The sequence below is a fragment of the Miniopterus natalensis genome, chromosome 7 (assembly GCF_054644295.1).
Source record: "Miniopterus natalensis isolate mMinNat1 chromosome 7, mMinNat1.hap1, whole genome shotgun sequence".
Lineage (NCBI taxonomy): Eukaryota > Metazoa > Chordata > Mammalia > Chiroptera > Miniopteridae > Miniopterus > Miniopterus natalensis.
This window is the reverse complement of record NC_142087.1, coordinates 49,523,195-49,574,244: the sequence shown is the minus strand read 5'-3', so window position 1 is coordinate 49,574,244 and position 51,050 is coordinate 49,523,195. Positions and strand designations below refer to the sequence as shown.

The 51,050-nt window shown below is 38.7% G+C and overlaps 1 protein-coding gene across 2 annotated transcripts; it reads left to right on the top strand.

Annotated features, from left to right (window-relative positions):
* The first annotated feature begins 10,094 nt into the window (after positions 1–10,094).
* DSC3 (desmocollin 3) lies at positions 10,095–49,351 on the top strand. 2 transcript variants are annotated; one of them, XM_087819027.1, is made up of 17 exons: positions 10,095–10,195; positions 17,634–17,718; positions 20,351–20,550; positions 21,960–22,079; positions 24,366–24,521; positions 25,744–25,888; positions 28,009–28,175; positions 30,667–30,801; positions 31,192–31,377; positions 34,847–35,103; positions 35,216–35,358; positions 39,117–39,341; positions 40,499–40,723; positions 43,235–43,356; positions 45,994–46,245; positions 48,181–48,223; positions 48,303–48,389. In XM_087819027.1, exons 1-16 carry the CDS (start codon positions 10,130–10,132, stop codon positions 48,205–48,207), a joined length of 2,511 nt encoding a protein of 836 aa, XP_087675153.1. In that variant the 5' UTR covers positions 10,095–10,129; the 3' UTR covers positions 48,208–48,223; positions 48,303–48,389. The 2 variants fall into 2 exon arrangements, with proteins under 2 accessions (XP_087675153.1, XP_087675152.1); XM_087819026.1 differs by lacking the exon at positions 48,181–48,223 and having other exon boundaries at positions 10,096–10,195; positions 48,303–49,351.
* Positions 49,352–51,050: the final 1,699 nt, after the last annotated feature.

Genomic DNA, 51,050 nt, shown 5'->3' with positions numbered 1-51,050 from the left:
ACAGGTTTCCCTGTAGCCTCCATCTCCAGCTTTTTCCTGGGCTCCACATTGAAGTCTTTACCCCAGCCTTGGCCTGGTCAACCCTTAAGCAAGTAACATCCTGAGAACAAAATGCTTTTTCCTCTGTGTGCCAAGAGCCCTCATATTTTCAACCTCCTTGAATAAAGGAAGCTCCTAGAGGTTACACGATATCTATGTAGATACACAACTCTTAGTTCTGGGAGACCCATTATCCTTCTAGTAGCACTTAAAACTTACGCAAAAAGACAAACATGTTACCACATCAATCAGATTCTCCTGGGTTTTCTATATAAATAGTTTCTTCCTAATTACTTAGGCTTGAAACAGAATTCTCACTTTTTTTCTCTCCTCGCATAACACATTCTATTTATTATCCCAAACTGCCCAACTTTCTGAGAATTTTAAACACAGTTTAATTAATTAATTCTTTTTTTTTTCTGCCTACATTTAATGCTTCTGCAGTATAGCCATATAAGGCCTTTTTAATATAGACTGTGCTGGTATGAAAGGGTACAAGATAAATCAGCTAATCACCCACCCACACACTCTAGTACAGGACAAGACACACAGTACAGCTTTGGGTGGATGTGTGCATGCAGTGGGCCAATGCTTGTAAAATATCACATGATACCTGGCACATGGTAAGTACTCATAAAAAAATTCCAGATAATGCAAAACAACCGGACTAGTCTAGTGAGTGAACTTGTGCCTCTGATACTCCCAAGCCAGGTACTCATGACCATGTGGAGCCCCTACTTCACTGTCCTCCACACCTCTCTTCATATGTTTCTCCAGCCAGTATCCCAGTTCAAACCCTCAGCATCATTAAGCTGCAATGGTGTTTGTGTCTCCAATGTCTTCCCTCCTTCCAACTGCCATCCAAGAACAGATATGATCATGGCAGTTCGCTGCCTAAGGGCCTTCCATGGTTTTAGAGAATAAATTTGAAATGCAAAATCACTCTCAAATACTGATCTCCCCCTCCCCCCCTCCCCTGCCACATACACACATTCTCTGTGCCTTGCTCATGAGGAGGCCTCCATTTGCAATGTGTTTACTCACTTGTTACTCACTTCTTCCTTTGTGAAAATATGACTTCTTAAAAATGTAGTTCAAATACCATCTTTTCTGACCATAAACATGTATGTGTCTAGAGCACATTGTTATATAATTTTCCCTGATAGGTTTACATGCATGTTTGTGTATGTGTCTGTATATGGGTCCAGTTGTGTCTGTGTGTATGTGTGTGTGTTTCTTTTCATATGAGAAGTTTGCTGAGGACAATGAAAGGTGTCCACACTTTCATGCCAATAGAATTCTGACCATTAGTACATTTTGATGAGTCACATTGTATTGCACAGGTCACACAGAGTTAAAAAGGAAAGAGAAGAAATGGTTATTTGATTCCTAGCACACCACATTACTTTCCCTTGACATAAATTTTCCATTATAGATAGACGTAATGCATAATAGATTCTGTATGGAATTATATTTTTCAACACAGAGACACTGAATGCACAGAACACCAAACATCTGCATTCACAACTGCAAGAATGTGAGGTGGGGAAGACTTGGAATCCTGACTATTCCTCACTCCTGCATCTTAACATAATAACTAAAAGAAAAGAGGCACCTGGCCAAACCTCCCCGCTTGGGGTGGTGGGGGTGGCAGACCCTGTCTGGATCTCCTGGTTCACTCCCATGGCCTTGTAATCAGCTGCACCGCACTTCAGTAAGCCCCACGGGTTCTCGCCCATTCTCTTCACCACTGTATGCCCAGCACACAGAACAGTGGACTCTCGGTATGTTTGCTATATGAATAGATGAATGAATTCACATGCTTATTAGGTACCTGATCAAAATTAGACTGCAGCTTTGCCTAAAGAACCATTTTTTCCTCAACGTGAAACTCATTGACCAATGTGAAAATCATATTCATGAGAGTCCTGTCATTGTCAACATGTCCCAATAGTGCAGTAAAAATAATTCTTGCTAAGGGGCCACTTACTAATCTCCCGAGGTGAAACAACCTGAGTCACTTATGTTTCAGGAATTCAAGAAATGATTCTTAAGGCTTTGCTAAAGCCACATTAATTATAAACTGTTGAAAGTTAGGCCTTGACTCGAGAAGCGTCTTGAGAAACCAGAAGGCAAGGAAGGTGGTGCAGATCTAACAGCTTGCTCCGAGTTAGACGGGGAGAACATTCTGTAACAGGACCCCATGGTGTTCATGCCCACGGAGAGAAGAAAACCTCTAGAAGGAGACCAGAGGAAAGGAGAAGAAACCTGCAGAAAATAAGATGTTCTTTGACTTACATTATGTATGCTTAATACTTTCTGGTATCTATCCAGAGAAAGAAAACCTGACTTTTAACGTACAAGGTGAGAAAGGAAGAGATGAAATTGGGCAACATCAGTGATAATTACCTTGGGTTATTACAAAAAGGCAGGTCACCATAAAGGAGAAAAGATGCCATGGCCATATTCACGGTGCTTGCCATTCCCAACTTCTTTTTGTCCACCAGTTCTGGGATGAGAGGAGTGGGAGGAGGCAGTGGTCTCTAATCTCTGCTAGACCTTTGGAACAGTACAGCAGATAATTCATCACTAAATGACTTAGAAGCTGTTCCAGATAATATCTGATTGCTACTTAATGTTGTCTTGAGCAGGACAACTTTTCTGGTGCATGTCTACTAGCAATATTATTAGCACCTCATTTTAAAAAAAAGTTTTCAGGCAGGACCCCTGTCTTAGGGTTATATAGTGGAACTGGTATTGTAACCTTACATAGATATGTGCAAGTTAAGACTAGAGCTTATCAATTAGGGAAGTATATAGCTTATTATAGCACTGACAGGTACTCGCAAGTATGATGCTGGAAAACAATGCGAAAAAAGAACCGATTGTTGAGACATTGGCCTGCTCAATAGCTAATTGGAAGAGAGCTACTCTTCCTCTAGTAGCAGAGGGGCTTGGGAAATCTGCATGGTAGACTGAAAAGAAAATACATGTCAAGATGAAGAAATCTTGAATAAATAAAATTAGCGACTATATAATTGATAGTCAATAAAATAATTAGTAAAAACAAATTGATAAATACTGAATTAAGTAACTTAGTGCCCATGGTGGGAAAAAGCTGCTTCTCTACCCCTGAGCTAGTTGACAGGCATTTGAGCTGCGGGATATGCCACCTCACCCAGCTGATAGTGAGGAATGGCCCTCCTCAGCTTCTGGGAAAAGAGAAGGCTGATGAGGCAGTGAATCAGAGAATGAGGTGGAGGTAAATGACACCTGGGATCTGGACGGCAGCCCACTCACACCCGTAGCCATCAAGCTTGAGCAATGCCCTTTCAACAGAGATGCACACAATGAGCTCCTGGGGACATGAGAACATCCAGGACAAACTACAGCCTCACCCAGTGGGAGGAGATTCTCCCTCTGAAGGAAACCAAAGTGAAGGATTATGAGATGATTCCAACATGAGAAGGACTGAAAATTCACCCTGTGTCAGGGCTTTGTTACACTGCTTTTGTCTGGTTACTGTAAGAAGTTATCACTTACACAATAACCATTTGTTTTTGTGTGGAAATCACCATGCCTTCCAGCCATGTGAGAAGTCACTAGGAGACCATTCCTTAAAAGGCCTGTTGGCAGAAGACAGGATATTTGTAAGGGCACCTGAACATTTTAGGGAAGGAAGCGGAAAAACCACTGTAACAGTTTTTAAATCATTAAGTAACAGGGAGAGACCAAAAAGGAATTTTTCTGAGCCTGACATACCCTATCTGGATTAGACTGTCATTATGGTATACAAGTGTCTGAATTTGGTATGATTGTTGCTGCGGTTACAGTGAAAGACCACACCTCTGGGGATGGGACTGTGTTTTCTCCTGAAGGGAATGGACAGTCCCACTGTCAATCACTCTGGGCAGAAATTAATCCCAGCATGAGAACTGAGGACTCAGCCCAGAGAAGGAGGTAGGGGAAACTTCTCTTCCCTGAGAGGACAGGGATCATTTTGGTCTAAACTTGAGGTTCTCTTTGTTGTCTGGACCATTTCCATGGTGGTGGAAGCTTACAATGGAGAGACAGGAGAGAAGAGTGAGGATTTGGGATGGCTGTTGTTCTGGGCAGCAATGCAATATTATAGGTTACTTTTTTTTTATTGTTCAAAATATTACAGATGTTTCTTTCTCCCCATTGACTCATTCCACCTCCCCCTCAGCACACCATTGTCTTTGTCCTTGGGTTATGCATATATGCATATAAATTCTTTGGTAAATCTCTCCCCCTCCACCCCCCTCTACCTTCTTTCTCTCTGAGATTCGTCAAGTCAACAAATGACACGTGCTGGCAAGGGTGTGGAGAAAGGGGACCCTGGCACACTGCTGGTGGGAATGCAGACTGGTGCTGCCACTATGGAAAACAGTATGGAGGTTCCTCAAAAAATTAAAAATAGAACTGCTTTTTGCCCCAGCGATCCCACTTCTAGGAATATATCCTAAGAATGTAGAAACACTAATCAGAAAGAATATGCACCCCTATGTTCACAGCAGCACAATTTACAATAGCTAACGTCTGGAAACAGCCCAAGTGCCCATCAGTAGATGAGGGGATAAAAAAGCTGTGGGACATTTACACCATGGAATACTATGCAGTTATAAAGGAGGACCTCGTACCATTTGGGACAGTATGGATAGACCTGGAGAATATTATGCTAAGTGAAATCAGCCAGGCAGAGAAAGACAAACATCACTTGATCTCACTTATATGTGGAATCTAAAGAAGTTAAACTGGTGAACAGAGTAAATTCAATGATATAGGTTACTCTTGACTTCAACTTTCTGTCATCCCCAAATTTCCAGTGTTTTTTCAAATGATGAAAATGTCACGGCTAATCTCAGTGATGCTCTGGAAAATTAGTGGAGGGCCTCTACTCACACTCTGGGGAAGGTGGTGCAGGAAGAGCAGCATCCTCTCCTGGAGGTCAGAGTGGCAGGAGCAGATGTCACCAGAGGAGGAAAACAGTGGTGGGGGTGAGACAATTGGACCACCAAGCATAAGGGAAGAGCCCTCTCTAAAAGAGCAAGTGGATACATTAAAGGCAACTAATTTCTAAAATCTGCAAGGGCTCTTGGCATCTGATTTCATATTTGTAAAGTGTTCCTCACTGTTATTCCAAGCAATTTGTTCGATTACTATTTATCGCCCTATTTATCCTAAATAATATTCTAACAGTGATTCTGAGTTAACTTCTCATGGCAAACTCATTTTGTGTCACAAGAAGGGCTGTTCGAACCAATCTTTTACTTGGTTTTAAGCTTCTTTTCATAAAATTTCATTTTCATTACTAGCAAATTTGTTGCAAACATCATATAGTTGCTCTGGTTGTATTTCTTGGGTGTTTTTGAAGAGACTCACTCTTGCCATATCACTGCTCATGTAAGTCGCTGACGTAAGTGGGCGAGACCAGCACCTGTTGGCACTCAGTTACGCAAGGCAGCGAGGCTCAGTGGGTCAGGAGTCAGCTCCCCCCTCTCACGGTCATTATCCTTTCCAAGGCCAGAGCTTCCTTCTAGGTACAGAGAACTCTTCTTGATGATAGTAAGTTTCTTTTCTACTGAAAATTTTACAACTCACCTGGATTCCTGAAGTTTTGTATTTTTGCTTAAAAGCATTTCCCATTTTTGATCCTTTCTTATTGCTCCTTTTACCTTATAAATTAAGGAAATAACAGGGAAAATAGTTTTTTTTATATAATTTTTTTACATAATCTTTTTAGTAGTGACTTCAAATGACTTTGCATTTTAGGGGCTAGGGTATTAAAGACATTTCAGGAAAACTTTTACGCTTTATGATGTCTCATAATGATTTAAAATTAATTCCAGTTTTAACTATTCAAACTGAAGCTCATATTTTAAATAAATTTGCAACAAACTCATTTTAAATGATGGATTACACAGGAAAAATAAAAGCAATTTAAATTTGTCTCCAAGTTATATTTATGTGATAATTTTAACTTCCTGTAAAGATTCCTCTCTAAATTATAAAAATGCATAGCTTTGTATTAAGATTTAGACTAATATTCTCATGATACACAAGTAGATACTGTAACACAGGATATTTTAAGATAATTACTAATATTACATCCAGTTATTATTCAGTATTTATACTGCATCTAGAATTTTACAGTACAAATGAAAAATATCCCCAATATGCTTTATTACAGTATTTCTGGAATATATTTTGATAACTTTTATTTTGTAGAAGGTAAAAATGAAAGCTTAGGGTATAGTCAATAGGCTTAACATATAGTTAATAGGCTTAACAATCTTCTCAATTACACACACAGATAAAACAAGCAGATGATAGTTATCTCAGAGTTTTAGTCACTTGGAGGACAGTAATAATTAGGTCAGACTTACTCTAGTAGATAAAGTTAAAAATACTGAAAACTACTACTACTTAGAATGAAGATAAACATTTTGAAGTATTTTATTCCTTAAATATTAAGGGAAAGCAGTATAAACAAGCTCATTAATGAATTCATTATGTCACCAAAAGTCATAATTCTGTAACTGCAGTTATGTAACAGGGTATAGGATATTAAAAAGATATTAAAAAACACACTTCACATACAATTAGCTAACTAACCAAGAACTTAAAATAAGACTGTAGTAACAAAGCTTATCTAAAATGTTAATAGTTTCATATTTAAGCATGTTACAGGCAGCAGTAGTTCCAGTTCCCCTCCTCACTGGCCGCCACCACAGGAGTGTAAAAGATGCTGATGGCAGTGAGGCCTGCAACACCCTGTCTGCAAAAATAAAATTGCCAAGAGAAAAAGGAACAACAACAACAAAACCACGAAAAAAGCCAGACTCTGACACACACGAAAGAGTATCAAAACCACCCAGAGAGCTGGAATGTGAAACTGCACGTCACAAGAATTCCTTAGTTCCCCTCTTTCCACAATCCCTCTATAATAGCCCTTTGCCTGCCCTGAGATATTAAGATGGTTGTTAAGGCATGAGCCTGACGTCCTCGTGGGTAGTCAGCACCTGAATAAATCATTTTCCTTCCATTAGTACCTGTGTCCTGTGTTTGGATCCACAGCAGCAGGCAAAAGAACCTGAGGATCATTTGAGCCAGTTTCAGTCACTAACCCTTTTTATAGATTGAGTGTATGGTGCTTCATCTCTTCCAGGATGAAATTTCACTCCTCAGCCTGGGTTGTCACAACCCTATCTTTCTAACCTAATTGTTAGCCATGGGAGTTCTTCAGTCCACTGGTTCTGAAGAAACTCCTTTCTGTTTTCTTGGCACGGAAAGTCCTCATAAGACTCTCCACAGCTTTGCTAGTACTGTTGCTGTTGCCTTTGCCTGGAACACACTCCTACCCTGCCCCTTTTCTCTGTTGGTTCTTACTCAAGCTTTATTTCTCATAGTTCAGAAGGCTGAGGGTCCAAATTTAAGGTGCTGGCTGATTTGGCTTTTGATGAGAGCTATCTTCCTGACTTGTAGATAGCTGCCTTCTCTTTGTATCCACACAGGAGATGGAGGGTGGGAGAGTGGCGGGAAGATTGAGAGAGAGAGAGAGATAGAGAGATAGAGATAAAGAGATAGAGAGAGAGAGGGAAAGAGGAGGTTAACTTTCTGTTCTCTGGTGTCTCCTCTCATAAGGACACTAATCCCATAAGATCAGGGCCCCACCATTTTGACCTCACTTAACCTTTTTTTTTTTTAAAATATATCTTTATTGATTTCAGAGAGAGGAAAGGAGAGGGAGAGAGAGAGCTAGAAACATCAATGATGAGAAAGTCATTGATTGGCCACAACCCGCAATGTGGGCATGTGCCCTGACCGGGAATCCGACGCTAATCGCCTGGATCCTAGGTCGACAATTAACCACTGAGCCACGCCCGGCCGGGCTACCTCACTTAACCTTAATTACTTCTTTATAGGCCCTAACTCCAAATATGTAGTTATTTTCTGTTATTTTGGGGGTTAGGGCTTCAACTTATGAATTTGAGGGGACACAATTAAGGTCATACTATCACCTATGTTATAAGAAAGCCATAATCCACCAGTGTTTCTAAAGGCCAGCTGGGGCCAGAGTAAACCGAGAGGCTTTTCCCTAGGTTATGGGTGAAGGTGAAGGTTTGGAGGATGGGAGGTGAAATGGTTGGAGTAGAGAGAAATTCAAAAAGCTATGTCTGAGAATGGAAGAGCTCTTCTATACAGAGACCTCCAGAGGTGAGACAAAATCTCTTCATGGGTGCCTTGAATATTTCAGAGATGGGACAGAAAAGTTGAACTTAATGTCTGAGTACTGAGAGCTGAGGCCCATGAGATTCAGGGAAACTCAAGACTTTAGAAAATGAGTCTATTGAGGTGACTAGGTTGGGATGAATGAAAGCTGTAGCCCCTTCCCTGATTAATCTGGACTAGCTGAGGGTTCTGACCTTAGAACTTGCACGTGGACTTTGAGGAGCAGCAACACATCAAAGAAGGAGTTCCTTCTGAATGTAGCAGGTGGGGTCTTAGTGGGGGCTTACAGAGACATAAAGGACTCTACCCCTAGTCTTGCAAGCCACCTCTCTAATTAAAAGTTTACCATACTGGGCTATGATGATGGGTCTTTATTCCCTCTTGGGCTTGAAATTGTTTTTGGCAGAAAGTGGGTTTTGCACATTTCCTTTTCTCCAACCCCTTACACAATGCCTGGGTGAATGGGTGACTATCACGTATTTGCTGAATGTGATAATGAAAAAAAATAATAAAATGGAGTAAGTGTTGCTAAGAGAGTCAGGAGACTATTAACAACATGGGACCTACACACATCTTGTACCTCAGTTCTCAATTGCTTTTAAGTTGCTAAACCTGTTCCTAAACTTGGCTCAAGGCTTAGCCATAAACATCTTGGACCAACTATGGACACACATGGACTTGACCTCCTCCTTGTAGTTTTCAGTCCCCTTGTTTTGCATATTGGAACTAACCAATCCTTGTTAATCTAGCCAGCAATTCTTCATTTGCAAGAAAGAATTACATTTTGTGTTTTTTTTGCCTTATAAATCTTGCCTTTCTTTGTGTGTTTTTTTCCCCCCAGAGCACTGCTTGAGTTGTTACCTAAATCTGCTTCTCTCAGGCTGCAATACTTTTACTCAAATAAATGTTTTTGTTTTTTTATTACAGGTTAACACTTTTGCTGTTGACAAATGATATTAAATACGCAAGCCTCCTTTAGAGTACAGAGTTTTGTCTGGTAGATTTTCCTTTTACCATAAACTGAAAAATTGCATCTTAGTACAATCACCATGTAATTAACTAAATCAATAATTCGCATATAAGAAAAACACGTTCTTTCTTAAAAGGTTCACATAAGGCCACAACATTGGCAGTAAACAAAGCTCTGGGTGTAATCACTCATGTTTTGGGCACATAAAAATGGCCAGCTAGCAGAATTTCTTTTGTAGCAGAATTTTTTAATTTTTTTTTACTTGGTTTTAGTTTCTGGTAGAACAAATGCCAGCTTCTTCGTGCCACTTGGGATCATTTCCCTTCCGTTATCCTGTGAGTAAAATTTGGAAAGAATGCCATGTATCCCGCATTCCCCAGGGAGACAGCGCCCAGACCGTCATCAGGAGTTGAAGGGAGGCTCGGCGTCCCTGGCACCCAGCAGCGCCTCGTCGGGCACACATCCGAGCAGGCGGACTCGGCGCCGCAGCGGGAACCGGGCGCAGCGCCGGGCTGGGCGGCGAGGTCCGCGCGGAGGGGGCGGGGCGGCGGCGCCGCGGGGCAGGCGGCGGGCGTGGGAGCGCGGGCAGGGGCGCGCTCCTGGGACCGCTTTCCCGAGAGCCGGCTTGGCGCGGCGGCCGGGCAGCGGAGGGGCAGGCTCAGGCACCTCCCCGGCGGCTCCCGCGGCGATAAAACTTGAGAAACAGCGAGGAGGGGCGGCGCGGCGGCTCCTGGTCCAATCCCGTCCCAGGCGCCAACACGCTCGCAGGCAGGCGGGCCTGAGAGCGGCGCGGCGACCCACATACTCCTGCGCCCGCCGCTGCGCCTGCTCGCGCTCTCGCCTCTCTGCACCCCGACCCGCGCTGGGATGGCGGCCCCCGAACTGCGCAGCCCCCTGCGCGGAGCCGTGTGCACGCTGCTGCTGACCCTCGTGGTGAGTGGGGCGCCGGGGCGCGGCGCGGCGCAGGCAGCCCCCCGGGGCCGGCATGGGCAGACGGGGGGTGCGCCCTGGTCCCCGCCGCCGGAAGGGTAGGGGGCGCAGCACATTGAAAGACCACCGACGTTTAGCTCAGTCTTGGGGCTTAGGGACCAACCCAAATTTGGGCGCGCGGAGGTGAGGAAGGAAGACCCAGGGCTGAACTTTGTGTCTGGGACCCCGCGTGGATTGCTTGAATATCACGGTCGAGCCCCCGCTTCGCGGCGCCTAGGCGGACGCCGTCGTGGCTGCGCGGGGGCTGCGGTTCGCATTCCTCCCCTGGCTCCCGGGCCTGGCCGTTGCGGTTGGGGCGCGTTTGGGTGGAAAGAGTGGAGGAGCTTTTGGTCAGATATTTCATGGCCCCTAAAGTGAGCAAAATACGGACGTGAGAAGGGATTCCAGGGGCTGTCTCTCCAGGGCCACCTGGAATGGAGAAGTCACCTGGAATGTCCCGTCCCCCCCTCCCGCTTGGAGGCGTCGGAGCGATGCTTCTTGGTCGAGGCGTGAAGTTACCTCTGCAAAAACAGCTTGCAGGTTTTGTCTCCCTGAAGGCCATTCAGCTCGCTCTTACTGTCCACCTCAGGGAGCCACCCGATGGGTGTGTGTGGGGGGGTACCTGGGGCCTGAAGTGGTGGGAAGGCTGGGTTTGGGCTGGGGTTGGGGGTCAGCGGTGTGAGGGGGCCACTGGGACGCAGCAGAGGGGATTGGGTCAGGGTGGGTGGGGTGGTGGGACTGGAGTGAGGTTGGGTCTTACTTTGGCTGCAGCGAGGACTGGGCAAGCTCAGCGCAAAGCCTGGGCTCTCCTGTGCCCGCGAAACCTGCGACCCAGGAGGAGACCCTCCTGGAGAGGAAGTTAGGGACAGTTTTCCCAGAATTTGGGAGACATCAAGCAAAACAGCGGAAACTCCGACGGCGCGATTACGCGCGGAGCTTCAGTGGAGACCCGGAATGCGCTCAGGGCGCGCTGTGAAAGGGAGCTGGAGACCCCAGACTTTCTGCACCCAGGGGTGGGCGTGGGGTCCGGCCTCGGGAGGCCCTGCCTGGCTTGGGAATAGGTTGACTTTGGCTACTGGGATTGCAGCTACTCCTCTGCCTCCAAGCAGGCAGACTGGGTCCAGGCTTTGTTCTCTCGTTGAATGAACGAGTTGTGAACGCTGGATTGATAGTTACGACCTACGATATATTTATGTACCAAGGATTGTACAAACGAGCGCGTCGACCTGCCAGGCCACTGTTCCAACAAAATGCCCAAGACGAAAAACTCTCAAAGTGTCTTCTGTTGTGATATATTTGATAGTGCTACCAGCTTTTATGTTTAAAAGCACGAAGTTAGTGTTTTCTCTGAGAAAGGGATTGGAGAATGGGGAGAAGAAGCTGGGGAGGTTTCCGTGTTCCCAAGACTTCTCATATTCCCTGGAGGGTAGGGAGTGGCTTTAAGGCGCTGCCCCAGTGGCAGGGGCATTGGGGTGTGGTAAGGCAAGAAGATGCTTGTAAATCTAGAGATAGCATCAGCTCTAGTATATAAACCTGTTTAAGATTACTTTAAAAATAATTTCCTAAGGTTTAGATTAAACAGTCTATCTGGAGATTTTTTTTAACGGTAATACTGGAGAGTGCGTATAGAATAATTTCTTTCATTTGAAATCCCCAGTTTACGAGCACCTTCAGTTTCTGTCCAGCTGGGTAAATTAAGACCTCTGTTGACCACAAGATGTCTGTATTTCCTTTTAACTCATCTGATTACCAAGTTTTCAGCCTCATACTAATGGCATAACACCTTAGAAGAACAGTTTTCATTTTATGGATGCCTTAATGGAGCTTTCAAAAACAATCCCACGTTTGAAGTGAGAGCTCTTCAAAGCACGTCTTTAACATGATACTGAGACTTTGAAACATGTTCGCCTTCCCGCTGAGCTCTGTTTTGGGTTGAGGAGTCTTTCCATTTGCACTTCTCTCCTGCATCTCCTTTTACCACTCTAAACTGCTACATTTCCAAATGACCCCCTTCATCCCCCACACACAGAAAAGAAGAAAAAAAACGGAATGGGGGAAATTCCTAACTACAAAAATTATTAGGGATGGTGAAAACTGATTTGCATTAGCCCAATTGCTTAAATGTCTCCTGCTCAGTTACACACACTGAGATTCTTTTAAATATGTGCTTAATATTGCCCACTACATCAAATCTACTTTGGGAATTATATTGTTATATATTATATATTAGAAATAGTATGTAATTGGGCACAGTTAATTTATCATTTTGCTAAAAGGGCTGCTCTTCAAAAGGAATTACAATAGTGTTGTTTTTCATAGCATAACATGCTTTTCCCCTTGGATTATATTAATTTTACCTGAAACCTATGTTGACAAGTTGGCATTCTACCTTTTCAGATTTTGTAGCATTAAAGAGAATAATGTGTAATGTGGCTTCTTTACCAGAAATGCCTTTTTGGGGAGTTCTTGATAACAGTTGGCATGTTCATCTTTTTAAAATAAAAATGAGTACAATAATGTTTGTTATTATTTTTTTTGTTAGTGAAAAAAGCTTAAGGCAAATAAAGGAAGTAAATGAGAACTAGTTTATATTAAACCCATGATCTTAAGGAGGGCAAAGTTTTAGTATATATTTAGATGGGTGCATTATCAGGCACCTTTTCAAAAGAAGAGTGTTACTGCTTTCATTGCGATACAGCTGGATTCTGAGTCACCTTCTGAACCACTTACTACATATAAACCCAGGCACATTTTTTGGCCTGTTGTAATTCCCTTGGCAGTTGGTATTCTGTATGTGGCACCTGAGGGGTGACTTATGGCTAATCATGCTTTTCATTTAACTAGAATCCGATTTCGCAAAGAATTTGTTAGAAGGAAATTTACTAGGATCATCTCCGCACTGAGAACACAGAGTGGTAAATATTACAATTTACAGTTGAAGCGATAAGAGTTTGGAAGATAATGTTCCCATTTTGCAGAAGGCAGTGTCCATAGGAAAAATATGAATTTAAAATTCCGTAACTATTAAGCTCAGCCAAGACAATGTCTTTATTTTTAAGACATTCCATAAATTCAAGTTACTTAAGCTTCATTTTCCTGTATTAAAAAGTGTGTCCTTTTAGAGGCCTACCTTGTATATTCACTATAAAACTGAACAACAGTACAAAAGTGAAACAACCTCAAGTAACATCTTCAGTTTTCACTCTCCTTTCGGCATTAGATTTTTCTATCAGTATTTAATGATTTGTATGATAAGCCTTCTATAATACCATTAATAAAACTTGGGTAGTACTGTAAAATGAACCACAGCAATTTATTTTTCCAGACTACAATAGACAATCTTTTAAAAAGTCTTTTTGTATGTTGTAGTTTTTGTTGGGCACTCTTTTATATAAAAGTTATTTTAAAAGTATCTTTAAAAGTCATTAGTTCATCATTGCTAATCTAATCCCTTAACATTTTTACTTTATTTTCAATAATATATCTAATTCGCACAAATGTAGTATCAAATCACTTTTAGTTTCAAGAAGTATGATATAACTGAAATCTGCGTATGAATATCATCCCTTTGAAAATGGTATTAATGAATTAATTGTATATTCTTTCCAATAATGTACTACACAACAATGAAAATAAACTACTGCTATATACTCAGCATGGATAAATTTCATGAACAGAGTTTGAGCAAAGAAATTCAGCTGTATACGATAAGCGTATGACTGCATATATTTAAAAGCCCAAAATTAGCAAAATAAACCTGCATCTTCTTAAGGGAGGGAAGAAAATACAATTGGGGAGAGCCCTTGAAAATAACAGTAATGTTTTATTTTGTAACCTTGAAAGTGAATGCTCTAGTTTTCATTTTATTATTTCTTAAAATACCTACTTATGCTATATATAGTCTTTTGTATTTACGTTTTAGAAAGAACATTTAAAAAAAGAGACAAGCAATAGAATGAACAAAACCAAAAGCTCTTGTTTGAAAGTATAGGCAAACCTTGCTATGAGTGAGCAAGTAAAAAACAGTATCAGATCAATCAATATTAAGAATAGAAAGGAGGGGTAGCTATCAAGAGGACAGATGTTTTAAAGGTAAATAATAATGTTAGTAGATTATTCCAATTAATTTGAAAACAGAGTTAGGCAATTTCCTACAAAATACAAATTGCCAAAATTGACTTGAGGAGGAATACAAAATTTAGATAGACTTAGAACCATTAAATATATTGAATTAGAAGCCAAACACACACTTTCACTCACATCCATTAGGCCCAGACCTGTGATAGGTGAATTCTTCCATAATTATATAGAACATATCATTTGTTCTTTATGTAAATTGTTGCAAAGAACAGAAAAAAGTTAACTCATTTTATGAGGTTTGCATGAAGTTGAAAAGTAGTAGCTTGATCTCACTTATGGGTGTATATTTGAAATACTAAAATAAGTAGCAGAAATTGAAAGCAATAATGTATTAAAAAATTATCATGTCCTATAAAGTTTATCACAGAAGTGGAAAGATGGCTTCACATTAGAAAATCTATTATTGTATTTTAACATAGGGAGAAAAAACATATGCTCATTTCAAAACAAGTAGGTAACTATATTTATTGTTATAAAAATTCTGAGCAAACTAGGAATACAAGGGAATGAACTTTCTTAATATAATGAACCATACTTAAAATGAATGAATGAAAGAAAACAAGACTCAGAATTAATGCTGACATTCTAAAAACATTCTCTTTAAAGTTAAAAACAATCCCACAATGGTCACTATAACGGTTTTTAGTCAGCATTCTACTGGAGGTACTCGCAAGCACACAAGTAAGATAAAAATCTAATTGCCATTTTACTTGCTATAGGATTAGCTACATGGGAGATTCAAAACTATCTTGACAAACTACTAGAGCTGATAAAAATAAGCAGGTTTTCTGGATAAAAAAAAAAAATCTAAAAGGAATTTGGTCAGCTGATCATTAAAAAAATTGTGGAAGAACAGAAGGCTAAAAAAAAAAAATCTAACCAGCCCAAGCTAGTTTGGGTCAGTGGTTAGACTGTCGGCCCTTGGACTGAAGGGTCCCTGGTTGGGTTCCAAGGGCATGTACCTTGGAGCTGGAAGTAACTTTACAGTTACAAATATCAGATAATCTATTTATGATAGGGTAGAGGAAGAGTTATTAACATACAAAAGTGTAAGCCAGAAGAAATTATTAATAAATTTGACTAAAAACTAAAAGAAATGATTAATAAATTTGGTTGCTTTAAAATGGAAGCACTGTTTATCAAAAGATACCACAAAAAGGAGTGAAAAAGTAACCCAGATAAGCCTGCAAATAAAAGATAATTTGAAAAGGATAAGCTTAATATAAACATAATTAAAAGAGAGGAGTAGACAGTTTATAGAAGATAAATGTCAAGTAAACACAAAAAAACGGTGCTCAGCCTTAGTCGAAATTAAGAAAATGAAAATTAAAACAACAGCCATAAGATTGGCAACAGTTTTAATGTCCAGTAGAATTAATTGCAGTAGAGGATTTGAGAAATAGAGACATCTAATAACCTGGGGGCCTTACTACCAATTGATACTAGTACTTTGGAGAACAGCTTGCCAAGAGTTACTGAGATTGGAGATGCTCATATGTTTTTACTGTGGGTATGTATCCTGATGTCTTGTACCTGCAAGGTTGTTCATTGCAATATAATTTATAATAGAAAAAATGGAAAACGAGAAGACAACCTAAATTAGCATCAGAGGGAAACAGTCAAAATAAACTGTAATATATTCTTGGAATAATCTTAAACATATTGTTGAGTGAAAAAAGCAAGATGCAGAAGGATGCACATGGACACATACTACACACAATATTAGCTTGTAATTTATGTGCATCTGCATATATAATGCATATATGATAAAAGTATAAAAACTTAGAGGAAGCATAGACATCAACTTAAAAGGAAATATTCCTTGGAGAAGAGAAATGAAAATGAAATAGAGCATAGGACTCTAACCACATCTGTAAATTTTTGAAAATTATATGTATGTGTACATATATATATATTTGTTCCAGTGGATGCATTATTGAGCAAAACCATGTTTCACCCCAAGGGAATAACTATATTCTTAGGAACAATATGCAATTGAGCATATATAATATGGTTGAATTTTTTTAAGTTCAAACAACTTATTACTTCATTGTCACAGCAATCTTATTGTGACTTTTTGAAAATGACTTTTTGGTTAACACTATTACATGCTTACCCTAATTTGTAAGTATAGGTGCTTAGTTTTGGGATTTCAGTTTCATTCCATCTATCTATATGTTTATCTTTATGCCAGTACTACTCTGTCTTAGTTGTAGCTTTGCAGTAACTTTTAAAATTGGAAAATGTAAATTTTCCAACTTTGTTCTTCTTTTTCAAGTTTATTTTGGTCTCAGGTCCCTTGCATTTCCACAAGGATTAATGCTCAATTGCTGCAAAAAAAAAAAAGCTATTTGGGATTTTGATGGAGAGTGTATTCAATCTATAGATGTATTTTGGGACTACGTCTTCTGATGTATGAAGATGGACTATCTATTCTGAATGGCATTGTTTGCTTGTGCTTTCTGATATTTTTATTACTAGTTTACAGGAATACAACTGACTTTCATATTTTGGTCTTATATCATGCAAACTTGTTGAACTCATTTATTATTATTATTATTCTTGGTGGATTTCTTAGGACTTCCTATGTACAAGGTCATGTCATCTGGAAATAGAGACAATTTTACTTCTTTCCCAGTCTGGATGCCTTTAATTCTATTTTTTTTTTCTGTAATTGCCTTGGCTAGAAGAGCTTCATACAGTGTTGAATGGAAGCGGTGAGAGCAGGCATTACTGTCTTCCTCATGTCAAAGGAAAGCAATCCTCCATTAAGTGTGATATTAGTTATGAGTTTTCCATAGATGGCCTTGCTCATGTTGAGCAAGTTCCCTTTTAATCCTAGTTTGTTGAGGGTTGTTAATCATAAATGGGCCTCAACTTTTGTCAATTGTTTGTTTTGCATCTGTTGAGATGATCATGTAATTTTGTTCTTTATTCTGTTTAAAAAAATACTTTACTGAGGTAAGATTTACATACACAAAGCTGTACATATTTAATGGTACAACTTGATGAGTTTGGAGATAAGTATATATCTGTGAAATCATCACCACAGTCTGTGCCGTAAACATATCCATTACTTCCCAAAGTTTCCTCCCATCCTCGTAATTTACTATTATCTTAATTTTAAGTATACAGTACAGCATTGTATTATAAGCATTATGCTATACAAGTCTCTAGAACTTATTTACCTTGCATAACTAAAACTTTGCTCTTTTTATGTACCATATTTATGTGACCTTGTTCTTTAATTTTTTTATTCTAGGCCTTCAGTTTTGCTTGTGAAGCCTGCCAAAAGGTGACATTTAATATACCTTCTAAACTAGAGGCAGACAGAATGGTCGGCAGAGGTGAGAAATTTCAAAACAATATTTTTGAGACAGAAATTTAGTTTACCTAAACTGGAAAGAGCAGGTTATGCAATCTTTGCATTTTGGAATTAGCCTGAATATTTATAATTAGATACAATTCAAGATAATTTAAATATATGTTTCTGTTCTTTATAACTCCAATGAATTCTGTGGTTGATTTTAGTGCTGATGTTCTAAGCCACGCTTTTGTGGTCATTCAGGTTTTGAGGGTTTAAAAATTACATAAAGAATTACATGTAGAATATAGCCCTTCGTTGCTGTAGGACTGTAGCACTAAAGAACTACAGATAAGGAGCTGAGAGAATCAGAGCAGGTTTTTTATCAAGGCTATGGCTGCATCGAGGAACATAACAAAGTAAGCTACTCCATTCAAAACAGAACTTAGCCATTTGTATGAGAAAATAGGGAGCCTCAAACTTTCCCAACAGTAGGGAAGTTCTGCTCAGGCAGACTTTCCCTGTGGTACAGGGAATATTGGAGGAAAGCATCATGATTTTTTTAAATTTTATTGCATCATAACTTTTTTTGAGAAAGAGATACAGCTTGTCCCAGAGATACCAAATAGATTTTTAACAAAGTGTGTGATTTCTGGTTATAGTACTTCATTTACTTTTATTAAACAAATGTCACTTTTATTCCTACGGGGAGAAAGAAAGGAAATACAGTGAAGAGTGGTCAGGGGTATTCTGTTAGGGAAATAGGCCAGAGGTTATCATTCAGCTAAAAATGTGAAGATGAGAGGCCATCACTCCTAAAGATGTTCGCTTCTTTTTGACAAAACGCTTCCACCTGATTAGGATTAAAGTGAAGACACTATGAATGGGTAACATGAATTCTTGGAGAGGTTATCACTTAAGTGACTATTAATTTATCAGTTTGGTTTCTGTTAAGGCAGGCAGTTGAAGAATGGGATGGATTTGATATTTTGATATAAGTATCAAAACACTTAAACTGATACTTATATGTGCTTACCTTTTATTAGAGGGCAAAATTCCCAGGGAGAGAAGACCCCATGTGGACTTTTGGTGGGGAGTTTTGAAAAAATATGAACACAGAAAGAACTGTGAGCTCCGGGGGTAGGGTGGTATTGGGGTGGGGAGTTGGAGGAGAGTGTCATAGAGAAGTGCCAGTGGGAAGAATTCGAAGATAAATTTGTGTTACTTGTCTGTCTCCCTAACTCATACACCGCCTCACTGTTTAGGCTGAAGACAGTATATTAAAAGACTCATAGTCCAGGGAACTTTTCTGTTTATTTATTCAGGTGTGTGTGGGGGTGTGTAACTCAGTTTTGTCATGATTACAATACACAAACCTCTTTTATAGGAAGATCACTGTCATAAGCCTTTTAGCAGCATATGAAGTTTTAAAGCACCCTATTTAATACAAATATACAATCAAGATTTTTTTTTAACTGAAAGAAAATTATACTTTTAAAAAAAATACAAGTAAAGAGACTGGGTAACACTTCAGAACAAAAGACTCACACAAGATGAGAGTGAAGGGATGGAAAAAAATTTCAATGCAAATGGAAACAAAAGAAAGCTGGGGTAGCAATACTCATATCTGGCAAAATAGACTTCAAAATGAAGGTCATAACAAGAGACAAGAAAGATCACTACATAATACTAACGGGATCAATCCAATGAGAGGATATGACCCTGTAAACATATATGTACCCAATACAGGGGCACCTAAACATATAAAAAAATTTCTGGAGGACTTTAAGGGAGAGATAGCAATACATATTCATAGTAGGGGACTTTAACACCCCACTGACTTCACTGAATAGCTCTTCCAGACAAAAAATCAACAAGGAAACAGTGACTCTAAATGCCAGTCTAGATCAGATGGATTTATGGAACTGCCATTTGACCCAGTGATCCCACTTCTAGGAATATATCCTAAGAAACCTGAAACACCAATCAGAAAGAATATATGCACCCCTATGTTCATAGCAGTGCAATTTACAATAGCTAAGATCTGGAAACAGCCCAAGTGCCCATCAAGTAGACGAGTGGATAAAAAAGCTGTGGGACATTTACACCATGGAATACTATGCAGCTGTAAAAAAGAAGGATCCGTTACCCTTTGAGACAGCATGGAAGGACCTGGAGAATATTGTGCTAAGTGAAACAAGCCAGTCAGAGACAGTCAAGTATCACATGATCTCACTTATAATTGGAATCTAAAGAACAAAATAAACCGATGCACAAAATAGATCCAGAGACATAGAAGCATGGAACAGACTGGTCATTCTCAGAGGGAAGGCGGGGGTGGGTGGCTGAGTAGGAAGAGATTAACTAAAGAACTTATATACATGTATGCATAACCCATGGACACAGACAATAGTGTGGTGAAGGCCTGGGTGGGGTGGGGGTGGGGTGGTGGGGTAGAAAGGGTGAATGGGGAATAAAACAGGACATCTGTAATACTTTCAACAATAAAGATAAATTAAAAAAAAGAGAGACTCGGTAAGATACTTGGTTAATGCAAAGTGATTGGTTTATTTCATTCTGCTTTATGATTTTGAAAATGATTGTAGAATTATTTTAACATGATTTATTCATTTTGCATGTACTTTTACTTTACAAGTGGACATTTTCCCTTGCAGTTAATTTGAAAGAGTGCCTCAGGTCTGCAAATCTCATCCAGTCAAGTGACCCTGATTTTAGAGTTCTGGATGACGGGTCTATATACACAGCCAGTGCTGTTGTGTTATCTGATCAGAAGAGATCATTCACCATATGGCTTTCAGACACAAATAAACAGACCCAGAAGGAGATTACTGTGCTCCTGGAACATCAGAAAAAGGTATTTAAAATGCATTGATATTTTTAAGTATGTTTTTCTTTTTATTTAAATATATATATATATTTAATTGCAAAGAGGACCAAAGGATAAATAGGACTTTTTCCTCTCCCTTGCTCTTCTCTCTTCTTACCTTGTGTTTACTTTCCCTTTCCCCTCTTTCTTAGCACTGGCTAAAACTGGGATTTCGCTTTGTTAAATCTAACTGACACCTCTTCTGTGAAGGCTTCTTGTACCACTAAAGCCTAATTGCTTCTGTGAGCCAGTGGCAGTTTGGTTACCCCTCTATTACAACATTCAGAGTTTTTTATTAGTGCAAACAATTTATCTGTAGTTGTCTGAGGGCACGAATGGAGCACCTTTTTGCTTATAGCCTCAAGTAATACCTGACCCACCCATAGTTAACACGTGTTTGTTAAGTTAATGTTAAGAGCAGTGGCTCCCGTGAATAGGAGGTTGACTTCAAGTACCCACAGTGGTTCTGGTGTTAAAATAGCATTGAAATCCTGGAGTGTGTATAAGGAGGAAGAAGAGAGTGTTTGGCACGGTATTGACCATAACTGAGGGGGTCGTTCATTGCAGTTCTAGATTCCACATCATGAGAAACGAATGGGTTGTGAAAGTAGTCACAGAAATGATGAAATGTTTAGACTGGATTATGACTCATCGATGTTAAGTGTATTAATGATAAAGCTAATTCAAATAATTGCTTAGCACTTTAATAAATGTTTAATAAAATGTCTTCTTGGCTATACCATGAAATGAGATGGAAATCACTATAAAGTCCCATAGAATGTTTTGCAATGATGGAAATGTTTGAAAATCTGCACTGGCTGATACGGTAGCCCACTAGTAATGGCTACTGAGCAGTTGGCATGTGGCTAGTGGGACTAAAGGATGGAATTTTATATTTTACTTAATTCTAATTAATTTAAATTTAAATAGTCATATATGGCTAGGGCTACCATATTGGACAGTGCAGAATGAGTGTTAAGGCAACGACCAATGCTCATTTTCTTGCTCTGGTCCACATGAGAGTATGAGGTTTTTGCAGAAGGAACAAGTAAGTGCTGCTTATAGATTGTTCCAGAGAGGATGTGTTCCTAGTCTCTGTTTGGGACAGAACAAGAGGAACTAAGAGTACAGTGATGATTTTCCTACCCTGAGAGTATGGTCAGTGTTAAAAAGGTATGCGAAAGGAAACTGTGTAGTTTATGAAACCTTTGCAGTCTAGATACATTCTTTCTTACCCTTTTAATGAAAAAGACCCTATTATCTGGTCTTTAGCTTTTGCATGGACATTCTTAAGACTGACCCTCAAGGGACGTGTTAGGTGTATGGGCTCTCCATTATCTTACAACAGAGTAGGCTGTGATGCTTTTGTTTACTTAATTTTCTTTCTCTAAATTCAGGTACTGAGGAAAAGACACACTAAAGAAACTGTTCTCAGGCGGGCCAAGAGGAGATGGGCACCTATTCCCTGTTCAATGCAAGAGAATTCCTTGGGCCCTTTCCCTTTGTTTCTTCAACAAGTAGGTTCTGCATTCCTTCTGATTGGGAGTGTTTCAATTTCAAAAGTCTGTTTTATTCAAATTTAAGAACTCTTTAAACCTTTTAAAAACATATTTGATTGAAGATATTCATAAAGCCATAAATAGAATAATAAAAGCAAGTAAAATGAGAAAAATTACTAAAATACTAATAATAATATGAGAAAGACTGTAGCCATTAAATGTTCTTTATTAGTTTATTCCTTCATTTAGCAGCTAGTTATTGAATATCTGCTATATACTGTGAAAGACACTGCTCTAAGTACTGAAGCTAGAACTGAAGTCAGATTCAGGGTGGCTCATTGATGTGTCCAAATGGATGAACAACTCTTCAGCCTCCTAGAGCACAGTCTGGATCTTGCACATATTATTTTTGTTCACATGCCATAGGCCTCAGCTTTTCATGTGGCCAAGATTAATTGCAAGGGAGGCAAAAAAATGTCTTTCTTTAGGAAAATTTTGTGTTCGGCCATAAATTCTAATACTAACAAAGATCTATTTTGAGAATATTAATTTTTTATTAAATTTACTAGGATGACATTAATAAAATATAGGTTTAAATGTACAATTCTATGATGCATCATCTGTATATTTCATTGTGCTCCATTGTTTTTTATTATTACTTTCTTTTAAAAAAATTTATTGAATTTATTGGGGTGACATTGGTTGATAAAGTTATATAGGTTTCAGGTGCACAATTCTATACTATAGCATCTGCATATTGTATTGTGTGCTCAAGACCCAAAGTCAAGTCTCCTTCCATTACCATTTATCCCCTTTGCTCTCTTCTATCTCCCTCACCCACCTTTCCCTCTGGTAATCACCATTACTGTTGTCTGTGTCCACAAGTTTTTTTTTCTTAATCTCTTTACCTTTTTCACCCAGCCCCCCAAACCCCTCCCCTCTGATAGCTATCAGTCTGTATGAGTCTGTTTCTATTTTGTTTGTTTATTTTTTTTTTGTTCGATTCCACATATAAGTGAAATCATATGGTACTTTTCTTTCTCTGAGTGGCTTATTTCACTTGGCATAGTAATCTCCAGGTTTATCCATGAGGTTGCAGAAGGCATGATTTCTTGCTTTTTTAAAAAATTTTTTATGGCTGAGTAGTATTCTATTGCATAAATATACCAAATCTTTTTACTTTTCTAAATTAAAAAAAAAAATTTTATTAATTGATTTGAGAGAGAGAGAGGGAGAGAGAGAGAAACATTGATTTATTGTCTCCCATAGGGGATCAAACCTGAAACTTGGGTATGTGCCCTGACCTGGAATCAAACCTGCCAACTTTTGTTGTACCCGTTGATGCTCCAACCAACTGAAACACACCAGCCAGGGCAACCACAGCTTTTTTATCCAGTCACTTACTCTGCAGACACCTCTGAGCTTGTGTCCTCCTCAGCTTCCATCTTAGCACCACACATTCGACCCATTGGCAAATCCTGTTGACTGTATCTTCAAATTATAATCAGAATCTAAGCACTTGTCACCACCTCTGCTGCTACTATGCTAGCCTAACAAGCTATCACTTGCCCCTGAATTATTAAAGTAACTTTCTAAATGGTCTTCTTGTTTCTTCCCTTACGCATCCATCCAAGTCTAGTTTTAACAAAACACCAAGTATTATCTTTTTAAAATATAAATCAGATAATATCACCTCTTCATCTGGCTCCAAGGAATAGGCCACATCCTTGCAATCACTTAGCCGATGTGGCCCCTATTACTGCATTCTTCTTTATCTCCTACTCCTTTCCCCAGCTCTCCCAACTGCAGTGGCTTTCTTGCTGCTCCTTGAACACGCCAGGCACAACCCTACCCTGGTCCCTTTGCACTTCCTGTTTCCTCCACCAGGAAAAGTCTCCCCTGTTTATTCTCATAGCTCATTCTTTTAGTTTTTGCCATTTTCCTCCTAAGGAACATTTCAATTGTCATTCCTTTCACCGTATATGAGAGTTCCAGTTTGCCTCGCTCTTGCCAACAATGGATATTACTGTTCTTTTCTACCTTTCCCAAATCACTAAATATAAAATTATGCCTATTGTTTGTAATCATATTTTCTTTGGTTACTGTTTATGTTGAACATTGTTTTCCTTAAATTTGAGCAGTTTAAAAAGGATCTTTTCCAAATGTTTGTTACTGCTTTGTGTGACACTTGATTATTTTTAGTTATCTCCTTAAAATAAAAATATAAACACATAAGCTGCATTTTTTTAAAACTAGCAATTTAACAGAATTTAAATTTTTTTACATGTATATTTTTCCTTTTAGGTTCAGTCTGATGCAGCACAGAACTATACTGTCTTCTATTCAATAAGTGGACGTGGAGTAGACCAAGAACCTTTAAATTTGTTTTTCATAGAAAGAGACACTGGAAATCTATATTGTACTCGGCCAGTGGATCGTGAAGAATATGATGTTTTTGATGTAGGAGTTTTATTGATATACATGACTTTACTGATTACATTGCTTCTTCTGATATTCCATCTCCTCTTTCCTGTCTTCTTGCACTCTCTTTTCAGAGAGTATCATAAAGTGAAAGGAAATAGATTATGCAATATTTTGGAATACTTTCTGCTTTTCACCTCAACTTCTGTTGTTGCCTGAAATGAAGAGAAGAGCTTTAATTGTATTTGAATGTAAATCCCAGTAAGTTTTGAATGGATGTTTTTGCTTATGAGATACTCTTTCTGGTCATGGTACAATTTCCTCTCTCCAGGACATGGACACAGTGTTCCCTGGTCTGCTCTAACTACTTCTTTTGTCTTTCTTCCACTTTTATGATCTCTGATTATGTCTGACAACTACATAAGGAAGCAAAAGTGGGAAACTAAATGCAAACAAAGGTTAATAAGCCAGCATTCTGATATGGAAGGGCTTATAGTCAATGGGGAATAACTCAGACAATTTTCAGTGCACTGTAATAAATGCTATGGGGTCATGTGGTCATCCATGTGGTGCAGGGACAATGATTCCCCATAGAAAAAAGAGATTCTCTTCCTAGAAGAAGGAAGAGATCTTGGTAAACAGATGTGACCTGATGTCCACCACACAGCATTTCTTAGTTTTTTCGTTAGAAAATTTTCAACTCAGCGTTATAATCACATGCTAAATAGAAATACATTATCTTTAACATTACAGTGCCTTTACTTAGCAATGCAGAAATCAGTAAATGGATTTTGTTAAAAAAAAAAACTCTTAAAATATGTGATCTATGAGGTAAAACAGTAAAAGGGCTTGGTAATTCCAAGATTGGAAATCGCTGCTTTATTTAATGATGCAGTAGGGATTTTCCCCGTTGCAGTGAGTTTCATTGTCTTCTCCAGTACCACTTTCTGGTTGTGGGATGAATAAGTACTGTAACCCAAGCCTCTGAATTCCCATTGAACTCCTCAGTCTAATAATCTACAGAGCTGTCCACAACCTCGCTGCGCTCTGAAACTTTATTTGACGTGCAGACATTGCTACCAAATGCTGGATGCTCTTTACTGAAAGCGCTTCTCCGTCTGATACTTTGATGATTAAGAAGCACTTTCTGGAAGTGCGGCGAGTTCTATGGAGGGGTTGTGAGGAAGGCGGCAGGGGAAGCACAGCGCACTGCCGCGGGAGCCTTCTGCGGCGCCACAGACCCGCTGTCCCTGTTTTGCAGCTGATCGCCTACGCGGCCACCGCCGACGGCTACTCGGCAGACCTGCCCCTCCCGCTGCCCATCCGGGTGGAGGATGAGAACGACAACGCCCCGGTCTTCACGGAGCCCACTTACAGCTTCCAGGTCCCGGAGAGCAGCAGGCTTGGTATGTAAGGCAAGACTGTTGTTTGTTTTTTTAACTTTTTTGTGCATGTTTTCTTTGGCCATTTGTAATTTTTTTGGATGAAATTTATGCTCATTTTCTTTGCTCTTTTTTTCCCCTTTAGTGTTGATCTGTTTCTTAATTATGTTGTTTTAATCTACTTAAAATTGTCCTTTACGTATTAAGGATATTTTAATGGGGCTTTCATGGTGTCTTCCGAGACTTGCAATGTGGAGACTAGCCACTCACAATGAAGTTGAGAGGGCGTGGACTCAGCCATAAAGGGTGACTTCGCTAACGCGCCTAGGAAGGTTTCTGCTAGTTACTTAGGCCCTCACTGCGTAATTAAATGTGCTAGTCCCCTATATATTTTACAGCATCTGCCCTTCCCGGGCATCGAACCCCAGTCTCCTGGGTCATGGGTCTGCGCTCCGGCCGGGTGGGAAACCCGGTTTTGGTTTCAGGGTCTATTATAAAACTCGCCGTGGGAACTCATGGAAGTCCTTTTGAGTTCTCTGACCTGTAAAATGAGTTAATTACATTAAATGATCTATAATGTTTTCAGCTTCACAAGTCTATGACTCTGTTCCATTTTTTCCTCAAAGAGAGATGATTGGTTTCAAATTCTTTCTTGAGGATTTTGTTCTCATCAGTAGTGACAGAAGAATCAAAGGCAAACACATAGATGCCCAGATCAGCCCAGGGCATTGTACGCATCTCACACCAGTAGGTTCAGACCAGTTAAGGCTGTGATACTCTAAACTAACAGGTGCTTTTGAGTTTGCCTTAAGTCACGCACAGATGGTTTGGACAAAGGGTGCTCAATTAATATTAAAGTATAACACATATGGAAAGGAATTTTCAAGATTTTTAGGAAGATTTTGTGTGATAAGTAAAGCAGTTCCCTATTTAGAGAGTTAAAATAGTGTTTTTGTCTTCCTGACTACCAGTAAAACTGTAGGAAGAAAATGTTATGTCTTACAAAGATCATAAACTTTTTTCTATAAAAAGATAGTTAAATAACATTTATTATCTTATGGTAAAAAGATTATTACTTCATGCCTTCATGGTCCATGGCAGAAATCTTATCATTAGTTATAAGTATGCATTTGGACATGCTCTACTATATGTAATATATATAAATATATAAAATGTATATATATAAAAAATATACAAATATACTATATATGTTTATTCATTTACATGTATATACACACATGTACATATATATAAGCTTTAAGGATATTTTATAGTAACAAAATTATTTAAAACTAATATATTCTTGTGTTAAAAGTTTTACTGGCTTTTATTTCCTTCAAATATAGCATTTCAATATGTGTGTGGTTTTATGTGTCTATGTGTTGTTCCTCAGGCCAGCCTTGCAGATAGTGCTATAGGCAGAGTAGATCTATGCATTACATTTTCATTGGCATTGGAGCACTAGCCTTGCACTATAAATACACCACCTGTGTATAGTCTCCGATACCTGAGATCCTTTACCAGGGCAATATTCTTATATTCCATACAGATGACAAATTCTCTCTAAATGGAAAATGTAATGAAATTGCTTCCTAAGGATTAAGTGGGACAGAGGTCAGTGGTGTGTGGATACTAAGCTGGTGGAAATGAATGAGGCAAATCAGAGACTACCCAACAACAAAAACATCATACAAGGGAGACTGCATTGTGAAAGGTCAACTTGACCATCTATACAAATATACCCCAAATCATTCTTGATTTAATTATCAGAAGTTTAATTTAAAAAAGTCTGATTTACTCAGGAGCCATGGTTTATCTCTCTCACCAGGTTTGTAATTGCAGTATGTGGGAATATGTGTTGAAAATATTTTGGAATGCCTTTTAAATAAGTTTTTAGTAATTTACTATCAAACATTTTGATCTGTGAGCAAAGTAAAAGTATACCTTGATTTTCAGCATCAAAGTGTTTTATATTATAAATTTGAAGTCATCTGCATGAGTATTAGCTAAAGATGGACTACCTCTGGTAAGAAATACATTTTAAATAAGGTTTCCACCATCACAGTTAAAATTTGAAAAATGCAGATACTCCTAAGCATATTTAACAATTCTGGAAATTAAACACTTTTTGTTAAAACATGTAGGTACTACAGTGGGAGTGGTCTGCGCCACGGACAGAGATGAACCAGACACGATGCACACGCGCCTGAAGTATAGCATTGTGGAGCAGATACCAAGATCACCTGGGCTCTTTGCTGTGCATCCCACCACAGGCGCAATCACCATCGTCTCTCAATATTTGGACAGAGAGGTAGCTTCCACACTCTGTAGGATGTCTTTTTACTGGAAGTTGAGGCCCTCTTTTCTTTACCACTTACTGTACTTTGCTCTTCTTTGGATTGAGTTTTAATTTTATTTAGGCATAAGATAATAGGAATTCTTGACCATGTTACCTATTTCTTTATGTCAGAGAAGCCAGAAGGAATAGAAATACAGATCAATTGGTATTTAGAAGGTGTGGAAGCAAAAGATATTTCATATGAAAGTTATTATTATTAAATATTATTTTTTTATTGTGTGTGTCTAGTTGGTTCTAGCTCAGTAAAGAATTAAATTCTCATAAAGGACAATTTGGTGTGTGTTTTTTTCATGAGTATAGATCATACCCTGATCCCTATCCAGTTATTATAGATATGTGTTTTTTATCTGGAGAGGATTAGTTGAGGTAAGGCTTATGGATTATTAAAATTCTGTAACACTGTTTGGATGATAGTAATAGCATATTGTCATATATATAGCACATTATATTCAAATTCTTTATGCATAATTTTACTTGATTTTTCTAATTTCCTTGTTTGACTAGACAGGTGCTATAGTCAATCTATAAGGAGAAATATGAGTCAGAAAGATGGATTGACTTGATTTTGTTAGCCTATATTTAACTCTGAGTCATGTATTATTGACTGAGGCAGATGAATCAATTTCATATGTAAAAATAGCTTTATTGAAACACTTAAGTCCTTCCCACTACAACTAGAATAACATAAATATAAGGATCAATGTGACTGAGACAGGTATTAAAAAGAAGACATTAATGAGATTTGATGCCAAAGAAAATGGTGAGAGGATGGTGAGAACTTATAAAAAAGAATCAAAAGTCGTACAGATGTTTTATTAATTTTGGCTTTGTTATGCATTTGTGCAGGCAGGACATTTTATGTGATAAAGCACATGATGGTAATAATAAATGGGACAGTTTGAAGGGGACAACATGAATGTGCTTTTGCATCAGCGTGCTATGTAGAGATGATGTGGTAACCAGGTGAAAACAAGGATACCTCCTCATTTTTTACAGATTGAAAAATGAGATTTAGAAAAAATAATTTAAAGATGCATAGCTTGTAAGATACAGCTTTGGGGGGGCGGTCAAAATCTAACAGGATTTTGTGAGGAATAACACAGGGAGAAATTAACAAGGGAGGTAAAGAAACTGCATTTCAAGGAAGGAAAAGCAGGCTATCAGGATCCTGGAGCTTCTGGGTGCAGCCTTTTAGGGTGGGAATGTTGACTTCCAATCTGGAAGGGAAATAAGTGAAATGAAACCTGGGGATGAGATAGAGGGAAACAGAAAATGAAGAAAATTTAAACAACAAAAGGAGTGGCTAAAGAATAGTAAGATAGAAGAGAAAGGCAACAGAGATGATTGTATCACAAACTAATGACTCCATTTCATCATCAACACACCATCTGCAAAACTCCATTCCCAGAAGTCAACAGTGATTTCCTAATTGCCAAACCCCTGTTACATACGTCTCTGTTGTCAACCACTGAAACTCTCTCGTTCCTTGGATTTCTGTTTTTTTTCCTGCTGCTTTCATCTTTTGTTTTTAGTGCCCTTTGCTTAGTCTTCTTATTTCCCATTTATATCCTCAGCTGTTGAAATGCTATTGTCCCTTATATCCTCAGCTCCTCTCATCCTGTAACCTCTCCTAGATATCTGATTCCTGCCATAATTTCAACCACCGTCTACATACTGGTGATTCCCAGATCGGTACTTCTGGTTATGACCTCTCCCATAAGTATGGGCCACATACCAAGATGCCTTCTGGACCTTTCTTGTGCCTTCTGATGCCTTCTGGAGATTTCCCATAGGCAGGCAAAATTCAATATATGCCAAAGAAAACTCATTGTTTTTGCCCCTCCTTGTGACCTTGCTAGCATTCACTTCCTCAGAGAACTGTCTCTTCTGAATTTTCTGTATTGGTTGGTGATAACCCTGTCTGCCTGTTTATCCAAGTAGGATAACTGAGCATCATTCTCAACGCTTCTTTCTCTCTTCACTTGTATATAGAATCTGTTTTCAAGTTTTACTCTAATTCTGACTCCCAGCTAACTTCCCTGTCACCCTTACTCTGCCTCAGCTTTGCACCACCTGCTTAGACTGTTTTAGGAGCTCTTTAACGGGTGTCTTTGACTTTCACATCAGCCTACTCCAAATTCTGCTCAACTTTCTTTAAGAATATTCTTTTGAAAACTTAAAAATGCTCTTATTTTTGCTCCTCCTACAACTTCAAGAAAACCTTTCCTTATTACCTGTCATTTAAAGGCATAAGTATGACTCTTTATACCTTAACCTCTGCCTGCCTTTTCAGCTTTACCCCTGTCTACCAAATTCTTAGAGTATATGCAAATATGGAAATAAAAGCATAGATACACACAAATAGAAGAGTGTCAGTTAAAATTTCATTTATAAATCTAAACAAAGTTCCACAAAACTAATTAAATATTTGCTTTGTTTGAAGGTTGCAGACAAGTACAAATTGATACTGAAAGTACAAGACATGGATGGTCAGTTTTTTGGATTGATAGGTACATCGACTTGCCTAATCACAGTAGCAGATTCAAATGACAATGCACCTGTTTTCAGACAAAATGCTGTAAGTACATAATTCCAAAATCTATCTCATCTATTGTCATTTGTTATTTAATCTGAATTAATAAGTATTTACGATGCTTTGAAGTATATATGTTTATTTTTTTAATAAAATTAAATAGTAGAGTCTAAGTCTGTTTTATTTATTCATAGTGGTATTTATATTACTGACCAATCTTGTTAAAGGCCAATAACATTAGTCTCCATTTGTAATGAAATTCTTCTTTCATTTAAAAGATGTCTTCATGAAACAATATTATTTGAGATTCTTGGTTTTAAAATAATCTAGGCAAAAAGTCTAAGAACAAAGTACTTTCGGAGTAAAAGAAACATTTTACTTTCTTTGTAAAAGTTTTCTTTATAAAGTATTTTTAATGAGTTTTTTCTGTTTCAGTATGAAACATCAGTAGAGGAAAATACATACAATGTGGAAATCTTACGGCTACCTATAGAAGATAAAGATTTACCTGACAGTGCCAACTGGAGAGCCAATTTTACCATCTTAAAGGGCAATGAAAATGGGCATTTCAAAATCAGTACAGACAAAGAAACCAATGAAGGTGTTCTGTGTGTTGTAAAGGTACAATAATAATGAATAATTGACAACTTGGCAAGTGAATATATTTTAATTAACTAATGGTTTAATCAACTACGCATTTTCAGTTCATAGACTCTGTAAGTTGGATGGGAACATAGTCTCTTTAGTCCCACTGTTCCCATCTAATGCCTGCCTTTCTTCTATAATCTATTTGCCAGTTATTAGTCACCTAGCTTTTGCTTGAACGTTCTCAATGATAAGGATCTCCATATCTCAATAGGCAGCTTATTCCATATTTAGAGAGCTCTGATTCTCAGAAACCCTTCCTTGTGCTGTGCCTAAATTATTATTCTTATATCCTGTGTCTTTGACCTGCATTTTATTGCTAATATTATAGAAAACAGGTATAATTCTTTTTAAAAAGTTTGTGTCCATTTGAGACTTACCTTCTCTAGGATAAATATTCCCAATGCCCTTTAACTATTCATTACATGATATAAATTAGCCTTTGTATTATCAGTAAAAAATAAATAATACTTCTCTCTGCCTCCCTAGTAGCTATTGAATATAATAATGAAAATGAAAGCATTTGAGAAACTATAGGATATTATATTTTTCAGAGTATTAACATGATCTTGATACTACTATTTATAATTTTCCATGAAAAGATAACTTCCATCTTTGAAAAAAAGATAACTTTCCTGGAACCATAGAGCATAAGTTGATACAGCCTTTTTTTTAAATCCTCACGAGAGGATATTTTTTCCATTGCTTTTCAGAGAGAGTGAAAGGGAGAGAGAGAGAAAGAAACATCGATATGAGAGAGACACATTGGTTGCCTCCTGCACATGCCCTGACCGGGGCCAGGATCGAGCCTGCAACCGAGGTACATGCCTTTGGTCACAATCGAACCTGGGACCCTTCAGTACTTGGGTTGACTCTCTAACCACTGAGCCAGATCAGGTAGGGCTTGATACAGCCTTCAGCAGAGACCTGGGTAAGCTTTCCACCTCAGTGTTTGTTTGTTTCTGTTTCAGCAACAGCAGCAGTAGTGCGTTTGGGCTTGACTGAGGAAGCCATTGTTCTTTGTTATTCTCAACATAGAGGGTCCTTAGCTCCACAACGGTGCAACACCTCATTTCCTAGGGAGTTGTTAGCATCTTAATGCAGACATAAGATATTTTTGAACAATTTATTTCAATTGATGAAACAAAAAGACACCTGGCGGTGGAAGAGAATTTATGTTTTTTTTCATTAGTCACTGATTTCATCCCAGCAGATTTCTAATTTTGCAGAGTTTTAAGCCACTAAGATAATATCCAGTTTAAGCCTTGACAATTTACATAAAAAATTCTAAGGCTTTATTTAGGAAGTGGCTCTGGATTGAATAACTGCACCTCTTCCGGTGCAGCAGCTCTTTCCTAAACTTCCATCTATTTCTCATTGTCAACAGATGCTCCAACTGTCTGCACGATCACCTCAACACATGTAATTTGTGAGATGGTGTTCATTAGCAACAAATAAACAGATACTAATTCATTTTCCCTCTTGACTCTCTAGTTTCTGGGATAGTAATAAAAAATCAAAAAGCGCCCTAGCCATTTTAGCTCAGTGGTTAGAGCATTGACCTATGGATTGAAGGGTCCCGGGTTCAATTCCCAGTCAAGGGCACGTACTTGGGTTGCAGCTCTATCCCTGGCCCCATCGGGGCTTGTTCAGGAGGAAACGGATCTCACACTGATATTCTTCTCTCTCTCTCACCCTTCCACGCTCTCTGAAAAAAAATGAAAAAAAATATCCTCAGGTGAGGATTAAAAAAAAAAAAAAATCAAAAAGCATTTCACATGCATTTTGTAGATTTTGAGATTCAGAAATTTTCTTGACTTCTCAGTGGACTCATGATACGAGTACCTAATGTTTAGGTACGGGAAACGGTTTAAAACAAAAATATTACACATCAGTGTTGACTTTGTTTCATGTTCAGCCAGGATTGTTGTTTTTTTTTTAAAACTTTTTTATTGAAGTTATTGGGTGTCATTGATTAATAAAATTATATAGGCTTCAGATATATTATTCTATAATACATCATCTGTATTGGTATTGTGTGTTCACCACCCAAAGTCAAGTCTCCTGCCATCACCATTTTCTCCCTCCCTTCACCCCCTTTCCCTCTGATAATCACCAGGCTGTTGGTTGTGTCTATGAGGGTTTTTTTTTTCTTAATCTCTTTACCTTTTTCACCCAGCCCTGTTACCCCCCTCCCCTCTGACAGCTGTCAGTCTGTTCTCAGTATCTATGAGTCTGTTTCTATTTTATTTTGTTCATTAGATTCTTCCTATGAGTAAAATTGTATGGTCCTTGTCTTTCTCTGACTGTCCGCCAGCACTGTTTTGATAAACAGAAAGAGAATCAAAGAAAAAGTGCTTCAACTTTTGTGTAAAATAGTTTTATGGGTTTTGCTTGATGTATTGTCTGAAAATGAACTGTAATCAAAGGGTTGATTTAAAAAATTTTAGAGGCCAATGAACCAGTTAAACAGCATAGAGTAGCAGAAGAATTATAGTGTGGCGATTAAGGAAATGGACTCAAGCCAAACTATCCGGCTTTAAACTCCAGCTTAGATGAGAATCTTTTGGCCTTGGGAAAATCAGCTCATCTCCTCGTCTCCACTTTCGTGCTCTGAAAAACAGACATGATCATAATAATAGCACCATTAAGAGTATCATATTTCTCTTATTCAACTTGGTTTTCACTGTGAGAGTTTCTTGGGATAAACTACAATGCCAAAGTGTACTTCTCAAATTGTCACAACATGATTTTCATAAAAATAGTGAGCATGGGTAAAAGTTCTACTTAACTCATTAATGACGGAGCCAGCAAAAAAGACAAAGCAAATTCCTAAGAAGAAATGAGACCTTGGATTGGTTTTGAGAAAAGGGAAAGCTGAAATAAGATTGCTCAGCTATATGCCTGATAGGAATATATTCATGTATTAAAGCATGCATTAGGAATATCATTTCTATCAGAGAGAAAATAAGATCATTGCACCTTTTCAGTTTTGTTTAAGTAGACATCTAATTTTATCAGAACTGTAAAATATCTGGGCCCTAGTCAATAGTAAATACTAAGTCAAACAAAGTTCTATTCTCTTAGAGTCTGCTGACCCATAAGCTGGTCTGTTTGCACTAAAGCAGGGATATAGAACACTCTTTTTTTCTTCATTATCTCTAGGTTGAGAATAATTTTTTTTAAGTAAGAATGAAGCATAAAAGTATTTAAAGAATTGCTTTTTCATAACTTTGTAAACCATCTGTAGAAACTTTTGGGCCACTCTTGCTAAAGGCTTAGTGAATAATCGCTTCTCTCTTTAGCAAAGGAGGAAAGCCAATATTGACTAAATGGGAACCTGGAATGTACTCAGTACTGTTTATACTGACCAGAGTTCACATGTTATTTGAAATATCAAATGTGTTTTACACTCATACTGGAATACATGTATTTCTTTTTAAAGCCACTGAATTTTGAAGAAAACCATCAGGTGATCCTGGAAATTGGAGTAAGCAATGAAGCCCCTTTTACTAGAGATGTTGCACTCAGGACAACCATGAACAGAGCTTTGGTCACAGTTCATGTGAGGGACCAGGATGAAGGGCCTGAATGCAACCCTGCAGCCCAATATGTACGGATTAAAGAAAATTCAGCAGTGGGGTCCAAGATGAATGGTTATAAGGCATATGACCCCGAAACTAGAAGTAGCAGCGGTATAAGGTACAAAGAAATCTGTAACCACATACGGACAATGTATTTGAAACAGTTGGGACAGTAACTTATTTTAATACATTTTATACTACTAAAGGCTACTTTTACTTTTTATTAACAGGTACAAAACATTGCATGATCCTAAAGGGTGGATCACCATTGATGAAATGTCAGGGTCAATCCAAACTATCAAAATTCTGGACAGGGAGGCCACAACTCCCAGAAATGATGCGTATAACATTACGGTCCTGGCAATAGACCAAGGTAAACAAAAAAGTTTTAACCTGGTATTTCCCAGCAGAATTGGAGAGTAATGCAGTTTTTCTTGTGCAGAATTATTTTTGTGATAAGTATATTGAATTCTTAGAAATTCTTAGACATTCCTTTAAAGACTTTGTTCCAACTTCTCTTAATCATGTAACAAGGTGAACTACTAGGAAAAAAGAAGCCGTGTCTTATTTATCTTTATTTCCCCAGCATGGTGGACCTTAAATGGGTATAGACTTTATGTTAGAGGACAAAGATGATACTGAAGTGGTCTCGCCAGACTCTCCTAGAACTCTTCATGTTCCTTTAAATTGAGACTTTCAATAGCTCAGCTGACTTTTAGGTCAGAATGGTTCTTTCTTTAAATTCTGTTTCTTAAAGTAACCCAGAACTTCTCAACCTTGCTTTTATCTTAAAATAATCTGTGACACTTAAAAAAAAATATCAAGGTATAGACACTACCTCAGACTAACTGAATCAGAATCCCTGGTTTCAGAGCCTGGACATCATATATTTAAAAAATTCTCCCTAGATGATTTTATTTATTTATTTATTTATTATTTATTTATTTATTTTAATTTTAATTTTTTAATTTTTAAAAAATATCTTTATTGGTTTCAGAGAGAGGAAGGGAGAGGGAGAGAGAGAGTTGAAACATCAATGATGAGGGAGTCATTGATTGGCTACCTCCTGCATGCCCTCAGGTGAGGATCAAACCTGCAGCCTGGGCATGTGCCCTGACAGGAAATCGAACCATGATCTCCTGGATCCTAGGTTGAAGCTCAACCACTGAGCCACGCCCGGCCTGCCATCCCTAGGTAGTTTTAATGTGTTCTAGGATTGGAATAATTTTTCTGTAGTCATGTTACTGCACATTAACATCTACACCAGAAGGAACCCAAGGAAATACAGCGTGAAATTCAGACATTTATTTTTACTATTTGGTAATAACTTTGGTAAAATTTACTGGCAGTTGTATTTGGTATTAACAGCAGTACTCATTTTAGATACCTGAAGGTTTCATTTATCCATATATGTTCTTTTTTAAAAAATTTATCTTTATTGTTGAAAGTGTTACAGGTCTCCAATTTTTTCCTCCCAATTGACCCCCTCCACCTCGCTCCCACCCCCTCCGCAGGCCTTCACCCTGTTATTGACTGTGTCCATGGGTTATGCTTATATGCATATAACTTCTTTGGTTAACCTCTTCCCACCCTCCACCCTCCTTTCCTCTTTCCTCTGAAAACATGATTGTCTGTTACATGCGTCAATGTCTCTGGATCTATTTAGTTCATCAGATTCTTTTGTTCATTAGCTTCTTCTTAAAGAAGACCCTTCAGTATTTCCTGTAGTGCTGGTCTGGTGGTAATGAACTCCTTTAGCTTTTCCTTGTGTGAGAAGCTCTTTATCTGACCTTCAATTCTAAATGATAGCTTTGCTGGGTAGAGCAATCTTGGTTGTAGTTCCATGTTTTTTATCACTTTGAATATTTCTTGCCATTCTCTTCTGGCCTGCAAAGTTTCTGTTGAGAAATCAGCTGACAGTCGTATGGGTGCTCCCTTGTAGGTAACTAACTGCTTTTCTCTTGCTGCTTTTAAGATTCTCTCTTTGTCTTTAACCTTTGATGTGTCTTGCTGTGGGCCTCTTTGGGTTCCTCTTGTTTGGGACCCTCTGTGCTTCCTGGACTTGTAAGTCTATTTCTTTCCCCAGGTAGGGGAAGTTTTCAAATAGGTTTTTCAAATAGGTTTTTAAATAGGTTTTTAATTTCTTGCTCTCTTCCTTCTTCTTCTGGCACCCCAAAAATATGAATGTTGGGCCTTTTAAAGTTGTCCTAGAGCTCCTTATACTATCTTCATATTTCTGGATTCTTTTTTTCTTTTTCTCTTCTGGTTAGGTGTTTTTTGTTTCCTCATGTTCCAAATTGCTGATTTGATTTTCAGTGTCCTCTACTCTACTTTTGATTCCCTGTAACTTTTTCTTCATTTCAGTTCTTGTAGCCTTCATTTCAAATTGGTACTTTATTATGTCATCGATTTTCTCAGTTATTTTCATAAAACTCTTACTAATATGGTTGAGCATCCTTACAAACAAAATTCTGAACTCTGTATCTGTTAGCTTGCTTGGATCTATTTCATTTAGTTCCTCTTCTAGAGAGTTCTTCTTTCTTTTGTGACGTTTCTTTGCCTCCACATTTTGGCTGCTTCCAGGTGTTTGTTTCTATGTATTAGGTAGAGTTGCTATGTCTCCTGGAATTTGTAGAGTGGCTTTGTGTAGTAGGTGTCCTGTAGGGTCCAGTGGCTCAGCCTCCCCAGTCACCTGAGCTGGGCCTTCTAGGTGCTCCCCTGTGTGGGCTGTGTGCACTGTCCTGTTGTAGTTGAGACTTGGTTGCTGTTGGAGTTACTGGGAGGAATTGGCCCCTCAGACCAATCGGCTGTGAGGACCAGCTGCAACTACAGCCAGAGAGCTGCTGTGCTGGAGACACCCCTATGGAGCAGGATTTACTTCAGTGGAGCTTTGGTGTTCACCAAGTGCACCCCTTGAGTGTGTCACTCGTGGATGTGGTAGGGTTGTAATCCAGTGTGGTCGAGTCTGACCACCAGGTGCACTGTCTCTGGGGCCTCCCGGGAGGTGCAAAGTCAGCCTGTGCCAGTCCCTTGCCCAGGGCCACCCAGCATGAGCTGCACAGCAAACCATAGTTGGCTGCTACTTGTGCTGGGCTTGGAGGTGCCCAGGAGAGGCCAAGCTATGAGCCAGTGCAGCTGCCGCTAGTGCCAGGCCTGGGGCCACTTATTAAGCCGTATGGGGCCCGCTGCTGCTTGTTTGAGAGATTTTAGGAAAGTCCTAAGCATGAGGCTACAGAGGCCACTTGCACAGAAAAGCCCCTAGAAATGTCCTGGATGAGCTGCAGGTGGGGAGGGGCGGGGCCTCCAGGAATCATGGGGCGGGGCCAAAGGTGCAGTCAGGTGCTGGGATTCAAATATGGCGCCTGCCTGCCGGCTGTGTGCGGGGAGGACTCGCCAAAGGAGCCGTGGCCTCCGCCAGCCCTTCTGCCTGGGAGGAAGCCGCCCTCCACCTCTCGCCCGGATCTCAGGCAGGTTAGTTCCTCCCCGAGTGTCCCGGGTCCTTTCAGGCTGCTGCCCGGCGCTGGGCTCAGAGGGAGCGTCCGAGTGAGTCCGTGCCGGGCCCTTTAGGAGGAGCTGCTGGGGCTCCCGCAGCCTCCGCGACCCTCAGGGACAGTCCCCGCTGGTTTCACAGCCCAAAGTTGTGGGGACGTCTCTTCCCGGCCCTGGAGCCCTGGGCTGGGGGCCTGCTGTGGGGCTGGGACCCCTCACTCCTCCGGAAAACCCCCACCGCCGAGATTCCCTCCCGGGTTTCAACCGCGGCTCTGGGTGTGGGCCCGCGGCCGCGTCTCCGATTCAGCCGGATCCCCCCGCGTCTCCGCCCCTCCTATCGGTCTCGGTGCTTCTTCAGGTCCCTGGTTGTGGGGCTTCTGTGCAGCCAGATCTCAGGAGGCCCTGAGTGATGGTGGTTCTGTATTTTAGTTGTAATTTTGATGTGGTTGCGGGAGGCGGCGGGTGCAGCTGTTACCTACGCCGCCAGCTTGTTTCTCTCCATATGTTCTTATTTAACATTTCTTCTAATAACCATGAGTTTATTAAAAAAATATATATCCTATTTAGAATCTATTTTATTTTTTCTGAAGAAACTATAAAAGACTTTACAAATTTCACTAAACCTTTTATCTTTCTTCCTAGATGGTAGATCGTGTACTGGAACACTTGCCATTAACATTGAAGATGTGAATGATAATGCACCAGAAATACTTCAAGATTATGTAACAATTTGCAAACCAAAGATGGGGTATACTGACATTTCAGCTTTCGATCCTGACGAACCTATCCATGGCCCTCCATTTTATTTCAGCTTGGCAAACCCTTCTGCAGAAGTCAACAGAATATGGACCCTCTCCAAAGTTAATGGTACTCATTCAAAAACAATGATATATATGCTCTGAAACAACCAAAAGTGGATTTATCATTAACATATTTTAAAAGCCTAAAATACTTTTACAAATATCGTTGGGGGCCTATGTCATCTATTATACACAAAATGAAAGAAACCATAATTTTTATGATGGCAAAATTTAATTTTACAACAAAGACAAAAATGCTTTGTAAAAATATTGGGCAGCTTATCACTAAATTGTTTTTGCTGTTTTTCAAGTAACTCTAGTGAGACGAAGAGAGAATGGAAGATGGGTGGCTTAAATTTGATTGTGAGCAAACTCTGGAAGTGAGGAATCTGGGTGTATGGGACAAGCACTCTAAAATGTTGAAACCCAAAATGTTGAAGTTCTTACAGTTATTACAGTGCATTTAAGCACAGCGTAGAAATTACAAATGACTCCCAGATGTGCACTATGCTACTTTGTCATTTCATTTAGTGCATTGCAAAAACTTAAGAAGGTTGTAATTGCTGATGACATTGTGCAGAGCTTTTGGTCAGTTGGTGATAAGGTCTTTAAAATAAGTATTAAGACTGTTGGGGGAAATATCACAGTTGATATATATGTATTGTTATGATATAGTGATAGCTGTTTTTGTGTAAGCCTTATACCCAGCCTGAGTGACATTAATTAGCTTTCTGGCATTGAGATTACTTCCAGAGGCAAGGCATTAATCACAAAGTGTCTATTGTGTTTTGAAAAATGCCCTTAGCCGTAGGATAATGGAGGTAAGTGGATAAGAGAATGTGAACTTAAAACATCCTTTGTTTGTAACTGTGTGTGTTGATTCTTTATGAGTGTCATAGCTCTTACTAAGGAAAAATGCTTGAAGTGTATGTTAAAAGCTAATCTAACATTATTAGTTTGTAAACAAGGGGATAAGTAAGAAAATATCAAATATTGTTGAAATGCTACTGGGTCACTCCACTGCCAAATTCTTTCTTCAAACATCTCTCTGAAAAGTTACAATGACCAACACATATGCAGTAATGTTAGTGCTTGAAAAAGTTGAAGATAGTCACCCATTTATTTTAATTTTAATGTAGCAGGTGGTTATTTACAAACAAGAGTGGTGAAACAAAGGTGAAAGGAGGAATGAGTGTTCATTCAATTATAATTCTTTTATTTTAGATACAGCTGCCCGTCTTTCATATCGGAAAAATGCTGAAGTTAAAGAATATAATATTCCTATTACTGTAAAAGATAGAGCAGGTCAATCTGCAACAAAAACCTTGAGAGTTAATCTCTGTGATTGTACTCATCCAAGTCAATGTCTGGGGGCTTCAAGGAGTGTGGGAGCATCACTCGGAAAATGGGCGATCCTGGCGATACTACTGGGTATAGCACTGCTTTCTTGTAAGTCCTTTTACTTACTTAAAATTAAAATATATAATAAATATCCAAATGCAAGAAAAAGTCTTTAAAAAGTAATCTTGCCCTGCCATTCATCAGGCGTGAGTTCCCTTTACAAATTCCTGTTTGTGTTATTTGAGTTCTGATTGACTGTTTTCTTTGAGGAGCAAAATCATTTTTGAGATAAAAGATTTCATTTTTGGACAGAATTCTTGAAAATGCCTAACGTTGTGTTAAGCCTGTCAATGTATAGTTTTATTTCTGGGCCTTTTATTTTAATTTTTTATGTTAAATTCATGTTTAATGATAGAAAAATATGTGAATACAATGATATAGAAATTTCTGGGACTTAAAACTAAGAAAAATAGTGATCAAAGTTTTTTTTCCTCCCCTATTTTTTTTTAAAATTTATATTTAAATTTAGATGTTCCTTTTTTCCCCTAGTGACTCCTTTTACCCCACCCCCATTCCCCTCCCCAGGCCTTTACCACACTATTGTCTCTGACCATGAGTTATGCATATATGCACATAAATTCTTTGGTTAATCTCTTCCCACCCACCCACCGACCCCCACCTTCCCTCTGAGATTCCTCAGTCTGTTCCATGCTTGTGTGTCACTGGATCTATTTTGTTAATCAGTTTATTTTGTTCTTTAGATTCCACATATGAGTGAGATCATGTACTACCCCTTTTAGTACTATAATACAATCTAAAACTTATGCTATATGGAAGTTCACTAAGCCATTTTCATGTCATGCCTTCTCACCATTCAGCCACAGATTTATGGGAGATGGTCAGCAATGTCTCTTCTTCCATGTTACTTTGCCAATTTTGAATTCTATCAACTTCTTCTCCAGTTGTGTAGTTCCCTCTGACACCATATCTCTCTCTCTCTTTTTATATCCGCCCAGTCCTCCAGCTGAGATTAGCTGTTGTTCCTTTGTTCTGTGATAGGAGTGGTGATTAAGAGCAAGACACTGGAATTAGACTGTCTGGGTTTGTACCCCAGCTCTATCATTTGCAAGCCATGTGACCTGGGGCAAGTTACTTAACTGTGCTTCAGTTTCCTCACCTGTAAAAGGAAATAATTATAGTAGCCTACTTTATGGGGTAGCACTGAGGATTAATTAATGCATGTGAAGAGCTTAGAACTGTGCATGGTATATTTCTAATAAGTGTTCATTATCTTTTACTAACTCAACAAAATAAATGTATATTGAACACCAATGATATGCCAAAAACTGTCTAGATGCATGGGATTCATCAAAGAACAAAACACAAAACACACACAAAAATAGTCTGTCTTGAGAGGGTTAACTAATAAGTAAATTAAATGCTGTAGAGGGAAAAAAAATAGAGCAAAATAATTAGGATCGATAGTGCTGTAGAATGCGTGTGGGGTGAGTGGGAGAGATTGGTGGTGGTGATTGCAATTTTCAGTAAATGGCTAGGTGAGGCCTACCTTGAGGTTATTGTTGATGATTTTTGGAAAAGGTAGTCCAGTGGAGTACCTGGGGAAAGAGCTTTCAGGTAGAGGGGAAAGTCAGTTCCAAGGCGCTAAGGCGAGAGTATGCCTGCGGAAATCAAGGAATGGCAGTGAGACCAGCGCAGCTAGAGAGTAGTGGATGCGGGGAAGACGCCTAAGAAATGGAAGGGGAAAGATCACAAGGGGCCACAAGAGTAGGCGAGGGTTGGTACACATTTTCTAGGGCTAGATAGTATATATTTTAAACTTTGCAGGCCTTGTAGCAAGAAAGCAGCCATAGAAAAAATTTAAATGATGGGCATGCTGTGTTCCAGTAAACTTTATTTGTGGGCACTAAAATTTGAATTTTATATAATTTTTACATCTAATAAACTATTATTCTTTTGATTTTTTTCAACTATTTAACAATGCAAAAACCACACTCATGGGCCATACAGAGACGTGTGGTGGGCTGGATTTGGGCTGTAGTTTGGCAGCTGATGTATAGCAGCTTGAAGAACGTTGTAAAGTATTGCTATTACTATTAGTTGTATTATCACACATTTCAACCTCCCACAGTTATTGCATAGAATGAAAATTCTGAATAGACAAAATACAAAATAGGTTTAATTAAAATATTTGGAGATAAATCTATTTTGGGAAAAAATGTTTTGTCATGCTTTTCTGTAGGCAAACCATTCTTTTGGGAATCAGTAACTCTCTTTAAAGTCTTTGTCTTAAACAAATGTCAGTGACTTAAAAAATGTACTATTTAACTCATAATTCTAAATACTTTAGTATGATGGGTAGAATTCAGACTCTTAAAGAGGACTGTCATCAAAATATACGTATAATCATGCCAAATTTTAAAATCTAAGCTAACTCATGGCATGCTAATTTAGGAAGGAGGTCAAGGTAATTCATGGGACATCATGCTTAGTGGCTTTATTTGCCTCCTGTGCACCTTAGGTGATAGGGTACAAAGGATGGGTATTTTATTCCATGTATGTTAACCTGTATATGTTCCCTTTTTTTCCCCCCAAACTCAGCTGTATTGCTAACTTTAGTATGTGGAGCTGTTGGTGCCAGGAAAAAAAAAGGTTTTCCTGAAGATTTGGCACAGCAAAATTTAATTATCTCAAACACAGAAGCACCTGGAGATGATAAGGTGGTAAGTAATTTTCTTAGATGCATATTTACCTCTGAGTACCTCCCATAATCTCTTAACGCATCCTCATGAAGTTATTTTGAAATTTAGAAGTTTATTTATAGTTTTAATTGTGTAAGATTTTGTAGGCATAAGTATTTTATCTGTCAGTATTCAAATATTTATGTAATGGCATTTATTTAACTTTTTAACCAGATGCATTGTTTTGGTTATCTTTTTTCCACTCTCTAGTGCTATAATTTAACACTTGTTCTTTGAGGTTGTAAATTTATTATAATAACAATCTATTTGGCTGCTGCCTACAATGTGTATTCCCAGAGATTATTTTTCTCTTTGTCTGTTTATAATAGAAAAAAATAACTTGCTAAAAACTATGAAGATAAATGAAGAAAATATCAAAGAGTGTGCGTATGTATGGGAGGAGATTGGGAGATGGGGTTAGAAATTAGGTGAAAAATGAGGGCTGGAAAAGTAAATCTGGAAATCATTAACATGGAAAAGGAGTTATGGATATCCTGGGAGAATAAATTTTGGAGAATGCACTTGGAGGTGGGTGAAAGGAACGCAGAGTAGAGAATGTGGAACAGCACTGTGGGCTCAGCCTCCCATTTTAGTTTATTTTTAATTCTCTCATTAGCTTAAAAATATGATCTCAGCATGTATTTATAATGACAAAATTGTACTATCAAGGAGATTTGAAAATCAGAATTTTGTGTGTGTGTGTGTGTAATAGAAATTTACTGTAGCACCAACCTAAGCAAAAAATATAGGGTAGCAGTGCCACCAAATGGCTACTTTTCAGTTCACTTTTTCTAGTATTTTTTCCTAAGGCAGTGAGATAGCATGCATGACTTTTATAGATGTAGTTCAGGTTCAGTAAACCATCTCAACTTGAAAATCTTCCAGATCACTTAGAGACTCTGCATATTAAATTAAAAAAAAATAAATTGCTGAGAAGATGGCACAAAAAGAGCCTGATTATTATGGAGATGTTGTCATGACCATAACAGTTTATCATTAGAACTGACACACTGAGGTTACTGCTATAACTAAACTTCTCACTTATGTTGAACTTCTCTAGTTCTCTCTCTCTCTCTTTTTCTTTGAAACTGAACTTTTGGAAAGAAAGATTTATATTCACCTTATGGTATTACTTCCTGTTCACTCAGCACTCCTTGGAAATTCTTCTGACAAAAATCACCAGTGGTCACTTTTTTACTTGAATTCAATGGGTGCTACCTTTCTTTGCACCAGCTCTTACCCTTCTTAGTTTGTTTCTACTTTGCTCATTGACCTCCTTACCGTACCCCTTCGCATGGCTTCAGAGCCGTGCCTCTTTGGTTCCCTCTATTGGCAATTCCAGATCCATTGTCACAGCTCTAATTCCTTCGCCCACTCCTTCAAATGGGCTGTTGCTTATGGCTTTAATTCTTAGCCCTCTTTTCTCTTAGTCTACAGTTTTATCTGGGTGATGCCGTTTATTCCACACTCCCCGAATTCTCCCTCCAGCTCTGATCTCACGCCTGAGCTCCAGATCCCCACATTCATGTATCCGCCTTGACATCCCGCAAGCTTCTCAAGTTTACAGTGTCCCAAACTGGACGGCTGACGCCCGTCTCACCCACAGGCATGCTCCTGTTTCAGCGTGAATCATACCATCAATCTTGTTGCACCGCAGAACACAAAGGAATTATTTCCAACCCTTCCCTTTGCTGCCTCACCCGTCTAACCGCCAGTAAGCTCTCCATGGACTTCTTCCAATCATTACTGCTTCTGCTTTGGCTTAGGCCCTTACCATTTACACCTAGAATCATTCAGATCCTTCTGATCTCCACGACACTGAACACATCTCTTATTTGTCTTTCACATTATTGCCTAGAATGATTTAAAAAATATGTTTCTCCCCTGTTATGAAAACGATTTTTTGAGTCCTCATAATCTCAGGATAGTCAGAGGGAGAGAGAGACAGAAACAAACATCGATGAGAGAGATCCATTGATCACCTGCCTCCTGCACACTCCCTACTGGGGATCGGGCCTGAAACCCCTGGCACGTGCCCTGACCAGGAATTGAGCCAGCGGCCTTCCGGTGCCTGGGACTGTGCTCAACCAACTGAGCCACACCCGCTGGGCTCCTCTGGCCTTCTGTAACCTTTCCAGCTTCCTTTCTCTCTCTGCATTCTGTGTGGTAGCCATTCTCAACAGGCTGAAGTCGAGAAACCCTAAGGCATCCTTTGCCCTAGACCCTCCTGCAGGTAGTGCATTCTTCCTCCCACTTCTCAGTAGGAGTCCTTCAGCTCAGTTTCCCAAGTCTACTCCAGTGAACCTCTCTGTTCTTTTTCTGTGCTCCTATAGCATTCTGTGTTCACCTGTATGTCAGAATAATCACATTCTTAAAGTAATTATCTGCGTTCTGACTTATTGGAATATGAACTTGGAGGCACTGAATGACCATGTCCATCTTTGCATCCCTAGACTGAGCACACGATTGGAAAGTAAATGTCTGTTGAATGAATGAATAAATGAAGGAAGGAAGGAATAAAAGGTTGAATAAATGTTGTTTCTCCCTTGCCGCCTGTGACTTTACTTGGAATCCATCTTCTCGTAATATGAATGGTCTTATTTTATTTTATTATTTCAGTGTTCTGCCAATGGGTTTATGACCCAGACAGTCAACAACTCTACCCAAGGCTTTTGTGGTACTATGGGATCAGGAGTCAAAAATGGAGGGCTGGAAACCATTGAAATGGTGAAAGGAGGGCACCATACCTTGGAGTCATGCCGGGGTCATCATCACACCCTGGACTCTTGCAGGGGAGGACACGTGGACATGGAAAACTCCAGATACACTCATTCAGAGTGGCATAATTTCACTCAGCCTCGTCTTCGTGAAGTGAGTTTCCCTAAGTGATTCCACTCTACAATTTAAATGGCCAAGTGCAGAACAATAGGAAATTGAAATGAACATATATTTTGAGAAACTGCTTTTCCCTGTGCTTCATGGCTCCCTCTTTCTTCCTCACTCTCTGGTTATTTTTCCCCCTGCTCTTTAATTGTGTTATATTATTTAATATAAAAGGGATTTTATTTCATCTGTTACATTCTCTTAATTTCTAAAATATCATGAAAACTGCAGGTTTTTAATATCCCTCACTTAAGTTTCATTTTAGTTTTAGGTGTGTGTTTACCTTATGAGCTCTTTTATTATGGAATATGAAAAAAACCTCATTTCTCACAATCACAAACTCCCAAAATCAAATTTCCATTTCTCTGTGAAAACAAAGCATCTGTACACAATTATAGGATTAACATTTAATAATATGATTTGTCTGAAATATTTTTAATGTAAAAAGCACCATGCAAATATAATGTGTTTTATCCAGAGGAAAGCAAGGGTGTGAAAGAAAGGAGAGATTAAATAAGGGATTTTCAATCCTGATAGCACATCAAAATCCCCTGGGGAGCTTTTAAAACAGCACTAACACCTGCTCTCCACCTTGAAAGATTCAGATTTAATTGGTTTGGCTCCCCTACCCCTCATAGCTCCTCAGGTGATCAAATGTACAACCCAGGTAGAGCACCCCTGGATTAAATTTCTTTCTGGTACTAAGATTTCACTTCTTTGATCGGAGGGTACCAGTGCCTTGGTAACACCAACACTGGACCAGAAGCCCTTAACCCTTTGATGGACTGCAAATAGCTTAAATGTCTATAGCATATTTTTTTTCATGAAATTCAAGAGTTATTCTTTTCCTGTTTCTAGACAGTCAGTTTCATGTAATATGTTGGGAAGGAGCAAAGCTTAAGAAGTACTCTTAGGAGTCTTCTTTGCTGTGCACATCAGGTCATGGGATGCGAGGCTAACATGGTCATGAAGGATGACCCTTGACAATGCAAGACAAGAAATGAGCTCAGGTTAGAGAGGGAATGCACACAGGTGAGGAAGGGAGCAGGCACAGGAGTGTGACAAGTCAGCAGAGAGGCCAGTGACAGATGGTCAGGGTAGTTGTGGCTGAATGGTTGTCCCCTTCATTCCAAAGGCCAAGTTTTTGCAATGTCGGTTATGTTATTTTGAATTTTAGTGACATTTTTAATGCATCTCTATTTTGTCATGTTTTGGCTATCTTGTAAACTTGATTCTGAAGCCAACGAGGCAATTCTTTCCTACTTTCTTACTGCACATAATATGTAGCAATTTTAGTTAACATCTATTATCTGTTTACTATGTGCTGGTCATAGTAAGAATATTTTTCTTTATTTTTTCCCCATCACTATTTATCCCCCCTATACCCTCTTCCACCTCCCCCTCTTCCCCCTGCAATCACCACACCATTGTCTGTATTCATGAGTTCTTTCTCTTCCCCCCCAATCCTTCCACCCCTCCCAACACCCCCCCCACCAGAGCTAGACCTGCTCTGTATCTATTTTCATGCACTACTATTTCATCATTTAAAACTGATCCTGTGAGATAGTCACTGTCTATATCCCCTTCTTAAGACTTGAGAAGAGGGAGACAAAAATATTTAGTAACTTGCTCACAGTCATATAGCTAGTTGGTAAAGCCAGAGCTATGACTCAAAATCAGGACTGGTTGACCATTCAAGTTCAAATTCCTAACCACTATGCATATTGTCACCATTCTGTGTGGACTAGCCTGACCTCTGGATATAAAATTTAGGGATGGGCATGTAATGATAATTTGAATGTACTTAAATATAACATTTATATACATAATTTTTTGTTTGTATGGATTATTAGAAATGTAAAATATGCTGACTTTATGGTATGGTTGTGATATAGACCAATCATGTGCATTTTTTGTATGTAGGACTCCGTTAGAGGACACACTGGTTAAAAATTAAACATAAAAGGTAAATAAAAAAATAAATTTTATGTTTATATGTTTGTGTCTTTAAAACAATAATGCAGTCCCTTTTTTTTGGTTTACAGAAATTGCACCTATATAATCAGAATGAAGACCACCTCTCATCGCAAGATTATGTGCTTACATACAACTACGAAGGAAGAGGGTCTCCAGTTGGTTCTGTAGGTTGCTGCAGTGAAAAACAGGAAGAAGAGGGTCTGGACTTTTTAAATAATTTGGGAGCTAAATTTACTGCACTGGCAGAAACATGCACAAAGAGATAAATGTTACAGGGCTACAACTAGACATTATCCTGTCAGACATTCTGGGGGTTTCTGGAAGGAATGCTGTAAAATTCAGTTTCAGTTTCTAAATAGATACATGTGAATATATATGAATTTTTCTAAATTTTGAATTATGCTAATTGCCAATTTATATTTTTCAAGCAATGTATTGCTTACCTCTTTTTTTTTTTTTTTTAAATCAAGTTTAAATGTTAAAACAGATTTTTGTCTTCTGTAAAGCTGAGTAAATAGACAATTAGCAGATCTCATGCTGTAATATTGGAATTAAAGTCTATAAAGGATCTGTTCTCCTTTACAGATATTTTTCCAATAAGTATGTTGGGTAAATATTAGTCCAACAATAGCTGCACTGTATTTGACTGGATATAGCACAACAGCTATCTGGACTGAAATTCTGTTCCTGTTCCAGATTTAGATTTAAATGGAATAGGATTATTTCAAATACTATGGCTGATTTTGTTGTGGTTTTTTAGCTCTAAAAAGTCATTAGTGCCTTGTCAGTAGCCCCTGTGATTTCTAGAATTTTGTTTTCCTCTGGTTAGCAACAGGATAATAAAGAGCAGTCTTATCAACTCGATTGCCCTAATGAAGGTCTCAAAAGTACGTAGCCACAACTTTAAACTACCCTAGAAAAGTGTAAGACAAGAAATTGTTACTTTGATGCTTTTGAAAGTGTGTTTTATGGTTTATAAAGGATTATTATGAGGAATATAAATTTCCTATTCTCAAGAAACAGATCTATATTTACCACACAGAGAAGAGTGATTGCCAGCATTTTAATGAAAAATAGTAAAAATCTTATTGAGATAGGATTATTTCAAACACTATGGCTGATTCCAATTCCTAGCATTTTTTCCCCCTGAGATTTAGGACTACCATCGAAAACTTGCCAGTAATGAAAATTATGCTGGAAAAAAGTTGCTTTCTTCTCTTAAGTATTGTACTTTCATATTTTCATTTGCAACTTTAGCACATATGGCTCTTATTTCCTCTCAATAGTCGTCATTTCAAATTAGAATATGTTATCCTTAAATGGATTATGGTTATGCCTTATTATCTGAAAAAACAGACTCCTGCCATAGTTATAAGTAGCAATGAGGGATTAACATGCATTTTAATTCACTGCCATTTTCAAACAGAATATATCATGGCAGGTAGATTTTACAAAATGTTGTGAATAATCAAAAGAATATGGGAAACTCAACCCCTAGGTGCAATTTAATATCTTCTAAGATGTTGCTTACATTGAGCACTTCCAAAATTTGTTTTTATGATAGAGCCCCTGGCAGGCCTGCAGAATACTTCACGGCAATGATGTTACCAACTTAAAATAATGAATACCTAAATTTATGGTAAATCTAATCACGTTGTATACTTACTTCAAGTGATAGTTTAAAAACTGAACTAGAAGTATAGGAGCAAAAGTAGGTTTACAGTTGTGCTACAGATAAGTACTACAATAATTAATAAATAATAATACAAGAATAAAGTGCATTTCGCATACTCACAATGATAAATCTACTTTTGCCTCACTCCTGTATTAGGTATCACTAACTGAAGAAAATTTTGGAAGACAGATCATTAAAATTAGCTTTAAAATTTTGCAGCTATGAATTGGGACCTATTTCCCTCCACCCCCCAAAATTCTTCATTTGACCATGGGGGCAGAATTTGTTGAGCTAGCCTGTGAAGTGGCAGTGTTCTATAGGAATAGAGTTTGATCTAAATATATGTATGTGTGTGTGTGTATATATGGGGACACTGGGAACTTTGGGAGAGGACAATTACAAGGTGGGTATTGGGACTGTCAAAGAGCATTGTGAAAACCCAGGCCTTCAAGGGCGAGGCGAGAGGCCCACAAGGGGCCGTGAGTGGTAGTAAAGGCAACAATGTTTGCCTCATGGTTTTTCCTAGGCCAGGCCCTTCCTTTTCCTTCTTTTCTCAGGCCAGTGGCAGTTGCCATTGGATTTTGGTGAAGTATCACTAACCCTTTTTCTGTGCCTCACCTTATTTGGCGTGTGGAGTCCAGGAGAAGAGCGCTGACTGCATCATGAGTCTGAAGGCAGCTACAGGATGGGCCTGAACTGGTTGTGCAGAACAGACAAGGCATTCACGGGAAATGCTTTATTCCTGTGTAGCCCTCTGGGCCCTGTGATAGAAGGTCTTCAACTAAATGTGCTCTAAACTTTTTTATTTGATGCTACACTTTGGGTTTTCTTATTTGCTCCTGAAATCTAGATTTTTAGACTGCTGAAAGGGTAATTTTCCTTTTAAAGTTTTCTTATTTTTAATGTAAACATCTTTAACATGTAGTATTCTTCTTTCCTTATATATATAAGGTGAAAATTACGCTGTTTTAGTATAAAAGAAAATATCTCTTTAAAGCTTTCATTTTTCCTGTTCTTGAATTTTTGATGTAAATGTACAGATTGTTTTTTTCTTATTTTTATAAAGAAGCAGTTAACTGTCTGTATAAAATGCAGTGATGTTTGTTATTAAAAAAATTACTTTACTTTTAAAGAAACATGG

Bases quoted from the DNA above. Each gene is read 5' to 3' on its own strand.
- DSC3 (XM_087819026.1), top strand. From the start codon at position 10,130: ATGGCGGCCCCCGAACTGCGCAGCCCCCTGCGCGGAGCCGTGTGCACG. The intron at 24,522-25,743 runs GTAGGAGTTTTA...CCTGTTTTGCAG, and splicing joins AAGAATATGATGTTTTTGAT to CTGATCGCCTACGCGGCCAC. The intron at 46,246-48,302 runs GTGAGTTTCCCT...TTTGGTTTACAG, and splicing joins CTCAGCCTCGTCTTCGTGAA to AAATTGCACCTATATAATCA.